At 39.7% G+C, this 72,089-nt stretch overlaps 1 pseudogene across 1 annotated transcript; it reads right to left on the bottom strand.

The window, feature by feature from the left end:
- Window positions 1-18,167: 18,167 nt before the first annotated feature.
- Window positions 18,168-30,815, bottom strand: LOC145122522 (uncharacterized; annotated as a pseudogene). The gene is made up of 6 exons (XR_013714630.1): window positions 30,438-30,815; window positions 21,653-22,150; window positions 20,791-20,934; window positions 20,261-20,421; window positions 19,975-20,220; window positions 18,168-18,878 (listed from the first exon to the last, which is right to left on the bottom strand). The product of XR_013714630.1 is annotated as an uncharacterized LOC145122522 (transcript).
- Window positions 30,816-72,089: the final 41,274 nt, after the last annotated feature.

Here is a 72,089-nt window from a genome sequence, read left to right as displayed (position 1 = left end):
ATATTTTATAGCTTGGATTACGGCATCCCTCTTCTAAGTTATAAAATAGTTTGTTGGGTCCTAGCCTTAATATTTCATATTGGGTGTCATATTAAGGACTTTAAATCAACTATCTTGAATAACTCCCAAAAAGATGTCTGGTCTATACATTTATGATCTTCCCAAATCTCTTGAAACAAGCTTTCCTAAATGAAGATGATGTCCCATGGATATCATACTTCTTTCACCTCCTCCAATTATTCTCCCTAACCCACAAGTTCCTAAAAAGTTTAAGGTCACTCAAGCCCTATTGGCAAGGCAAGGTCTAGGTGTGATCACATCTTGGAGATGTAGTCACATATTGACAAGCCGGGAGAGGTGGGTGTCAAAGTCTTGAGAAAGTTGGTGGCTCAACTACTTTCTAAGTCACATAGTGAGTTCTTTTGGGAATCCTATGAAACAGACTAAGACAAGACCCTTAATGATCTTATCTATTTGCTAAGATCAACTTCCTAAAACGCTATGGACATTGACAATGATGCCATTGGATATCCAGTAAAGCTCTCTCTTCCCAATGGAAAGGGATCGGCCATAGTCAACTCTGTTGACCCAATGGTAAAGAGAGAGGCGAAGTCTGAGATAGTCCCATTATCAAGGATCCATAGGTAACTATTGCCAAAGGAAGGGGCATTGGTTACGAAGCTGCCAAATTTACCTAAGGATGTTAAAGTCAATAAGTTTGGCTCTACTTCAGGTAAAGTCCATTGTCTAACTCTATTAAGTACATGCTGATTCTGATCGCGAAGATGGATTTCAATCGCATGGTTCGGTGATCAGAATTTTGGGCTATTACTTAAGAGTTATGATATTTATATTGCTTAGGAATAGATAACAACAAGGTTTTCATATGGATTGTAAGGATAAGTTTTTCCGCAAAGTTTTAAAATAAAAGAAAAAGGTTTTGATTTTATTTATTTTAAGTATCCTTACAATGGCATTTGTGAAAAGTTGTTGCTTATAAGATTCCATTGATAGCAATATTGGAAAAATGGATTTGATTCTTTCGGTTGTGGTAGTGTCTAATATTACCAAATAAGGAAAGATTCTCATCACCCAAGGTTCAATTGGACCGAAACTTGGAATCATGCAAGTTGTATAGTATGATGAATGAGAACTTTCAGCTTGGAAAATTAAGACTAATTCCTTATGTGAATAAGGAAAGGACTAAGGGATCGAGTACACATTCTTGTGCACTGGTCAAGTCCACCACAAAAGATCAAAAAGACTATTCGTCATGATTTACTTAAGTTCAGTAAATATGGTTATACTTATAAGTTTAAGTATAAGTCTGTAGCATTGGAGAAGTTTCAATGTGAGACAGAACGAATAAGAAGAATCAAAGTATGGCAGAAAGATAAAAGTTTCTCAAATCTGAAAAGATGGGAGAGTACTTTAGTATCATGTTTACGATCATCTTAATGATTAAGATACCATATCACAATTGGTCCTCTAAAGTCAAGAAGAGGAGTCATGAATTGTTGAAATGGTTAAATCAAAAAGATGAGTCATACTTCGTTCCAAAACAATTCTTAGAGTCATACTCCAAGATTGTAACTTGAGTGACATATCTTAAAGAGGGTTTGTTAACACTAGTCAAATGTAAGAGTAAAAGGTTATCTACTCTTGTACATTTGAAATTGGTAAGTTGTGATGTTTTGGATAAAACAGAGACCAACTTAGGCCAATTGTGTAAAGTGTTAGTCTTGATAAAGAATCTGCACTATCTCTTGAATATTTGACAAGGGAGTCTTATATGTCAAGAGGACAGTGGGAGTCTTAAAGCTCTTGAAAGTTTCAAGACTTAATCAAGAATAAAACCTAAAGTCCTTCACTAGCACACGACTTGAGGTTTATAACCTATCGTGTTGAAATTTTTGTGCCTATTCAAGTTGGCTTTGCATAGGAGTTCTGAGAGTTCTCAATTGGTTGCACAACTACTTGGAAGCAATGGCAGGCACCTGAGCTGCTAAATGGCAAGAATTTAAGATTGCACAAGTTTAATCAATATGAGTTTGGATTTGTCACTAACCTTGTCTTGTGATTATGGTTTTGACAAATTCACATGGATAAGAACACATACACTATTAAATCTAAGTGTCATAAGGTTTCTCTCCGATTCATGAAAATGATGGTGAGGAAACACTTTCACTAAGTAGATTTTAGCTAGATAACAATTGTGATATTTGCATTCTCAAAGTCGTTAGTGGAGCGTGTGTGGTTTACCGGCACACTAACATGGACTTGTGAGAAGTGGCAAAGGTCTAAACAATTGAGACTATGATTACGGCATCCCTTTTCATAGTTCTAAAATTGTTTAGACACACATGTGAGCTATCTAAGAGAGGTGTATGATTTTGATAAAGTTTTATCAAAACAATCTAGTATCAGAAATCTGAACTTTGGTAAGAAAGTCAGCTGATTTCTGAGTACATGTCAAAGCTAGTGGGAGCATAAGTGTTATGCTAATAATCATCATGTTAGTGGGAGCATGATAATTATGACAAAGGTTGCAAGTTAGCAATGTTAATTATATAAAACAAAAGTTTCAATTCGTGAGGTTGCAGGGGTTGAAAAAGTTGTTTTGCTATAATTAAGGGAGAGGAAATTATACTTCATTTCAATTCTAAAAAGCTTAGATTGAGATTTTAATCGTATTTAATCAAGGATATATATATGAATTTCATGTTGGAATGGCTCAACATAAGGAAATTCTATATATGGGTCCATTATTTGCGTTCTAAAATTCGATTATGATTATGACATCCCTTTTCATAATCTGAATTTTGAGAACTTGGCAAATTGAAATGGAAATATTATAGCAAAAGATTGGTTTAGTCTTTATGTGAGACATCATGAATCGTGTCCCATATGCTTCGGATATAGGATCGATTACATGTGCTATATTCATCCTTTCTAAAATTTTCCAAATGCCTGGGGCATTATGAAGGGAAAAGGTCTAGAATTGGATATGACTAAAATGATTAAGCAATTGTCGAGGACAATCTAAGGTTTACCAAAGATTGGTTGCTCAAGGACAGTTGGAAGTATAATGTTAATTCTGGAAGGACCATATTGACATAATCTGTAAGGAGGCAACTCTTCTTCAGAAGTGATAGTCAAAATGGAATATGGAAATGTTTCAAAGTTAGAAATTATTCAATCTGTGTAAGATTAGTAAACTTAATGAAAGAAGGATGTTTCCAAGGAGCTGATCTCCTTTGGAATGCTCTGTAATGATTGTTGTCAAGTCTTTCTGACTTTGTGCATAATCATTAAGAGGATCAATGCATATGAATTTAGAATCTAACAGATTTCAGTAAATGGCATGAATTTGGAATTCTTGCATTTGCAGTAAGGATTTGGGACTGTGAAAAGAGGATCATTGGAGTGATGTTCAATTGATCTATTTTACAAAGTAAAGATCATAGACAAACATAGTATGCATACTTGGTGTATGGCATGACTAGTGTTTAGAAAACATAGTGTACATGCTTGGAGCATGGGATAACTATTGTTTTAAATTCAAGTATAAAGTTGATAAAACCGAAACAATGAATAATGAGTAATCAGTATGGTGATAAATAAAAGTGTTTATTTATATTCATAGGGTTTGATACCATATTTGATTCATTTATTCTTGTGTTTCACTTTGCATGTTTTGACTTCCAGAATAACTAAGTCGCTCTTCCTGAATGATTAAGTTATTCAAACCATCCACAGTCGGTCATATGTTGGAAGTAGATATAAATCAAGACTGTCATGGGTTGGTTTGTAGAGGTCCAAGTTGTGGACAAAGTGGTGCTACAACACTCATGAGTGCTCATAAGTTCTGAGTATTGGATTCAACCCGCGCTCATTTGAATCACTTCATGGATTTTATCACGAGTGATCATGAGACGATAATATCTTATATTCTTCAAACCTAGAGATATGAGTTGTTACTATGAGTTGGTTATACATTGATTGCACGAAAACGCATTGGTAACTCGATGTTATAAAACGTGCCTTTGTGTATGATTCAACAAGTAGTAGAACAAGCCATATGAGTCGAAGTTTATCCATTCCTTTTACCTTCGGGATAAAAGCGATATCTGTGGGCCCCTCGATGATTTAAAGATGATACATGTGAGTGCTTGGCCAAGCCAGGACTGATTTGATTTGTTCAACCAGTCAGTCATCATGAATCGGAAATCGGGAAACAACAAATGGACAGAGAGAATGATTGATAATCCATGTCTCAGTCCATATGATATCTAGAATGGAGGAATATATGATCCCTTATCTAATGGACAAGTCATTGACAAAGGTCAGAGTTCATCGACAAGGTCAGAGTTCGACAGAAGCTTTTGAGAGCTACGATTGCTGATTGGTTCCTGAAGTCATACTCAATAATAGTTTTAGACTTATCCAAGTGGGAGACTGTTGGATTAATGTCTAAGTCCATAACTATAATTGGTAAGACTTGACCCAACCCGACATGGTCCATTTGGGTTGCATGGCATCATGCATTTGGATAGACTATAATGAGAGAAATAACACTTAAGGTTGGTTAATATATTATAAGTTCTAATATATTAATAAGGTTATTTAATTAGTATTGATCAAGAATTAATTTGGAATTAATTAAGTGATCAAAAGGAGACTAATTAAATATATGGGTTGATTGTGTAAATCATTCATTCTTATATATGTGGGCTTGTGATCCAAGATTCCTTATGTTGGAATAAGTCCATGGGGTGACCCATGGATACTCCATGGAGGTTAAAATCCATGTAGCATAAGGAATGGGAAAAGTTATGAGTTACATGGTGTAACCCTAATAGCCACCATATAAAAGAATCCCATGGCTCAAGAAATCATGCACTAATGTGTGAGTGTGAGGGCTAGACGATTTCAAGGAGTGTTCAAGTTTCTCTCAAGTTATTCCAAGTGTATTTGGTGTTGTGTGAACCATTTGAGGTGTCACACTTGGGGCACTAGGCACTCAAGCTTCATGAAGACATTCTACATCAAAGAGGTATGTATTTTATCTTGTTATATTTATTATTTTGTATGCTAGATTAGGATAATACCTTGGATGTTCATAATTGTATGTATAATAGAGAAAACATAGATCCAAGGTATTTAGGGTTGCATGTACACTTAGGAGTGTTAGAATGCTCATAACCCAACATTAACTAGGAAGAGATTTTGGTCGATCTGGCCAAAATCGAGGCTGTGATGCAGTGGGAGGTTCCGAAATCTTCCTCGTCAGACGAGTGAGGGGTACCACAATCTTGGAAAAGTTTCTTGGGTTTGGCAGGGTGCTATCGGAGATTTATTCAAAACTTTTCCAAGATTGTGGTACCCCTCACTCGTCTGACGAGGAAGGCGGTGGATTTCGAATGAGGCCCTGAGCAGCAGTCAACGTTTGAGACTCTTTGGCAGAGGTTATGTGAGGCCCCGGTATTGACCCTTTCGGAGGGAGTCGAGGATTTTGTGGTATGCTATGATGCATCCGTCACTAGTTTGGGGGCATTCCTTATGCAGAGATAACGGGTGATTGCTTATGCTTCTCGGCAGATAAAGCCACATGAGACGCGATATCCTACACATGACCAGGAGTTGGGCGCAGAGGTCTTTGGCATCGTGATTTGGAGACATTATGTGTATGGGATCTGTTGTACGGTTTACACGGATCACAAGAGTTTAATACATCTTATGGATCAGCCAAACTTGAACATGAGGTAGCGCAAGTGGCTGGACATTATCACTGCGAGATCCTTTACCATCCGGGTAAAGCGAATTTGGTAACAGATTATTTGAGCCACAAGTCAGTTGGGTCTTCACTTGGGGAGATATGTATTAGGATATATGTTGATTCTCCGCTTTTGGGATTGATCAGAGAGGCTCAGACAGAGGGAGTTTAGAAATAGAACTGGAAAGAGGAAATGATTAGGGGTGAGATCGACAGGTTTGTCACTCAAAGTCGAGGGTTACTGACCCAGTGTGGTCGGGTTTGGGTTCCAGTTTCTGGTGGGATCAGGCAGACAGTGTTGGAGGAGGCTCATAAGTCTTGCTTTTCTATACACCTTGGAGCCACGAAGATGTATCACGATTTGAGATTGAGTTACTGGTGGTCGTGTATGAAGAAGGAGAGAGCCTGGTATGTCAAGAGGTGCTTGACCTGCAGGATGGTCAAGTCCGAGCATTAGAGGCTGCATGGCAAGCTGCAGCCTCTAGAGGTTCCAATGTCAAAGTGGAAACAGATCACCATGGATTTTATCACTAAGTTGCCGAAGATGGCCATGGGTTTTGATGGTATATGGGTCATCGTGGATCGATGACCAAGAGGTCCCACTATTAGGCCATCCAGGAGAGCTCTTTGGCCGAAAAGTTGGTTGATTTGTATGTCCGGGAGATTGTTGCGCGTCATGGGGTTCCAGTCTCCATTATTTCTGACCGAGATGTTCGGTTCACTTCCCGTTTCTAGAAGACATTCCACGAGGAACTAGGCACGAAGCTACATTTCGACATTGCATATCATCCACAGAATGACAGCCAGAGTGAGTGAACTATAAAGACCCTTGAGGATAGGTTGCGGGCTTATGTTATTGATTTTGGAGGGAGTTGGGATTCATACCTACCTCATGCGAAATTCTCCTACAACAATAGTTATCACTCCAGCGTTGGCGCTCCGCCATTTGAGCTCTTGTATGGTCGGAAAGATCGTACCCCGGGTTATTAGGAAGAGGTTAGTCATAGGACCATGGGAAAGACCGAAGTCGTTTTTCAGACCGTGGAGCTTATCGAACAGATTAGGTAGAGACTGCAGACCTCTCAGAGTCAGAATAAGAGCTATTCCGACCAGTGTTGATCAGAGTTGGAGTTTTAGGTCGACGATATCGTGCTCCTAAAGGTCTCTCCCTAGAAGGGTGTGAAACACCTCAGGAAGAGGGGAAATTGGGTCCCCGGTTTATTGGATCTTTTCGGGTGATTGTCAGGGTTGGCAAGGTAGCTTAGAGGTTGGATTTTCCAAGCGAGCTCAGTCAGATCCACAACACTTTCCATGTCTCTCAGTTGTGAAAGTGTGAATTGGACAGCAAGGTAGTGGTTCTGTTGGATGATATTTAGGTCGATAAGTGCCTAAACTATGTTGAAAGACCAGTGGCTATCATGGAAAAGAGGATGAAGGTCATGCGCAACAAGGAATACCTTTGGTAAAGGTACAATGGCAGTTTCGGAGAGGCTACGGGCGGTCCTGGGAGTCGGAGGCTGAGATGCGGATCATTATCCTGGGTTATTCGCCACAGCCGACTTCGAGGTTGAAGTCTAGTTCAAGTGGGGTAGAATTGTAACATTCCGATGATGAGGTACTTCTAAATTTGGCCCTATAATTGAATTATATTACATTTTTGTACATAAGTGTAAGGAAGAGTGCAAAAGGGCCTATAGTGCCAACTTGGTAAAAGTTGGGACTAGAGGAGTATGTTGTGCATACGTGTGTACGCTAAGCATACTAAGGCACACCTTAGTACACTGGGCGTACACTTGGTACACAGGGCGTACGTGGAAAGCATGCAAACCCTAATTTTAAGGGTTTGGCTCATATTTAAGCAACCTTATGGACTCATATCCTTTTCTTACCCAGCCTCCTTCTGTGATTTCGACCCTCAAGCAACCCTAGAGCAAGAGGGAGCATTTTTGAGCCTTTAAGTGAGTTTTGGAGTGGTTTTGAAGAAAGAAGAAGGTGGTGAGAAGATCTTGGAGTTGAGTGCACTATGGATCTGGGACTTCCACTTGGTTTGTAACATCTTGAAGGCGTAAAGCTTGCATCTTTACTACTCCATCTTGTAGGTCTAGGTTTTTACTCTTTTAAGTCACTTTTTGGTCCCTAAATGATGATTCATGAACATAGCATGTTCTTGACCCATTAAGTTCTCCTTTAAAATTCTTGGAAGGGTCTTGAGTCATAGAAATGTGTTCCAAATGGTTGGTTTTTCTCCATGCATCATTTAGAAGGTCTTAATGGATTAAGAAGTTGAGTTAAGCAGTTAATGGACATGTAAAGTCATAAAGTTGGAAACTTTATGACTCTTGAGGGTCTTTTAGCCATGGATCTGAAAAATGGATATTAGTGCTTAAAAATGGGTACGCCCGCGTACTTGGAGTATGCCCTGCGTACGAGGTCAACCAACCGATGGTGGTCAACATGCCAGTACGCCCAGTGTACCTTTGAAGTATGCCCTGCGTACTCACTTTATGGTGACTCGGCTAGGTTAACTCAGTTGAGTAAGTTGGTTTGACCAGTTTGACTTTGAATTTGACCAAGTTTGACCTTAGGGTATTTTGGGTATTTTTGGAGTATGACCATGATTAGTCAATTGGTTGGATAGGTGACGGTTAGAGATAAGATTTGGAGTCGATACCTCATCAGCTTTTGTCGAGTTCATGAGGTGATTTTTCCTCACTGTCCTTGCGGGTCGAAGGCACCAAGGCCGACCCATTTGATTAGATATCCTATTATGTGATAGTATGTTATCGTGTTCTAGTCATATGTTATATCGGTATCCTGGTATATAGGATGGTGTTATGCATAATGATTTGTAAGATCTATCTGATTGTCTGTTGACTGGTTATATGTTTGTTTATCTGTTATGTATATGTCGATATGTTGTGTGTGGTTGGGTTGAGGCGGACCAGTGTAGACTGAAGGCGAAGAGACCCAACGCGGCCCGGATAGCCTGTAGGCCTGAGGGGCATACCAAACTGGACGAAGGCCCAGAGAACCGTCCAGATAGGATGAAGGCCCGGCGAGGCATTCCAGTCATGCTGAAGGTTTTATGATTATTCCAGATAGTCTGTAGGCCGATGTGGTGTTCCAATCAGTTTGAATGCTTTGTATGCATGTTATTTGTATTTATGTTTATGTGGTGGTACTTTAGGGGAACTCACTAAGTGTTGGCTTACAACTTTGGGTTATGTTTCAGGTACTTCGGATGACCATGGGAAGGAGAAATCGTGACTGTACACATCCTCCTTTTTATGACTTATGATTTTAGGAGACTCTAATTTTTGAAAAAATGTTTTGAAGACTACGATTTGTAATCAATTTATGGAATTGGCTTGAAATTTAAAAGTTTAAATTTCTTGTGATTTTATGGATATTACAAGAGATTTGGTCAAATGATGCTCCAAAGGCTGTCAGAAAGTACAAGTCATGATCTTTCAAGATTGCTTCATTCTTCCAGTATACACTTGTGCGACTTGGCCATGAATACTTCAAGAATCAAGCTAATTTTGTGAATCTGAATCCAAAAGAAATCTTCCTCATCGCCATAGTCTTAAGTTTCAAGATCAAGAAACATCACAAGATGAAGATTACATATGCCAGAGTTTGTAATTTTCTCAACTCTCTAGTATGTGACATCGCAACAATTGATGCTGAAATTCATCCATTTCTTGGTGCTCGAGTTGGTATCCCTCTAACTGATCCACCAATGGTGATTGTTGAAGGCATTCAAGTCATGAACTGCGGAGTCACCAAGTTTCATCTTCTCAGTATCATATTCGGGCCCATAAATAATGCTGAGAAAAACCTTTTCCCTGCTGGTGCATTTCATCGGTGCACCAAAAAATATTTTGATGAAATCCTCAAGGTCATTGAGAATTTTGAATTTACCACTGATGAAGTGAAGTTTGAGTTACGAACTAAAATCAAGTGGCTGATTGTTGTGAGGAAGCTCTAGTGGATTCTCCTCAAGTTTTTGAAACTTGATAAGTGAAGTACTTAGTTGCAAGGTCACTTAGAGGGAAATTGTTGACGCATTAAGTGGCCCTCGACAACTAAGAGGAATATGGTGGATGCGAAGATTTTGAAGCTGTTAAAGCGGATAATCATTTTGACTTGGAGATACGAGGAGTTGAACGAATTTAAGAAATGAAGACCAAAGATAAAGGAAAAACTACGCAAAAGTTTTGTCTTGGAGTGCTCCGAAGACTAACGTACAATCACTTAGCTTTAACTGACATTGAGTGTTTGGTAATCTTTTGTCAGAACAGGTGTGAAAAGCATAGACACATGTTCTCCTTACTTTACTTTTATCGGTCAGTAGATTTTACGTTGTATTTCTATGTATAGGTATTTATGTTAGATGTTTAAAAGTGTGTCTAAACATTGTTCTCCTTGTAATCTCCTATTTGAAATATAAATCTCCTTATCTCCATATTATACTTTTTTGTTCATCTCTTACTAAGATGTTTTTTCATGCCAACCTTGTTACAATTCAACAAGTATTATTAACTTGCTTATATTTAATAGTGTATGTTGTTGTTATATTTCTATTATAATTTTATTATGCAATCTTATTAGTGTTGAGCTAACCAAAAATCCATAAGATTAACTGAATATTCTGCACCATAATCTATTTTCATAAGTTCTTCTCTCAACAGAATGTTGTGGTTAGTTTCTTGTCTTGAGCTTGTTTAGTCCCTTAATACATGATCTTGAGGATATCCCAGATCTCCTTTGTTGATTTGCAATTGATGATGATATCATAAGTATCAAGTTAAACACCACATGATATCTCATGAAATGCGATCTAATCCTTTTGCATTTTGTCCATATCACCATTGTTGGGACCGATCATGTTGGCCTTGCCGTCAAGCCTGATCTGGATTTCGTTTGTGGTGGTTCTGAGGTCATGTACATGGGGTTCGTCTTCAACAGATCTCCAAACTTCTTTTCTAAGTCTCCTTAAATATCTCTTCATTCGTTGAGACAAGTGATGATATTTACTTGCACCAAATATGAGGCCTCGATTATATTGGATTACGGTCTCTAAGTTCTTAACTAAATTGGTATAATCTCAGCGAATAAAACTAAAGTCCTTTTGGGTTGCCTTCATAATCAGAAATAGCTATAATTGGTATTAGGAGAGGGATAAAATGATTTGTTAATATATTATTTGATTAAATATTAGTTAGAAATTGTTGATAAATAATTTTGAATTTATTAGAAATGGTTAGAGAAATTAGTTATTAATCAAAATTTATCTGAAATTAATTCGGGATTAATTCAAAATAACTAAAGGTGTAAGGGGTGAATTGTAATTATTTAATAGTTAAGCAAAAGAAGCAATTCAAGAACCCACCATGAGTATAGACAGTTTTAGAGGACTTGTTAGGGTTTCCGAAAGCCTCGTGGTAGTAGATAAGGAAAAGATTTGAACTGAAGATTAAATCTATCATTTAATTATTCAAATCTTGATTTATCTATAGGTTACATAAACTATAAATAGGACCCTTAAGGCACCAAATTTCGTGTTCAATACCTTCAATGATGAGAAATTCGGTTTTCTCACAAGTTCTAGTGTTCACATTATTGGCGCTTGCTTTCCATGGACTTTTAAAGATCAAAGAATTTTAGCGTATTTGGTTATGTTAAAGGTATGTTTTCTTTTTATGTGATTTTCGATTTACATAGATTAATTTTAGGTTTTTCAAAGTAAGTTGCTATTATGAGAAAACCATAGAATTTCTAGGTTGCATGTACCCATAATTGCTTATGTGAAAATTTTGTTGTGCAAATATTTTTCATTATTTTATTGTAACCTAGAAAACCTATCATATTAGAACCTCCAACACTGTTAGAATTGTTCAAAGAGTAATGTTGTGCCAATTTTATGTAATTTTTTTTGAAAATTACTATGAGCGAAGTGGTATAGAAGGGCATTTAAATCATAGTTTTTATAAAAGTGTAACACTTGGATTTTTAACTTTCATGTTTATCCCTCATATTAAAAAGCTAGGCATTTTGGTCCCTTTGGTTAGTACGCGGGGCGTACCATAGTGTACGCTTGGCGTACTAGCTGAGGATTGGTCACGAAGCTCATCCATGTACGCTGGGCGTACGTGAGCCGATAAGAAACCTTAATTTTAGGGTGTTGAACCCTATTTAAACCGTGAGATATCCTCACTAGTCCATGTTTAGACAGTCTCCATCCCCTCTTGTCCAAAAAATCGAACCCTATGTGAGATCTTGAGAGTTGAGCCTTAAAGTTTGATTTTTTGTGCTTTGTGAAGGAGAAGAAGAAGTGAACTTTTTAGAGTGGTGCTTGGAGCATGAAGATCTGATATTTTTTCTTCATTTTCTTTCCTTGTGAGGTATAAAGCTTCCATTTTGCTAATCCATGTTGCTAGATCTATTTTGGTCCCATTTTTGTACTTTTTTAGTCCATGGTTGGGTTGTTGAGCCTCTTGATTCACTGCAGAAGTGATTGATGGTAGATCTAGGGTCCTTTAGGTCCATTTGTCCACAAAAGGCATGCTTTATGGCATTTGTGGTCTCATTCATGTGTTAAGTCATTTGTTAAGCTCTTTTGAGCTCTAAAAGCGTCATTAAGCCATGCATGTACAAAACGTTGGCAAATTTATGTGATAAGCCACCTTAAGGAAGTCAGATCTAAGTGTTGGAGTGAAGCCTTAACTATTTAAGAGCTGAATGAGGAAGTTGGTTAAGAGGGTGGAGTACGTTGGGCGTACAAGCAGATGCGTTGTGCGTACAAGCCCTTAAGTGAGTACGCTGAGCGTACGAGATGAGTACCCCCTGCATACTCAACATTGGGCTTTGGATATGTGGGCTTCTTGGTATTGGGCTATGTTGGGCTTTTGATGTCTTGGGCCTTATTGGTTATCAAAATTCTTTTGTTGGGTTATTGATATTTTATTGGAATCTTTTGTTGAAGGCCTATGAAAGGGGTTTGGGCCCAGTTTGAAAAATTGAGCCATAATTGGGCTTTAGGAGATTATTTTGGAATTTGGGCTTTTGTACAAGTGGATTGGGCCTTGGCCATGGGCCAAATTAGGGAATGGGTAAAAAGGACTTTTACCCTAGTTTGGACTCTTAGTGTGAGTCGGAATCCAAATATTAATTGGATGTTATTTTGTGATAGCGCGGGGATTTTAGCGGGCCAGCAGCTAGATATTTTTCTATGAGATTCAACAGTGCGAGGTGAGTTTCGTCACCATGTTTAGCGGTCTAAGGCACCAATGTCGGCTTATGATCAGTTATGCTAGGATACTAGATATATGTGTGACTCTTGTATGTGTATATGCTTATATGATTTGTATGTTAGGCGGGGCCAGTTATGCGAGTTTGGGAAGGGCCCATTATACTCAATGAGCGGGGCCCATTAAACTCAGTGGGCGGGGCCCATTATGTGAGTGTGGGCTGGCCCGTTATGCGAGCGTGGGAGGGGCCCGATACACTCATTGGGCGGGGCCCATTATCTTCTTGTTTATGTATGGTATGTGGTATTTTGGGGAATTCACTAAGCTCTGTGCTTACGGTTTTTAGTTTATGTTTTAGGTACTTCAGGATCAAAAGGGAAGAGCCTGGGATGATTGCAGAGTAGTCACCACCTTTTTCTGCATTTTGAGATTTACTCTGATATGTTTTGATCTCGTGACATACTTTGATCTTTTGGGGATGTATGACAATGTTTAGATTAATGTTTTATTAAATCAAAAATGAATTTTTGGGTCTTATTTTGGGACGTTACAAAAAGATTGAAGCAATTTTTAAGAAAAGTTAAAAAGTAACCACTATGACTCTGATACCAATTGTTGACAGAAGAGCTTAGTGATGGAGATTATGATATGTAATTAACTTAATCTCATTGATCTTTAGTTAGCTCAACAATAATATATGTGAAATTTAAGAATAGTTCAAATCAAAAAACAAAACAACAATATATCAAAATAAACATATGTATGTAATAAAAGTAATTTGTTAAATCGTTACTTAGATTACATGCAATCACAAAGTTAGTATGTGATGAACAACAAAAGTATGGATGGAGATAAATACACTTGTATTTCAACAAGCAAATTACAAGAATATGTGTAAATCAGTCACACTTTTGGACATTACCAAGACCGTTTATTTATAGCTAAACATAGTGTAACGGTCGGGATCTAGGTATTTACTTTTCTTACCCTTAGTATGAAAGTTTATTGCAAAATTGGTCCCTTCGTATGCTGGGCGTACTTAAGGAGTACGCTAAGCGTACTAGGGATGGTTGATCGCGGAGTACGTTGGGCGTACCAAGGGGTTACGCAAGGCGTACGTGACTGAAGATCAAAACCCTAATATTCGGGCATGAGACTTATATAAACGTCCTTAAGTCTTTTGGACCAAACCCTAATCAACCTCCATAGCCTCATTTCGTCCCTTAACCTCAAATTTCCTTGTGAGTATGATTCTTGAGCTTAGAAAGTGTGTTGGTGGCCATTTTAAAGACCATTCAAGAAGGAGAAGGTCGTGATCAAGCCTTGGGTGTCATTGAGCTTCTAGATCATGTATATGGTTGATCTTAAAGAACTTCTGCAGGCATAAAGTGACGACCTTGTCATCTCTTTTGATTGTTTGAGATAGGGTTTTGTTATGGAGTCCCCTTTTAGCTTTTAGACATTCTCTTGTGAGTTGAGCAACTCTAGAGATTAGGATTGCTAGATCTAAGCTCCATAAGCATGTTTGTTGCATAAAAGTGCCATCTTTAAGGTTGTTTTGACTCCATGCGTGAGTTAAAGTTCTTAAATGAGGTCTTAATGGGAAGAATGAAGTGTTGGGGTCACTCATGACATGCAAGGGCATAAAGTTGCCAACTTTTATGCCCTAGGAAATCTTAATGGACTCAGATCTAACGTTTGACATTGAAATCCCAAGTATCAAGCACTTAATGGTCGATTGATGCATGCCATGCTTGTACGTTGTATGCAATATTGTGTACGCAGCGCATACAACTTAAGGGCCTGGTACACTAAGCGTACTCGAGTGGTACGTAGGGCTTACACACTCCAGTTGGGTTTGGGCTTTGTGTGGGCTTGTAAGATTATTGGGCCTTATTCAGTTTTGGGCCTGGTCCCATTTATCTTTTTGGGCTGATATTATGTTTAATGGCTTTTATCTTGGATCTTAAGCCCATTAGCAAAGGGACAACTTTTGGGCCACTATGGAAGGACTTAGGCTTAGGTGTTCAGACTCCTTGATTATGTTTTGTTATAATCCTAATTTAGGGTCAATTGTATCATTGTTCAATGTGTGGTTTCAGACTGTTAGGTGAGCAGCTTTTGTGTTCAGCAGACTGAGGTGAGTCTTCTCACTACACTCATGGGTCGAAGGCACCAAGGCCGACCCATTAATTGATATGAGATGATTAGTAATGGTGCATGTAATTGTTTGCTATTTGATCTATATGTGGACTTATGTGAAGACCATGGGAGGAGCCCATGGTTCAGGGATACAAGACCATGGGGGTAGCCCATGGCATTCCAAATGAAGACCATGGAGGGGGTCCATGGAAAAATTATATGCATGTGTGCATGACATTATGTGATTTTATGTTTCTTGTGGTTTGGGAAACTCACTAAGTGTGTGCTTACAGTTTTGTTGGATGTTTCAGGTACGTCTAGTTCTAAGGGCAAGGGCCCGGCTTGATGGCGCGACTTGCATTCTCCAGTATTTTCGCATTTAGTTTTGATACTCTAATCTTTTAAAACACTATGTTCATGTAATGGGATTTTTGGAAACCATTGTGGTTGGTATTTATGATTATAAAAGTTAAAATTTTCTATAAATTTGGGTTGTTACACATAGTACACTATAATATTTGTTTCCTTGGATGAATCAAATTAGGATCTCGGATGGTCAAAATGTAAGATTTTGGTGAAAAATGGGTCCTCACAACGTGAGGCATGGAGGCTCATGACGTGAGGAGGGCTGCATGAAGATTTTAACCGGGATTGAGCTCACAACGTGAGCAATAAGAGCTCACGACGTGAGGAGCGTTGCAGCCCAAGACCATGAAGTTTTAGAGTTTCCCACGTATTTAAGCCCCTTTATCTCAATTTTAGGGTTCATTTCTCAGCCTCCACCTTCCCCTAACTCGGAAAACCCTAACCCTAATCCATCTTGGTGATTTTGGATCCATTTTAGCGTTTTGGTGGCTAGAAGAAGAAGAAGAGAAGAGGTTCTAGAGTGTTGGTTCAGCAAGAAGGTTTCATCATCATCATCATCATCATCATCATCTTGTGCACATTTCGGACCATTGTAAGTATCCACGATCCAATCTTTATGAGCTCAAATTGGTAGATCTAAGTTATAAGCTCCTTTTTGAATGTTTGGGTGGGATTGCTTGCACAGGGTTTGTAAAGTTGGCATGTTTATGGATCATTGACTCATTCTCTTCATTATAGTCTTCAAATATGAGTTTTGGTGAAGTTTGGGACTCCAAGTTTGAGTCTAGATCTCATTTTCCCCACTTTTGGTCTATTAAGAGTCTGAGTCATGAATTAGACATGCATGACTCAAAAACTTCGATTTTTATCATCTTTTGGGTAATGGAAGACCCCCTGGAAAGTCCCACGTTATGGATGAAAGGATTAAGGGCTTAATGTTTTAAGTTGGACTGTTCTGATCTCATGACGTGAGGTTTAGGACTTTCACGTCGTGAGGAAGTTGGTCATCCTGTCTATTTTTTCTGGATTAGGTCAGGACGTGAATCAAGGTAGGGTCGCGATGTGACGAGGATTGGAATCTTTATGGATAAGTTGAGTTGATTCGCTGAGTCGGGGCTGATTTAAGTTGGTCCTCACGACGTGACGATGGCTTGGTCACGACATGAGAACCCGTTGTAGAGTTTGAATCGTAGATTTTTGGACCATGTTGGGCCTCAGGATTTTGATTTGGGTTTATTGTCTAGCATATTGGGCCTCAGGATTTTGATTTGGGTTTTGGGCCCAATTTGGAGAATTAGGCCATATTTAGGCTTTAGGTGATCATTTTGGAATTTGGGCCTTTTTGGATAGTTGGTGTGGGATTTGGCCTTTGGTCAAGTTACGTAAGGGGTAAAATGGATCTTTTACCCTTGTTTGGACTCTTAGTATGAGTCAGGATCCAATTATTAATTGGATGTTATTTTGTGATTGATAGTGCGAGGATTTTAACGGATCTGCAGCTAGATAAATTATCTGTGCGTTTCAGCTGTCCGAGGTGAGTTTCGTCACTGTGTTTAGCGTGTCGAAGACACCAATGACGGCCCATGGTCTGTTATGTAGGGTGCTAGAGGTCTGTGTGACTCTTGCATATGTATGTCCTTGTATGCTTACTGGGCGGGGCCCGATGATTATTCTGTATGCTAGTATTTGGTTTTGTCTATATGATTTGTATGTGGGTGAGGCCCGTTATGCGAGTTTGGGCAGGGCCCGTTATACTCAGTGGGTGGGGTCCAATGATTGTACAATATGCTATTAACTTTGTGATTTTCGCATGTGTTTGTATGTTTATATATTTATATGTTTTATATGGGCGGCGCCCGGTGACTCACAAATGTGTGTAACGAGCGGGGCTTGATGTCAGGCGGGACCCATTATGTGTTTATTTATGTATTATTGGTATGTGATATTTTTGGGGAACTCACTAAACTTTGTGCTTACGGTTTCAGTTTATGTTTCAGATACTTATGTTTTCAAAAAGAAGAGCTTAGGATGATTGTAGAGCATACACCACTCGGTTTCGCTTTCTATGATTTACTCTAATAATGATGATGTATTGATAAAACTTTGATTACCTTGGTTTTATGAAAATGATATCATTTATTGTTTTATTAATTTAAAAATGAAATTTTCGAGTCTTATTTTTGGGACGTTACATACACATTATCAACTAGATAATATAAAGGTATGGTGAACAGGTCGCCATGCTTGCCACACTTTTTCTTAACAAAATCACCAAGCTTTCTGCTAATAGTTGTTGATTGACAACTACTTTTACTGATCGTGTTAAGGGCCCAACTTGACTTTACCGCACTTGCATCGTTACTGATTTTGTTACAAATATCTTTGGATTTTATGTTATTACTATGTTTTGGAAATTCTCTTTAGAATATATAACAAATGAGTTTTTATATCACTTTAGGAATGAAGATTGACTTTATACTTTCTTCAGAAAATGAAAAGTATGTTTTGAAATTTGGAACTTTAAAAATACTTAATAAAAAAAATGCCTAAAATGACAACGCTTATTATAGTATGTATTGGAATAAACCATTACAATGCTTTTAATAGAGGGTATAATGGGAACCGACTAGTTAGGTAGTGAACTTTTTACAAGGAGCTCTTGGGTTCAATATTTGAGTATAACATGGAACCTCACAGGGTTGGTTGACGCTTCTACTAAGATTTCAATAGTAAAGCATGCGCTTCTTCGGCTTAAAGAGATGCCTAGATTCATACACCGAGTGATACACATCCCCCAAAAGACGAAATTGCAATATCGCAAATAGAATCACCGGCAACGCAACCAAATTGGACAGAATAATTGGCACCCATCTAAAATGCTCCTTATAAAGTAAAAAAAAACTTGCACCAAAAGCAATCATCATGGACACGATCGAAAGAAAAAGCGTCGCAAGACCCGCCATCAGCTTTTTCGGTAACAACTCCAAGAAATCACGTTCAACATAACGAGATGTGAGGATAGAGAGAAATACAAGGACCGAGGTTGAAGAGAATACTAAAGAAAATGCATCTGCGATCACAAAGATAATAAAGGTTGGTTTTTGCTGGAAAAATGGGATCCCGGTGTCTTGGTTGTACCCACCAGGAAGTGTGAAAGCAGCAGCGAATACAATGGTTGCAATAAGCGTTGCCACCACCATACACTGAGAAGCTGTATTCTTCATCCAATTCTCGCCTTTTTTAACTAGTTTTTCATGTTTTATTGTAAATAAGTCGTATGGTTCCTCTCCATCGTTGTTCTTACATTTTCTGAAACTAGGAGGGATCATCCGCTCGACCTCCTGCAAGACATAGACAGTGATTCATGTTTATTATGGAAAATTATAGGGAATGACATGTTACTTTACTCTTGTTCCTAATATGGGTAACGTACTTTGCTTTTTACCCATAATATTAACTTACTAACGTTTCTTTACTAATAGCAGCAATCAGGGGCGGACGCAGGATTCTGTAGTAGGTATTGCCGGTCCGTAATAGGTGTTGCTGATCCATAGTAGGTGTTGCCGGTGGCACATTTTATAGTAGAAAAAAGAAAAAAAATCGAAAATTTTGCACTACGTCGGGAAAAACTAGGCGTTGCCGGTGCCACCGTTGGCACCATACTAGATCCGTCACTGGCAGCAATATGTAATTTATATCTTACCTATAATAACTAAGTACTTGTATGAAATAATAAGTTATTTTCTATTATGGGTAATGAAATGTAACTACATGTATTGTAAATGTAAAGAAACTAAAGTATGCCGCAATTATGAGTTACATATTGCTTTATTATGAATAAATAAATATGGGTGCATTGCTATTAAGCCTATTATGGGTAAATAAATGTGAGCACATTGTATATATTGATAAAAGAAGAAATATTTGTTGCTATTTCTACGAACTTGTCCTTTTTCATTAATGCTCAAATATTGTTTCTTTGGGCGTAAGTTAGTGATTTATTCTCAAATACGACAGCCCTTCCAGAATGAAACATATTTTTTCCTTAGTTTAGTAATTTAAATCTCAAATGTATGAAAGATACGATAAAGTGTTGTTTCGACAAAAGCTGTTTAAAATCATATTCAGAGAATGATACCACGCTTGGAAAAACGGAAGACTAACACCAACACAGGAACATATATAAGAAGTTATTACTTAATAGGGGAACCCTTAGGATCTAACCTTAAATGTTATTTCGTTCGTTTTATATAAATTACAAAAAGAAAACACTCATATATAGTTTACAAGATTAAAAGTCTTATCCTTATTAAGTTGTTGAGTTAAAAAGATAAAACACCAAAGCTATTAGATATAATAAAATGTTGGCATCAAAGTTGATAGTACGGGCATATAAAGAAAGAAAGATCATTCATAATCATGAAAGGAAAGACTTACATTGAACCATAATAACTCTCGTTGCATTTGTAGAGCAATTCCCGACACATCCTGAAGTCGTTTCGGCTTAGCACTTTTGGAAACTAAATGCAACATATTATTGCCATTTTTGTCTTTAATAGGAGTTATCATATCTTTCATGGATCCAATCTCATATAGCAAATTATAGATGTTTGCGTGGCGGCCTTTAATAGCTATGTGAAATATACTTTGCCCTTTGTCATTTTAATAGCTATGTGAAATATACTTTGCCCTTTGTCATTTATCTTCCATATTAAATTTTCACTATACCTTCCTTGCGTTTAACTTCGCTAGGTGGCCCACGAATTATAGCATCAATCTCTTTCTTGGGCATTATTACAATTCTTCTCCAAAGTTCACTTAATAATTGATGGGCGTCACTTTCCTCTTCCGCATGACCCCCGTGCACATGAAAAACTGCAAAAGCTAAGAGCAACAACTAAGAAGACCATCAAACCACAAACTATCAATAAAATTAATGTATTAAGCTCTCTATTAAGGGTCCATTTCTTATACATGACATTAAACGACCTTGTACTACACTTCGTTAGCACCGGACAGTGGACTCATGTCAGTAGGACAAAAATTATAATTTTTAGTCCCATCAAAGACCGAACAAGGAGGGAGACACAAACTTCTTTAATTGGCAATCGCATTTTCAACCCACTTGTAGTTATTAATCAATTTCGTTATACTTTATCTGTAATGGCCTAATGGGTCAAAAGGAAAAAAAAATAGCTAAAAAAGAAACAAAAAAGGTCGAAGCCCTTGATTAAAAGTAAAATGTTTACTTACATGAGTTGATGATTCTCAAGACAATATGTGGTTTTCTGTGTTTAAATGCATGAGTCTTCTTAGCCAAAAGCAAGAGTACATCTGTGAGTAAATTATTCTTGGCGCAGAGTTCAGGGCGATCATTCACTATTTGCAATGCAACATCTGCAAAGATTTTATGTTGACTTGATGATATACATATATATATATATATATATATATATATATATATATATATATATATATATATATATATATATATATATAAAAGAAAACAGTGTGACCCAAAAATATCTACTTCTAAAGATGGAATATATACACAAGACTTATATTGAACAGAAAAAAAAAGACAAAGGTTAAAGGAAAGAAATGGCAACATACTTTCATTGATTTGTTTATCATAGCATCCTACTTTCATTTCTTCCTATTACAAGATAGTATTCTGAAAAATGTATCCACTTATAGCTATTTCATCAAAATATGTATGATTTTGTATTGCTAAGAATAACAGTTGAGGCTACAATGCTATTATCGGGTAAAATTTTCAAAGGTGATGGCCTTAATAAGGATAATATTGAAAGTAAAATGCTATAATACAATTAAATGAAATTAGAATGCATAAAAAAGGTATACAAGTGTACACCAACCCACACCGAACATGAGATAGATAAAATCAATATGTCCATGGAGGAGTAAAGATGATGCCCACTTCACCTCTCTTATGGATCCTCCCATCCAAACCATTAGGCAACTTATGCGGGGAAAGTGGGATTGCTATAATAAACTAAGAAAGAAAGAAATGAAATTACGTTGTAGTTTCTTGAATTTAGCCCAAGAGTGAAACATGATAAATAAAAAGAGTTTATAAAAACTGTATACATACCAAAGATTTCAGCATCAACACATTTTTGTAGAACCCAACCCCGATTCTCAATATTCCAATAATCACTGGACATTCTGTTAGAAATCGTATAGAGATATCTCACCATTTTGGGTTTTGCATGTAAAGCAGCCACATAGAGTGGCATTAATCTTTGACTACCAGGGATTTCAAATACCAATGGGTTTTTTGAAGCCATTATCCTTGCCGTTTCCAGATTTTCTGCTGCAGCTGCTAAATAGAAAGCAGTGTTGTAACTTTTATTTTGTAGTTCTAAATCTTTTGCTTCCATCATATTTACTAGGTTTTGGACAAACTCTTCCACGGATTTGGTGCTTTCCGCTGATGCTGCAATGTGAAGTGGTGTCTCATAATTTTCAGTGATGGCAAACCGTACGAGTTCTGGTTGTCTGAATAGAATTGCTTCAGCAGTAGTCCAGTCTCCTTTGATTGATGCTTCATAAAGTGGAACACCAATCTCGATGTAGTCTTCTCTACTTCCTTCAAGTTAAGCAATTACAAAAGCAATTAATTAGCATTATAGCTATATGAGAACATTACAGATCCACCTTTTGAGAAAATAGGGGCGAGGCGTGCAATAACTTCCAAACAATTAGAAAAGTATATGCTAAATAAATTATAAGGCCCTCAATGAATTTTAGAGGCCTAAGTTTATAAGGCCAAGTAAGAAAGAAACCCCACTATCAGTATATAAGAGCCGCCCCCGTCATCCTTTGCCTCTCCTATTTCTTTGCCTCTCATATTTCTTTCCCCACATTGCCATAAGAAGGTGAACAACTGGGTGGACGTATAATATAAATCAAGATGTTCATTTTTTCATCATGTAGTCATTTCAAAGCAATTGGTATTTTATGCATTATCATGTTTAGGCAATTTAGTTTATAAGCACAAATTTAGTTATTGAGGGTGTCATTTTGTTGCTGCCACTAAGACCAAAGTGCCTGAGATTACCTTTCATGTTTATATTATTAGGGCTAAATGTAAGGAATAGCATTCTACTTAACTTAAGTATTCAAATTGTTTTTTTATCTAGATAGCATTGTTATAGTTAACTACAATAACGAAATTGGAAGAAGTACAAAGTGATAATAAACATATAAATGAAAATATATTGATATTTCTTGCTTTTAGCATTTATACTTTAACATGCATTTTCTAATAAAATTTTCCATAGGTTCCTTCCTCCTTTCAAAAACACCTTGTGATGAAGATCAAGCATATATTCTTTTTTAAGAAGAAACATGTTCAAAGTATACTATTAAATTCCACGTTAACTAAAAACTTAGCCACTGCCACATTGTATACATCATTGTATCATTATAACTTACTTGTAGACGTGCCAGGTGATTACGGTAACTATTTCAGTAGCTAGGACTAAGTCATTGTTGTGTCGTGGAGTTTGATTTTCATTTTGGCCTCATATTAATTTGTTTAACAGACTAAGCATGTGACATCGCTCTCGAATGAGCGGGTTGGGGTCAAGGGGCAGCATGCTAGGAGAAACTTTTTTGAGCTAGCTCTTTATCAAATTTGATATCAAAATCAGTCATGGGCCAGATTCTTCAGAATTTTAGGTTTTGCCTTATTGGAATATTTTAGATCAACTTACCATAAATAGATCCGTTGAATTCATGTAACCTAAGCAAAGAAATTTTCTAGTATCAACAAAATCTCTCTCTCTCTCTCTCTCTCTCTCTCTCTCTCTCTCTCTCTCTCTCTCTCTCTCTCTCTCTCTCTCTCTCTCTCTCTCTCTCATTTTTTTTGCCGGTGGATGTAGCTGATAGATGTAATTGTGTGAACCACATTAAATAGTTTTCTTTGTTTTTGTTTGCATTATTACATTGTATGTTGATTCGTCTCTAATTTGTTAAACTGCTTAAACCCTTATAAATGGTATGAGATCTACGGGTGAAGATGTTAAGGTTATGATTGAAAAGTTTCAAGGTTGCAATCTTATGTTCTATAAAATGCAAATCAAATACTATCTGTATTAGAAGAAGTTACACGAACCCTTGGCAAAAAAAGAAACCAAAAGCGATGAAGCATGAAAAATTCGAATCTACTATATCGCCAGGTTCTTAGCGTGGCAAAATTATCAATAGAAAATAATGTAGCTTACAATATTATTAATGAGAAGATTGTTTATAGCCTGATAAAGATGTTATCAATATGTATGAAAAACACCCTCAATATCGAATAAGCTTTTTTTTTATCGACAGTTAGGCGGCTTACCGAAAATCATCTAAATGAATTGAATTAATATCATGGTTGGTTTTGGTTGATATTAAACTCAAGGATGCATTCTAAGCATTGTTATTATTATCCCATCTACCATCTACCTGAAAGTTGGTCTAGTAATGTGATAATAGAAAGTAATTCATATTGAACTACTAACTTCATATGTGAAGGCATTCACGTTCTTATCCTTTGGTAAGGAAATTAAAAGAAGGAATATTGGGGAAGTACCCATTAGTATTTTGAGCATAGAAGTCAAGGGAGAAAAACCAACAGAGGAGTTGGTGGTAGAGGAAGATCAAAATCAAGAATGAGATTTCAGTCATAGAATATGAAGGACATTACTTGTTGGGATTGCATGGAGGTGGTCACTTCTGAAATCAGTTCGAGGACTCTTAACATATAAAGGAAAAAAGGGAGATAGACGTGGCAACACACTTTGATAAAGATGCACTTATTTTTTGTGTCAAAAACTCAATAGAATATTGCATAATGGATTCTAGCTCATAGTTTCATTGTAGTCATTCGAGAATTAAAATACATAATTTCAGCATTATAGTAGAAAGATTTAGCTATAAGATAACGAAAGTCTAGAATAACACGGGTCTCTAGGATTTTGTCTTCAAGCGAACTTTAGGAACGAGCTGAAATTCAAGAGAATGTCAAGTACAATATGGATCTAAAAAGAATGTGAATATAAGGAGGGAAAATTGTTGGTAAGGGTCACCATGTTACTTTGGTGATTATTTATGGAAGGATATAGAGGGAAATATGGTCGTTGGTAAGGGATAGAAACAGTACACTTTACATGGTAGAGGTTATTCAAAATGAAGCAAAACTGTAGTAGAAGAAGTAGGGGCATCCATTTTATAGAACCAACGACTTGGGCATATGGGTGAAAAGGATGAAGACACTAGCCTCTAAAGGTAAGATGTCATATTTGAAGAGTGTGAAAGTTGAATTTTGTGAGCCATGTGACATTGGAAAATAGAAGAAAGTAACTTTTCCAATGATATGTCAACCACCCAAGACCATGAAGTTTGAGTTAGTTCATTTAGATGTTTACCATCCAACTTCATTTTGTTTAGTAGGAGTAAGGAGAGTTTGTATTTATTTATTGGACAACAAATCTAAAGTATTTTACACCTTCAAGAATAGAAAGATGTTATGGAAAATCAAGCGCATATAAAAGATAAGTGTTTCAAGTAAGATAACGGCTTAAGTACAACCAAAAAGAATTCATTTGTTACTATATTGAATATGGGATTTGGATTCTAAAAATGCTCCATGAAATGGAAGCAGAATAGTGAGACTCAGAGGATAAATCGTACACTGAATTAAACAGAAAGAGCATAAAACTACATGCAAGGTTAGCCAAGTTGTTATGCATAGATGAAATTAGTACATCAACATACTTAATCAACAGGGTTCCTCTATCCCTAATAAGGTTTAGAATTCTAAAAGTGGAATGGTAAGGTCGGGAGTGTTGAAGCACGAAATGCTCTATAATGTTGAGTAAAATCTAGGTTAGAATATTCCTTTTATGTTTGTAAGATTCCCTATCTCCTATAAATAGAGAGAGAGAGTTTTCATTTGTTTAGTATGCACAACAATGTAGTCTTTTTCAAGCTAGAGAGATTGGCAGGGAAATTTTTCCCAACCCAAGTGTCGTTCATTGTAATATTTTACGTATCTCTTTATTGATCAACACATTACTCATCTCTTTATTCATCATTTTTATACCAGTGAACTTTACGTTTATTATTATTCCCCTTATTAGCCAGTCAAAATGGGTCCAGCAATTGGTATTAGAGCTATACCCATTTTTTATATGAAGAACTGTCTTAATTGGCTATTTTTCATGAAGTCTTTTTAATTTTTATGATAAAAAATTTCAGATTCGCAACTAAAATTTTTTGATGAGTTTTCTGATTTTTTTGTTGATTAGATATGTCCAAAATAAACCTTGTTTTTGTTCATTTATTTTTTGTTGCGGTTTCAAGATCTTAAAAGTATTCTTTTTGTTATTGAAGATGAAGAAAAAGTTGTTTTTTGTTGATTTATTTTATTGATGATAGTCCTTATATATTTGTGTTATAGAAAAAGACAAAAGTATATGAAAAGTAATTATACAAATTGTTATGTTCAAAGCAATGCTTTAAAAGAGGTTTTGAAATGTTTGAAATGTGGTTGGTCAGGGAACCGGTGACGAGAGCGATTTAATAACGATCGGTTTTATGTGAATTTTTAGATCGGATTAAATCGAATAGTTTCTTCAAAAACCACGTTGAATCGAAGTTATAGAACAGGTAAAAAAACGTTTGAACCAGTTTATTGGACTTATATAGTTGAATTTCACCTAGCCGTTAAAAAACAACCAATTTCGAAAGAAAATTTAACATTTTCGGAGTGTACACAACTTGGATGGCCAACGCACACCACCGTCGGATGTAGAAATTTTTTGTTGAATCGGCGTTTGAACCTTTGGTCGAAGCAGGAACTACCCACCAGACCGATTCAACTAAAAAATTGCTTTTTAAAACATCGGTTAGAAGTACATGGTGTGAAGCCATACACATGGTCTGATTTACGCATGTTATTGTTGAATTTTCTAGTCGAATGGAACATTAATTAATTTATGTCCTTGTTTGGGGGATAACTTATATTAGTTGATCTCCTCGCTTGGTGAATGTAAACCACACCCCAGCTCTCCCAGAATGAGATTTGCATGACCTCGACACTCTCGGTGTAGACCTAATGTGGCAGCATGGCATGTACGACACTACTCTCTCAAGCGTGATAAATAGCTACAACTGAGCTCGACATTGTTGCTAGAGACAAACACCTCCATTATCACCTACCATTTTCTCTCTCCTAAACCTTACCACCTTTCTATCTTTATTTCTTTACCCAACGTCACACTCAAACAACCACACTCCACCTTACTTATTGACATTCAATTCCACATCAGCTCTAGCAAGGCCTACCCTTGTACCCTATCCTCTCATGCCACATCATCCGCATACCACACGAAAATAAACTGTCACTTTTCTTTGATGATGTGCCAATCTCCTCAACGAGGTTAATTCCCTTCTGTGTTAGCAGTCAGCAGCTCACCCAACCCAATTACCCATGAACCCATGTTATGCAGACATCAAGCCTCCAACACTCCTTTCTTTTAGACCAATTAATTTTTTAGTACCATTTATTCTCTTTAACAATCATTTACCATTCCTTACCCTTTAACAAATTTTTAACCCATTATTTTTTATAGAGTAATTTCTTTTATTTAAAACCAATTTTTTTAAACCTATATTTATCCATATTTCACATTTGTCTGATGTTTCCTTCTTAAGGATTAGAACTACTTTATATTATTAATTTTAATAGGGAGCTCAATTATGCTTATATTCACGGAACTTCATCAACCTATATACATTTTCGAATTCAAGCTTTAGATTTCAAATTTACTTATTCCATGCTGATATGAGATTTTTTTAATTCTTTTAATGGCTACTTACTTAATCAAGATATTTTCATCAGCAGCCAAAGGACAAGCACTTTTCAAATCATTATCTTTCGGATCAACAGTGTACACATCCACAGTGTAAAAGTATGCACCATAAGGTCTGATACGCATCATTAGACCTAATATGCATCAGTAATGGCTTCCATCAACAATGTTTTTCACTTCTCAGCAGCTTTGTATACTAAAAAACGTTTGCTCATCAGCAATATGATATGTCAGCATCGATACTTATCAGCAACGTTTGCTTATCAACTAAAATTTTGCTCATCGGCAACAACATAGCACATCAGCAGTCGCCTTTGAATGTCCCAGATTAGCAGTGTTGGTCATCATCAGTTCTTCAATATAATAGTGATATTATCAGCAACATTTTCTTAGGTATTATCTATATTTATTAAACAATCCAGTAGCATAATCAACCGACCACACATCCCTTGAAAGTATTTATTTTAATTTCCTTCTTGTGTTTTACCGAGACCCTTCGTACATTTAGGTGAGCATGCAAATCTCCTATTATCTGAGGTTCTCTTGTCCTATTTATTTATTCTTGATCTTTATTACATTATCGATCAAAAACAAAGGAGAATGTAATGAGCATCCAGATATGATTTATATGTTGTTTGAGTTTAGATATTTAAGAATCTTGAAGACTATGATTTATTTAGTTATGCACTGTAATAATGATTTTTGGTCACCATGGATCAAATTTTTGGCGTCGCTAGATTGGTCCAATCCAAATTGTTTATTACTCATACTCTATTGTTGGATGTTTCATACTTTCATCAGGTTCTTATTTTTAAGATTATTAGTGATTTTTGTGATTTGAGGAAGAAGAGACACTTCATACTTTAAAATCAATGTGTGATTTGATTTGGGGATCTTTAGATCAATACTTTTTGGAAGTATTTTGAACTTCTTCGGTCTGGTTCACTAATCAACTTTGTAGAATTGGATCTCACTCTTCAGTATCAAAGAAAGTTCTTAGAAGACTTTCGACTATGATATTCCATAACCCAGATTCAAGGATCATAGACGTTTAAGAGTTTTAAAGATATCTCAACATTCAACACCGCACCTACTTTCCAGGTATTATATATTTTAGCCTGATCACTATATTTGTATCCCTCATCATTCCAATCATTTAGGGAGATTGTTAGAGTGAGAAATATTCTACAATGTTGAGTGATAGATAGATAAGAATAATCCCTTTGTATATTTAAAATTCCCATCTTTCCTTTAAAAATAGAGATGGAGTAGCCATTTTTTTAGTGTGTACAAAAATGTAGTCTGGTTCTAGTTAGAGAGAGGGGCTGGAAAATTTTCCCCAGCCCAATTGTTCTTCATTATAATATTTTACTCGTCTATCTATCAATCAACATATTATTCATCTCTTTGTTCATCTTGTTTATACTAGTAAACCTCATGTTTATTATTATTATGAACATTAGTCGATCAAAATGGGTCCAACACGGAGGTCTCACATAGTCATTTCAAAGTTTTTGGTTGTGTTTTTTACATCAATATCAAGGACTTAGAAAGACGAAAACTCGAGGCAAAAGAAAGGAAATTGACTTTCATATGGTACAGGTTGGATGACATGGTTTACCACTTTTGGCATAATCAAAACAAAAAGGTTATCAGAAGCAACGGGAGTGCTCTATACAAGGTAGAGATTGCAACAAGCACTAACAGAGAAAAGTACCCAAAAAAAGAAAAATCAAGTTGAGTTTAATGAAATATCACATAAAGAGATTATAAAACCTATCAGAACTAAAATGTGTGGAGTTTATAACAACAGGATAGCAGTTTGAAAAAATATTTACCAAAACGTTGTATTCTAGAATATATTTACTAAAATATAATAAAAACTAAAAAGATAATTGTTTTTACTAAAATATAGTAAAAACTAAATATAAAATGTTGGGGTCTACAAGATTACCATGGTATGGTATTTAAAATTGAAACTACAATATTTTTTACCTAAACTACGTTTAGGTAAAAAAGCTCCAAAAGGACCTACATTTCTAATGGCGACGACCCACCCCGGCCCACCTGCACTCTCCTCCCCAGCAAGTCAAAGTCCATGCTCTTCCTACCAGCCATTCCAAATCCATGTGCGGTCAGCGGCTATTTCACCGGCTTAAAAAAGAATTGCTCGTTGTTACTACGATTAAAGGTCGCCGACAAAGATGATGAATCTCTCTTCTGTAAACCATTTGTTCGGAATTGCAAGATCCCATCATGTACTGTTGTAAACTCATTGAGAAAAAGATAATAAGACTACTATGGGCCTTAATTATTTCCATCTCCAATGATGTCATCTCCAACGTCTTCTTTCCATCTCCGATGATGGCATCTCCAATGTACTGTTGTAAATTTAAACTCTTAGAAACCAAACAATTTCCGGCGATCATGGATTCTACAACGTCTTCTTTACATCTCCTTCTGCCACTCCTGGTTCGTTCCCACATAAACAGGTCATCGGATTTCAACACACATGTTTATGGGTGTGTTTTGATTGATTTTTTTGTACAAACGAGTTTATGTGTGTTTAAATCCGGATAGGTCGAGGTATCAAAGACCTAGAGATTAATTGTGAGTCGAATATGAAACGTGAAGATGGATCGTCATATCACTTGGGGATTTCACATATAAATTTTTCTTCCTGTGCTTCCTGCAGCTTAACGGCAAAACTGATCTTTGGCAATCAGAAGAGACGACGAGGAGGGAACAGGAAGAAAGAAGATAGAAGCAGGATCTGTGGGGCCATTTTAGTTTATTTAATCATTTTAATATAAAAATTATGTATTTTACTATTGTTTGGTAAATAGTTTTGAAACTACTATCTATTGGTAAATATATTTTCGAGTAACTATGTTTTGGTAAAAAAACTCAAAATGTGTGTTACTTGTACCACCGTCTCAACTTTCGGATCAAATTAACAATGGAAATCACGAATAAAGAAGATTTGGTGGTGAATTTACAAGGTTTTTAAGAAACTACCTGTAATTAGATCTGATCGAGGTAGATTCAGTGGTGGTTGCATTGGTGGCTCAACAATTAAAATGGCAGTTTCCCTCTTCTGCTGCTGCTGCTGATAGCTCATAGTAGAATCTGAGCTTGTACTTTGGATATCCATCACTTCGGCTGCTTACTTCCCTTCACTGTCATAGCAGTTATTAAAAGAACCGAAATCTAATCACAAGAACATGAAGTAATCAACTGAAAATACATCAGATTATGGAAGCCATCTTCCGACCTGAAGCAACAGATTCTTTCTTATGATTAACGGGGGAGAGGTAGAGAGATTTAGATGTAATTTTATTGTAATTAAGTCAACGTCACCTCAAGTTAATATATAAAAGATTGGCCTATTTTAGCTTGCAGAATTTCTATCTCCACCCGATTTGGTGGCTTATGGATAGAATAAATCAATTTGTTATTGTCAAATTGTTAATTTTTTTTTTCCTTTATGTTATTATAGGCTAAATTACGGTTGTACTATTTCAAAATTATGCATAATGTCTACCACATGTTTTAATTGTCCAACCCGAAATCATATTTTGAGCTAGCAACTCATTTGTTTACGTGAAATATATATTTTTGTCTGGAGATGTGTGTCAAAATAAAATCAATTGGATGCCATGGAGGTTCTAATGCCCTCTGGAGTATTCTCAACGGAGGGCTTCATTGTCCAGCTTGGCATGGACCACCAGCACACAAGCACCAACCCGACCATCCGTGCAACATTGTCGTGGTGGATTGTGGTTAGCACCAAAATGACAACGATCGTGATGGTGGGCTTCTTCTCTTTTTTCTCTTTTCTTCAATATAAGTGCAAAGTACTCTGATGGTGCATGGTGGCTGAACTAGAAGCAATGCATTCCCCTTAGCATGGAGAGTACTCATGACGGCCTAAGAAGATTCAAGTGAATATTGAATACCGTATGAGATAACGTACTACTTGGCGCACACCAAGGAATACCAGGTCATCCTTCAACAAGATACCTTGGCGACCGCCAGGTCGCTCAAACTTCTCCATTTTTCCCAGCAGCCGGCAAGCAACCAAGCTCCACGCTTGCAGGCATTCACTTGTTGCTAGCAAGCCAACATGGCTAACTACTTTCCAACGAACACTATCGCCTTGCGAAAAAAGGCAACGGATCAAAATGACAAAGGTGATACTCAGATCATTACGATATGAATCAATCACAAGCTCTAACGTAGAGAAGCACACAATCGTCCAATCAGCGCATCCGACCATTGTCGGATCTGAGGCCCTTGTCCCCCGTACGGACCAACTATGAGACCTGATTATGAAAGGTCTCCCTTGTCTCCCGGAAAATTAAAGCTCTCTCTAATCACTACAAGAAAAACGTGATTTTGCTACGAAAGGAATCCGTTGCTAAAAGCTGAAATTCCGTTGCAAATGACGATTAGGGACGGAATTTGCAACGACCTATTTCCGTCCCTAAAAACGCTGTAGCGAGGGTTTGCAACGGAAAAGATAATTCTGTCACAAATGTGACAACGGAATGAAATCTGTGGTAAGTGGTATTCCGTCGTGTATTCCGTAGTAGGATTCCATCGCACAATCTGTGGTAGTTATTCCATCACAAATTACGTGGTGGTGATTCCCTAGCAAAGTCCGTGGTGGTGATTCCGTAGCAAATTATGTGGTGGTCATTCCCTAGCAAATTCTATGGTGATGAATCCATAGCAAATTCTGTGGTGGTGATTCCCTAGTAAATTCTGTGGTGGTCATTCCCTAGTAATTCCATGGTGGTCATTCCCTAGTACATTCCGTGGTGGTGATTCCGTAGCAAATTCCGTCGTGCTGAATCCCTAGCAAATTCCGTTTGATGATCTCCTAGCAAATTCTGTGGTCATGAATCCCTAGCAAATTCCGTTTGATCACTTCCTAGCAAATTACGTGGTTATGAATCCCTAGCAATTTTACTGGTGTATATATTATATACCAAATTCAATATGGACCGATGGATAATTGATTTATAAGTTATACCCAAATAATTTTGTAGTAATATATGAAAAAAAAACAAACAAACAAAAAAATCATAACCATTATATCATAAAATAACAAAATAATTATTTATTACATGGAAAAAAGAAAGTTGTTACTCTAAAATACATAATCCTCAATAAACATATATCAACTTCCTTCTCTTGTTGTTTTGTAAAGACATTAATAAGATCCAATGTCGTTTGAAGTTGTTTTTCAAGATGTCCGACCCTTGCTTTGTTTTCCTCTTATTGGGCGTTCATCATTTCTTTAAGCTCTTCGTTTTGCTGTTTTTGTTTAGCAACAAGATCCCTCATTTCTTCTATTTCATCATTTTTTTCCGGAATGTAAGATACATCCGTTTTACCATTCCTATTTGGAACCGCCTTTGCAAAAGAGCCTAATCCATAAAGTCTTCTTTTTTTATCATGACCACCAACTATAGCATAAAATAGCTTGTCCTCCTCAAATTCAACACCTTCAGCTTCCAACTCTTCCCGTTTTTCTGTATAGGCCGCCTACAAAATTAAAATATTATAAGTTAAAAGATATCAGATTTAGGAATGATATTATGGAGTAGCTACAATATAAAAGTTAATTTAAAATGAAATGAATATTACATGAATTTGTCTATCTTTTTCATTTGTGAAAGTGACTCCATCATGATTCTTAGTGTGTGTATACAAGAACAATTCACTATGGGGTGGCTCATGTCCTAATTTCCTCTTCTGCATAAATACCATATAAAAAGTCAAATATACAGATAAACATATGCAAACATTGATACGATGTACCATTTAAAAAATTACCAAATCAGAAGTTATCTTCAAATGACATGCGGATCCAGCATTATATGTAGGTTTTGCTACTACATCTGCCACACCGTTACACCTATTTTTCTTGTTCTGCTCAGATTTTAGCTTGTATTCTTCTGTATTCCATTTTAATTGCCAGGAGTTCCAGACTTCCTGTAGAATACGAGCTGGTTTAAAGCCATGTTTGTTTCTTTTTGGTTATGTTGAAGAGATATTGACCATAACTTTGTGCCGCTTTCCTTGCCCAAGCTTGCCTCACCAGCGAGTCTATTGTTTCATCCCAACAACATTTTTTTTACACATTAACAATATAAACATAAGTTGAAGGGTAAATGTTTACCAAACAAAAATTTATCACTTATAGTTAATTACCTGAAACTCCTCCCAATATAATTCGCGCATTTCTTTGCTTACTTGTGCCCAATCGTACCCTTCTGGATCTACTCTTTGTTTAAAGAACTGACTAATAAAGTGTGCATAAGGGCCTGGTGGCATTAGCCTGCAAGTAATCATGTGATGTGTTAAGTTATGAATTGATATGTAGGTGTAAACCAAAATTTAATACATAGAAAAAGTTGTAATTAAGATTTAAATGGTAACTCACGTATTTTTCCAAACATGAACATTTAAACGTCCATCTGTTCCACAATCTTCAGAGGAATTTTTGTCACCTTCTACCCTTTGCACTACAGATCCATTCATGGTTGGTTGTGTTGGTGATGGGGTAGATTCTGGGATAGGTGTTGTTGATGGGGTAGATTCTGGGATAGGTGTTGTTGATGGGGTATATTCTGGGGTAGGTGTTGGGATAGATGTATATGTTGAGGATGTGGTAGTTCCTTTACTTAAGGAGGGTGTAGTAGTTATTGTAGTTGTGGAGGATGGTAGTGTAGATGCAGGTTTTAAGGTTGTGGTAGTAGATATAGGTGTTGATGATGTGGTAGTGGGTGTTGGTGTTGAGGATGGTTTAGATATAGGTTTAGGGGTTTTGTTGGTAGATGTTATAGGTGCTTTGGATGTGGTTGTTGGTATTGGGAAGTCGATTTCTTCATCTTGTAACTGTCTGTTTATGAATTTTGCAGCATAAATCTTGTTGCGTTTCATAACTTGTGGTGCGATGAATTTAGTTGGCTTTACACCGGATGCTCCTTTTGCTTTCGAGGTCGACATCTTTCAGACACAAACAATAAAAATAAATTATATATGAAGGCATTACTTTGCATGCAAACTATTGAATACAATCAAAACCAATTTACATTAAGATGATCAGAGAACAAAAAACGATCGATCATCACGACAACAGAAAATTAAATAAAAATAAATTTTAGATGAGTGACAACCTATATCGCCCAAGTCAGTACACCAACGTACAATGAACGAAGATTTCGATCAATTAGCCGCCGGAGATGATGATTACAGAAAATGTAAACCCTATTTCTAATCCGTAAACTTACCCTAATATACAGCATAAACGTGTGTAGGTTGGAGGGAAACGAATTGTGAAATACTTTGAATCTCTGCTAATAAAAAATTCGAATTGTGCTAATTACCGCTAAATATTTACTAATTCAAATTTATTTAAAGTAGTTACAGATTGATAGGTAGGGTATATACATATAAATAACATCAAGAAATAACATAGACTAACAATGTGTTCATAGTATAATTTTAACTTAAAATTAAATACGATGACTAAACATTGATAAACTATACATCTTTATGCTTTTCTGTTTAAACCGAAATTTATATACAAAAGATGTACGGGTCATGTCAATATATATATATATATATATATATATATATATATATATATATATATATATATATATATATATATATGGTAGTGGCTTATTGTGTCCATGGATGACATATGGGCCATTGGTCAACATGGTAGTGGCTTATGGTCTCCATGGATGACATATGGGCCATTGGTCGACATGGTAGTGGCTTATTGTGTCCATGGATGACATATGGGCCATTGGTGGACATGGTAGTGGCTTATGGTGTCCATGGATGACATATGGGTCATTGGTTGACATGGTAGTGGCTTATTGTGTCCATGGATGACATATGGGCCATTGGTTGACATGGTAGTGGCTTATTGTGTCCATGGATGACATATGGGCCATTGGTCGACTTATTGTGTCAATGGGATGACATATGGTTGCTTGGTCGACATGGTAGTGGCTAATTGTGTCCATGGATAACATATGGGCCATTGGTCGACATGGTAGTGGCTTATGGTGTCCATGGATGACATATGGGCCATTGGTCGACATGGTAGTGGCTTATTGTGTCAACGGGATGACATATGGTTGATTGGTCGACATGGTAGTGGCTTATTGTGTCCATGGATGACATATGGCCCATTGGTCGATATGGTAGTGGCTTATGGTGTCTATGGATAACATATGGGCCATTGGTTGACTTATTGTGTCAATGAGATGACATATGGTTGATTGGTCGACATGGTAGTGGCTTATTGTGTCCATGGATGACATATGGGCCATTGGTTGACATGGTAGTGGCTTATGGTGTCCATGGATGACATATGGTTGATTGGTCGACATGGTGGTGGCTTATTGTGTCCATAGATGACATATGGGCCATTGGTTGACATGGTAGTGACTTATTGTGTCCATGGATGACATATGGGCCATTGGTCGACATGGAAGTGGCATATTGTGTCTATGTATGACATATGGGCCATTGGTCTACAGGGTAGGGGCTTATTGTGTCCATGGATGCCATATGGGCCATCGGTCGACATGGTAGTGGCTTATGGTGTCAATAGGATGACATATGCTTGATTGGTCGACCTGGTAGTGGCTTATTGTGTCCATGGATGACATATGGGCCATTGGTCGACATGGTAGTGGCTTATGGTGTCCATGGATGACATATGGGCCATTGGTCGACATGGTAGTGGCTTATTGTGTCCATGGATGACATATGGGCCATTGGTCGACATGGTAGTGGCTTATTGTGTCCATGGATGACATATGGGCCATTGGTCGACATGGTAGTGGCTTATTGTGTCCATGGATGACATATGGGCCATTGGTCGACATGGTAGTGGCTTATGGTGTCAATGGGATGACATATGGTTGATTGGTCGACATTGTAGTGGCTTGTTCTGCCATGGATGACATATGGGGCATTGGTCGACATGGTAGTGGCTTATTGTGTCCATGGATGACATATGGGCCATTGGTCGATATGGTAGTGGCTTATTGTGTCCATGGATGACATATGGGCCATTGGTCGACATGGTAGTGGCTTATGGTGTCAATGGGATGACATATGGTTGATTGGTCGACATTGTAGTGGCTTGTTCTGCCATGGATGACATATGGGCCATTGGTCGACATGGTAGTGGCTTATTGTGTCCATGGATGACATATGGGCCATTGGTCGATATGGTAGTGGCTTATTGTGTCGATGGATGACATATGGGCCATTGGTAGACATGGTAGTGGCTTATTGTGTCAATGGGATGACATATGGGCCATTGGTCGACATGGTAGTGGCTTATTGTGTCCATGGATGACATGTGGGTCATTGGTCGACATGGTAGTGGCTTATGGTGTCCATGGATGACATATGGGCCATTGGTCGACAAGGTAGTGGCTTATTGTGTCTATGGATGACATACGGGCCATTGGTCGACATGGTAATGGCTTATTGTGTCCATGGATGACATATGGGCCATTGGTCGACTTAATGTACCAATAGGATGACATATGGTTGATTGGTCGACATGGTAGTGGCTTATTGTGTCCATGGATGACATATGGTTGATTGGTCGACATGGTAGTGGCTTATTGTGTCCGTAGATGACATATGGGCCATTGGTCGACATGGTAGTGGCTTATTGTGTCCATGGATGACATATGGGCCATTAGTCGACATGGCAATGGCATATTGTGTCCATGGATGACATATGGCCCATTGGTGGACATGGTAGTGGCTTATGGTATCCATGGATGACATATGGGTCATTGGTTGACATGGTAGTGGCTTATTGTGTCCATGGATGACATATGGGCCATTGGTTGACATGGTAGTGGCTTATTGTGTCCATGTATGACATATGGGCCATTGGTCGACTTATTGTGTCAATGGGATGACATATGGTTGATTGGTCGACATGGTAGTGGCTAATTGTGTCCATTGATAACATATGGGTCATTGGTCGACATGGTAGTGGCTTATGGTGTCCATGGATGACATATGGGCCATTGGTCGACATGGTAGTGGCTTATTGTGTCAATAGGATGACATATGGTTGATTGGTCGACATGGTAGTGGCTTATTGTGTCCATGGATGACATATGGCCCATTGGTCGATATGGTAGTGGCTTATGGTGTCTATGGATAACATATGGGCCATTGGTTGACTTATTGTGTCAATGGGATGACATATGGTTGATTGGTCGACATGGTAGTGGCTTTTGTGTCCATGGATGACATATGGGTCATTGGTCGACATGATAGTGGCTTATGGTGTCCATGGATGACATATGGTTGATTGGTCGACATGGTGGTGGCTTATTGTGCCCATAGATGACATATGGGCCATTGGTTGACATGGTAGTGGCTTATTGTGTCCATGGATGACATATGGGCCATTGGTCGACATGGAAGTGGCATATTGTGTCTATGGATGGCATATAGGCCATTGGTCTACACCGTAGGGGCTTATTGTGTCCATGGATGACATATGGGCCATCGGTCGACATGGTAGTGGCTTATGGTGTCAATGGGATGACATATGCTTGATTGGTCGACCTGGTAGTGGCTTATTGTGTCCATGAATGACATATGGGCCATTGGTCGACATGGTAGTGGCTTATGGTGTCCATGGATGACATATGGGCCATTGGTCGACATGGTAGTGGCTTATTGTGTCCATGGATGACATATGGGCCATTGGTCGACATGGTAGTGGCTTATTGTGTCCATGGATGACATATGGGCCATTGGTCGACATGGTAGTGGCTTATGGTGTCAATGGGATAACATATGGTTGATTGGTCGACATGGTAGTGGCTTGTTCTGCCATGGATGACATATGGGCCATTGGTCGACATGGTAGTGGCTTATTGTGTCCATGGATGACATATGGGCCATTGGTCGATATGGTAGTGGCTTATTGTGTCCATGGATGACATATGGGCCATTGGTCGACATGGTAGTGGCTTATTGTGTCAATGGGATGACATATGGGCCATTGGTCGACATGGTAGTGGCTTATTGTGTCCATGGATGACATGTGGGTCATTGGTCGACATGGTAGTGGCTTATGGTGTCCATGGATGACATATGGGCCATTGGTCGACAGGTTAGTGGCTTATTATGTCTATGGATGACATACGGGCCATTGGTCGACATGGTAATGGCTTATTATGTCCATGGATGACATATGGGCCATTGGTCGACTTAATGTACCAATAGGATGACATATGGTTGATTGGTCGACATGGTAGTGGATTATTGTGTCCATGGATGACATATGGTTGTTTGGTCGACATGGTAGTGGCTGATTGTGTCCGTAGATGACATATGGGTCATTGGTCGACATGGTAGTGGCTTATTGTGTCCATGGATGACATATGGGCCATTGGTCGACATAGCAGTGGCATATTGTGTCCATGGATGACATATGGGGCATTGGTCGACATGGTAGGGGCTTATTGTGTCCATGGATGACATATGGGCCATCGGTCGACATGGTAGCGGCTTATGGTGTCAATGGGATGACATATGCTTGATTGGTCGACCTGGTAGTGGCTTATTGTGTCCATGGATTACATATGGGCTATTGGTCGACATGGTAGTGGCTTATGGTGTCCATGGATTACATATGGGCCATTGGTCGACATGGTAGTGGCTTATTGTAACATCCGGAATTCCAGGTATTATATTTTATCATTTATTTTTGAGAAAAGAGAGGAACTCGACGAGTCGAGTCGTAGACTCGTCGAGTAGGACCACGAAATTGCTGACTAGATTTAATGAATGGACTCGACTAGTCGATGTGTGGACTCGCCGAGTCCACGTTGTTAAATGAAAGCCTAATTCTACGGGCATGTGCCATATTTAAGGACCCTTATAGCCACCATTTGCGGCTACCAGACCCTTAAGAGAAAGCCTAGATGTGCTTGAGCGTTTGTGAGGAGGAAGAGGCCATTACTTGATCTTTGTGGGTTGGTTTTGCAAGAAGAAGGTGGTTCCAACTTAGAGGAGGCCAAGGAGGTTGCATATCTGTGGATTTCAAGCAGAGGACATCATCCTTGAGGTAGCATATCGATCCTTTCTTTGTTTGGTTGAAGAATCCATGGATATATGGTTTTCTATACCCTTTATTGGGATGATTTGTTTGAGATATGGTCCCTTATCATGTTTAGACCCCAGATTTGGACCCATAGAGGTCCAGAGAACCTTTCCCATTCTGCTTTATGCTTGTTAATGGAGGATTGGAGACTAGGTTGCCATTTTTAGAGTTATTTCTCCATTTATGACTTGATATGGGTTGCATGCACGTAAAGGTTGCACCTTTACGTGACCTTTGAGCACTTAAAGGCCAGATCTATAGTTTAGAGAAGCAGATCTGACCTCAGAAGGTCATTTGAGAGTTGTTATGGGAGCAACTCGTCGAGTCCATAAGTGGACTCGACGAGTCGAGTCGGGGTTGCCCCGCGATTCGTGACCGGAGGAACCCGTCGAGTGGGAGGATGACTCGACGAGCCAAGAGAGGCTGAAAGGACTCAGAGGACCCGCATGGACTCGCCGAGTCGCCCATGTGCACTCGACGAGTCGGGTCAAAGGTTGCCCATTGACTTTCGTTGACTTTAGGGTTCTGGTCAAGAATGATTCAGGAGAGTTCAGGGAAGGGTAGAATGGCCTTCTACCCAGTTTGTAGGGATGAGATCATGAGAGAATATTGATCAGGATGTTATTTGAATAATAGGAGGAGGCTAAGTCGGGACGTTGAGCACGAGAGTTACCCGACATCTTCGAGGTGAGTCTTCTCACTATACATTACCTAGAGTGGTATCTATGTGTAGACCGGAGGGTCTTGTGTGCTATGTGTATATATGAGATTTTGTGTTATGTGATTTATGCATGTTATGTGTTGTATAGACCGGACCGGAGGGTCCAACGATATAGACCGGACCGAAGGGTCCAACGAGCTATGACCGGACCAGAGGGTCCAACGGGCCACGGGTCTGGATGGTCCCGCTAAGACACATCGACCGGAGGGTCGTACTGTAGCCTCGAGTGGCGTATGTGTTGTATGTGGTATTTTGGGGAACTCACTAAGCATTTATGCTTACAGTTGTTGTGTTATGTGTTTCAGGTACTACCGAGGATCGCGGGAAGGGGCCAGCATGATCCGTACACACTAAGAGGATTTATGTATTTGAGGATCTTGGGATTTGTTTATTGTGATAACATGTGATACATTGGATTACTATGATATTTATGAACGAAAGTATGTGTTTAAAAATGAAAAGTTGTTTTGAAAAATTACGTCGTTACACTTATTGTGTCCATGGATGACATATGGGCCATTGGTCGACATGGTAGTGGCTTATTGTGTCCATGGATAACATATGGGCCATTAGTCGACATGGTAGTGGCTTATGGTGTCAATAGGATGACATATGGTTGATTGGTCGACATGGTAGTGGCTTGTTGTGCCATGGATGACATATGGGCCATTGGTCGACATGGTAGTGGCTTATTGTGTCCATGGATGACATATGGGCCATTGGTCGATATGGTAGTGGCTTATTATGTCCATGGATGACATATGGGCCATTGGTCGACATGGTAGTGGCTTATTGTGTCAATGGAATGACATATGGGCCATTGGTCGACATGGTAGTGGCTTATTGTGTCCATGGATGACATGTGGGTCATTGGTCGACATGGTAGTGGCTTATGGTGTCCATGGATGACATATGGGCCACTAGTCGACATGGTAGTTGCTTATAGTGTCCATGGATGACATATGGGCCATTGGTCGACATGGTAATGGCTTATTGTGTCCATGGATGACATATGGGCCATTGGTCTACTTAATGTACCAATAGGATGACATATGGTTGATTGGTCGACATGGTAGTGGCTTATTGTGTCCATGGATGACATATGGTTGATTGGTCGACATGGTAGTGGCTTATGGTGTCCCTGGATGACATATGGGCCATTGGTCGACATGGTAGTGGCTTATTGTGTCAATGGGATGACATATGGTTGATTAGTCGACATGGTAGTGGCTTATTGTGTCCATGGATGACATATGGCCCATTGGTCGATATAGTAGTGGCTTATGGTGTCTATGGATAACATATGGGCCATTGGTTGACTTATTGTGTCAATGGGATGACATATGGTTGATTGGTCGACATGGTAGTGGCTTTTGTGTCCATGGATGACATATGGGTCATTGGTCGACATGATAGTGGCTTATGGTGTCCATGGATGACATATGGTTGATTGGTCGACATGGTGGTGGCTTATTGTGCCCATAGATGACATATGGGCCATTGGTTGACATGGTAGTGGCTTATTGTGTCCATGGATGACATATGGGCCATTGGTCGACATGGAAGTGGCATATTGTGTCTATGGATGGCATATAGGCCATTGGTCTACACCGTAGGGGCTTATTGTGTCCATGGATGACATATGGGCCATCGGTCGACATGGTAGTGGCTTATGGTGTCAATGGGATGACATATGCTTGATTGGTCGACCTGGTAGTGGCTTATTGTGTCCATGAATGACATATGGGCCATTGGTCGACATGGTAGTGGCTTATGGTGTCCATGGATGACATATGGGCCATTGGTCGACATGGTAGTGGCTTATTGTGTCCATGGATGACATATGGGCCATTGGTCGACATGGTAGTGGCTTATTGTGTCCATGGATGACATATGGGCCATTGGTCGACATGGTAGTGGCTTATGGTGTCAATGGGATAACATATGGTTGATTGGTCGACATGGTAGTGGCTTGTTCTGCCATGGATGACATATGGGCAATTGGTCGACATGGTAGTGGCTTATTGTGTCCATGGATGACATATGGGCCATTGGTCGATATGGTAGTGGCTTATTGTGTCCATGGATGACATATGGGCCATTGGTCGACATGGTAGTGGCTTATTGTGTCAATGGGATGACATATGGGCCATTGGTCGACATGGTAGTGGCTTATTGTGTCCATGGATGACATGTGGGTCATTGGTCGACATGGTAGTGGCTTATGGTGTCCATGGATGACATATGGGCCATTGGTCGACAGGTTAGTGGCTTATTATGTCTATGGATGACATACGGGCCATTGGTCGACATGGTAATGGCTTATTATGTCCATGGATGACATATGGGCCATTGGTCGACTTAATGTACCAATAGGATGACATATGGTTGATTGGTCGACATGGTAGTGGCTTATTGTGTCCATGGATGACATATGGTTGTTTGGTCGACATGGTAGTGGCTGATTGTGTCCGTAGATGACATATGGGCCATTGGTCGACATGGTAGTGGCTTATTGTGTCCATGGATGACATATGGGCCATTGGTCGACATAGCAGTGGCATATTGTGTCCATGGATGACATATGGGGCATTGGTCGACATGGTAGGGGCTTATTGTGTCCATGGATGACATATGGGCCATCGGTCGACATGGTAGCGGCTTATGGTGTCAATAGGATGACATATGCTTGATTGGTCGACCTGGTAGTGGCTTATTGTGTCCATGGATTACATATGGGCTATTGGTCGACATGGTAGTGGCTTATGGTGTCCATGGATTACATATGGGCCATTGGTCGACATGGTAGTGGCTTATTGTAACATCCGGAATTCCAGGTATTATATTTTATCATTTATTTTTGAGAAAAGAGAGGGACTCGACGAGTCGAGTCGTAGACTCGTCGAGTAGGACCACGAAATTGCTGACTAGATTTAATGAATGGACTCGACTAGTCGATGTGTGGACTCGCCGAGTCCACGTTGTTAAATGTAAGCCTAGTTCTACGGGCATGTGCCCTATTTAAGGACCCTTATAGCCACCATTTGCGGCTACCAGACCCTTAAGAGAAAGCCTAGATGTGCTTGAGCGTTTGTGAGGAGGAAGAGGCCATTACTTGATCTTTGTGGGTTGGTTTTGCAAGAAGAAGGTGGTTCCAACTTAGAGGAGGCCAAGGAGGTTGCATATCTGTGGATTTCAAGCAGAGGACATCATCCTTGAGGTAGCATATCGATCCTTTCTTTGTTTGGTTGAAGAATCCATGGATATATGGTTTTCTATACCCTTTATTGGGATGATTTGTTTGAGATATGGTCCCTTATCATGTTTAGACCCCAGATCTGGACCCATAGAGGTCCAGAGAACCTTTCCCATTCTGTTTTATGCTTGTTAATGGAGGATTGGAGACTAGGTTGCCATTTTTAGAGTTATTTCTCCATTTATGACTTGATATGGGTTGCATGCACGTAAAGGTTGCACCTTTACGTGACCTTTGAGCACTTAAAGGCCAGATCTATAGTTTAGAGAAGCAGATCTGACCTCAGAAGGTCATTTGAGAGTTGTTATGGGAGCAACTCGTCGAGTCCATAAGTGGACTCGACGAGTCGAGTCGGGGTTGCCCCGCGATTCGTGACCGGAGGAACCCGTCGAGTGGGAGGATGACTCGACGAGCCAAGAGAGGCTGAAAGGACTCAGAGGACCCGCATGGACTCGCCGAGTCGCCCATGTGCACTCGACGAGTCGGGTCAAAGGTTGCCCATTGACTTTCGTTGACTTTAGGGTTCTGGTCAAGAATGATTCAGGAGAGTTCAGGGAAGGGTAGAATGGCCTTCTACCCAGTTTGTAGGGATGAGATCATGAGAGAATATTGATCAGGATGTTATTTGAATAATAGGAGGAGGCTAAGTCGGGACGTTGAGCACGAGAGTTACCCGACATCTTCGAGGTGAGTCTTCTCACTATACATTACCTAGAGTGGTATCTATGTGTAGACCGGAGGGTCTTGTGTGCTATGTGTATATATGAGATTTTGTGTTATGTGATTTATGCATGTTATGTGTTGTATAGACCGGACCGGAGGGTCCAACGATATAGACCGGACCGAAGGGTCCAACGAGCTATGACCGGACCAGAGGGTCCAACGGGCCACGGGTCTGGATGGTCCCGCTAAGACACATCGACCGGAGGGTCGTACTGTAGCCTCGAGTGGCGTATGTGTTGTATGTGGTATTTTGGGGAACTCACTAAGCATTTATGCTTACAGTTGTTGTGTTATGTGTTTCAGGTACTACCGAGGATCGCGGGAAGGCGCCAGCATGATCCGTACACACTAAGAGGATTTATGTATTTGAGGATCTTGGGATTTGTTTATTGTGATAACATGTGATACATTGGATTACTATGATATTTATGAATGAAAGTATGTGTTTAAAAATGAAAAGTTGTTTTGAAAAATTACGTCGTTACACTTATTGTGTCCATGGATGACATATGGGCCATTGGTCGACATGGTAGTGGCTTATTGTGTCCATGGATAACATATGGGCCATTAGTCGACATGGTAGTGGCTTATGGTGTCAATAGGATGACATATGGTTGATTGGTCGACATGGTAGTGGCTTGTTGTGCCATGGATGACATATGGGCCATTGGTCGACATGGTAGTGGCTTATTGTGTCCATGGATGACATATGGGCCATTGGTCGATATGGTAGTGGCTTATTATGTCCATGGATGACATATGGGCCATTGGTCGACATGGTAGTGGCTTATTGTGTCAATGGAATGACATATGGGCCATTGGTCGACATGGTAGTGGCTTATTGTGTCCATGGATGACATGTGGGTCATTGGTCGACATGGTAGTGGCTTATGGTGTCCATGGATGACATATGGGCCACTAGTCGACATGGTAGTTGCTTATTGTGTCCATGGATGACATATGGGCCATTGGTCGACATGGTAATGGCTTATTGTGTCCATGGATGACATATGGGCCATTGGTCTACTTAATGTACCAATAGGATGACATATGGTTGATTGGTCGACATGGTAGTGGCTTATTGTGTCCATGGATGACATATGGTTGATTGGTCGACATGGTAGTGGCTTATGGTGTCCCTGGATGACATATGGGCCATTGGTCGACATGGTAGTGGCTTATTGTGTCAATGGGATGACATATGGTTGATTAGTCGACATGGTAGTGGCTTATTGTGTCCATGGATGACATATGGCCCATTGGTCGACATGGTAGTGGCTTATTGTGACATCCCCATTTTTCATGGCCAGAAAAGACCGATTTTGTTTATGCTTGTTTGAAAATCAGAGTAACATTTTAAATAAAAGTGTTGCGGAATTTGTCCCAAAACAAAATATGATAAAGATTTATCAAAAACATTTCCAAAGAAATGTATTTCATTAAAAGACTCGGGATGTCATGTTCGATACAGATCAAAAGCATAAACAGTACAACATAAGCCTTACTACATTATTTCGTATTTACAGGCCTATAATCCCTTATCTCTCATCCAAACATCTATGCTCATGCGCCACTACCTGTAATACAAGAAACTGAGTGGGTCAGGCTTGGGAGCCTGGTGAGCACATAGGGTTTTCAACCCACAATAAATAAGTTCATTATTTTCATCAACCAAACAACCCGATTACCCATTCCCGTTATCCTCACATTACGTCCCTAAACAATTATCATAAGGGACCTAGACTAAGGATCAACATCAGGATGGACACTACTGCCAAGGGGGTTTCGTAGCAATAAATGTCCCATAGGCAACCATGTGGGGATGGAGTACACCTGGTGAACACACAGTTCAAATAAACACCTACATGTTGCTAGCCTGCTAGCGTTCCACTAGGCTGTCTAGAATAGTCTATGGTCGTCATCTATACTCCGCTAGATGACTGGATAATCAATAACATCTATAACGAGGCCTCTCGTTATTTTATTTTGTTACACAGCAACTATTACATCTACCCATGTTTTACCCAACACATTTTGTAGATATAAAATACATATACAGTTTAAATCATTTAAAACATGTATAAAATCGTTCATCCAGCATAGATAGCAAGTATACAGATAATATGCACACACAACACGTAATTTATATAAAATACTTCATATATCTATGTGTAAGCTGAAAGTAAATATGCACTCACCTGAAAGGTGGTGACTCTGCACTCGAACAGCGCTTCGTTATCTCAAAATAAGTTTCCCTCGACAAAACCTAGTATCAATACCACTAGGGTTTAGTCTAACGTTAACCACAACTAATTAATAGTCTAACTATTATTATTATTATATAAGCGTTAAACAACACTCTATATAACGCATAATAATAGCCCAAATAATTATTTGAAGGTCCTAATAATGTTACTATAATTAATTAGAAGCTATATTAAAAATTGTGTAGGCGTAGCTCACTTACAGCGGGTTTTTTTAAAAACCGGGCTTTGCTCGGAGCAGCGTTTCCGAACCGAAAGACCTTTTTTTCTCGGGACTCCGGGAGCCTCGGGGCTTCCTTCGGGTGCTAGGGGGTTCACCTAGGCTTTAGGGGGGGTTAGGGGGGTAGTGAGAGAAAGTAGAGAGAGAAAGTTGTGGTGGAAGATGTGAGAAAACGAGATGCCCTCGCATGCCTTTTATAGGCGCTCACCACCTCGGTTACGCTAGGCGTTCGGACACAGCTACGCTGGGCGTAGATCGGATAAGGGTGCCAGCGAGCCTCCAGCTGTCTCGCACTCGGAAGGGATAAGAACCGACGTACGCTGCGCGTACTTGGCCTCGGACGCGGGGCGTAGCGAGGGGCGACGTGTCCTCCTCTGATGCGATCCTCCGATCATCGATGGACAGCCCAGATCAAGCCACGTCATCGAGTTTGCATCAGTTTCACAATTTTCCTTCCCGACTTTTAAAATTCATAACTATTGCATACGAACTCCATTTTCGACGTTCTTTATATCCACGCGTAGGCGGGAACGTACTCTACAACTTTTGTTTAAACTCCATCGGCTAATTTAGACTTTATTTTAAAAGTTATATTATTTAACAGGTCGGGACAGGATTGGTCCGTTAAAATCTCATAACTTCTTCATCCGACGTCCGTTTTCGTCCATCTTTTTATCGTTATGCTACTATTAATGAGATCTTCGATTCTCGTTTAGGTTGTGTCGGCTAAAAACCGCTCGATCTAATATTCGAATTTCGGGCTGTATACTGCTAAGCCGAAACTTTGAAAAATCATAAGTTCCTCATACGAAGTCAGATTTGGGCGTTCTTTTTATGGACACTCTCGGTTTAACATATTCTACGACTTTTGTTTAGATCGCTAAGGCTAAAAGTCGCTCGATCGTAAATTCACTATTTACGATTCCCGGTGCCGTGCCGGTTCCGTCGCGAAACTTCGACGGGTCATAACTTCTTCGTTATAACTCGGATTTCGGCGTTCTTTATATCCCCGGAATCCTTGTTTCGACCACTACAACTTTATGTAAAGATATTGGGTTTATCTCACACTTTAATTTTGACGCTTATTTTTATCCTTTATTTATTATACATTTATAAATAAGTAATAAGCACATAAACGCACATAATTCACATAATACTCAAATAATTCATCTTTATTACTTCAAAAAGTGTTACAATAGTTGATCTAGACTATTACATCGTCTAAAAATGCTTAGCCCCGAAACCCGGGCGTTACAATTCTCTCCCCTTTAGGATGATTCCGTCGCGGAATCATGCATCAGCAAACAGATGCGGGTAGCGACTCATCATGTCACTCTCTGTTTCCCAAGTGAGATTCGACCCATTCGAATGTTTCCATCGGACTAGCACTAAGTCGATCATATTGCATCGTAACTTCTTAGTCTTACGGTTAACAATTGCCCCGGGCTCTTCGATTAGCCTCTTATTCTCATCCATTCTTAACTCTGAGATCGGAATTATGTCGGGAACTTCTCTCGTGAACTTCCTCAAATAACACACATGGAAAGTGTTATGAATACCATCTAGTTCTTCGGGTAATTCGAGCTTGTAGGCTTGGTTCCCAATCTTCTGAAGAACTTTGAACGGTCCAATAAACCTTGGACTCAACTTTCCTCGTTTCCCAAATCTTATAAGTCCCTTCCACGGTGATACTTTAAGCAAAACCGAATCCCCAACTTCGAAGGTCATCGGTCGTCTTTTCTTGTCAGCATAGCGCTTCTGATAATCTTGAGCTGCTAACATCCTTTCCCTGATCACCTTCAACTTATCAGCAGTCTCATGGACTATCTCGGGGCCCATATACTGCTTTTCTCCGGCCTCAAGCCAACAAGACGGCGTACGACACCTCTGTCCGTACAAAGCTTGATAGGGTGCCATCTTGATGCTCGAGTGGAAACTGTTATTGTAGGAAAATTCTACCAAAGGTAAGTGCTCATCCCAGTTACCTTGGAACTCAAGGGTACATGCTCTCAGCATATCTTCAAGCGTTTGAATCGTTATTTCACTCTGACCATCAGTCTGCGGATGGTAAGCTGTACTCAGACACAACTTCGTACCCAGTTCCTCTTGTAGACTCCTCCAAAACCTCGACGTGAAACGACTATCACGATCGGATACAAGCGTTAGAGGAACACCGTGAAGTCTCACAATTTCCTTCACGTAAGCATTTGCAAGCTTATCCATAGACCACCTTTCGTTGGCAGCTATGAAGTGTGCACTCTTTGTGAAACGATCCACGACCACCCAAATCATGTCGTGTCTGTTCTTCGTCCTGGGAAGTTTAGTCACAAAATCCATGGTGATGTCTTCCCATTTACCCATGGGTACAGGTAAAGGTTATAAACTCCCATACGGTTTCTGATGTTGTGCCTTTACTCTTGCACAAGTTACACACTCGGCCACATACTTTGCAAGTCCGTTCTTCGTCCTAGGAAGATCTCTTATACCTCCCGTCTTAGGTACCCAAGTCCAATCTTGGAATACCTTCAGTCCTTGACGGTTTGTACCGAATACCAACGTCTTTCCCAAACGTTCTTCTTTTCGGTCATTCTTTTCTGAAGCTTCTTCTTGATCTTTCTTGATACTTTCCACAATTGTCGAGACAACTTAAATTCTTAATGCTCTTGGCCATTTCCTTTCAAGATTGACTTTCCGACTGAGAGCATCAGCAACAACATTTGCTTTACCGGGGTGGTAAAGTATCTCACAGTCGTAGTCCTTGAGTAATTCTAGCCAGCGTCGTTGCCTCATGTTCAATTCTTTCTGATTAAAGAGATACTGGAGACTGTTATGATCAATGAAAAGCTTGCACTTCGTGCCATAGAGGTAATGCCTCCATATCTTTAAGGCGAATACTACCGCTGCCAACTCCAGATCATGAGTGGGGAAGTTCTTTTCGTGCTCTTTCAATTGTCGAGAGGCATATGCTATCACCTTTTCTCTTTGGGTCAGAACACAACCCAACCCGACTCCAGATGCGTCACTGTAGACTACGAAGTCTTCGACTCCATTGGGTAGAGAAAGAATCGGTGCTTCACATAACTTCTTCTTTAGCTTCTCGAATGCCTCATCGTGTTTCTCACTCCATGAATATGTAGCTCCTTTGTGGGTCAACGCTGTCAATGGAGCAGCTATCGAAGAAAAGCGTTGGATAAATCTTCGGTAATATCCGGCTAATCCTAGAAAGCTTCGAATCTCCGTGGGACTCTTTGGACGTTCTCACTTCATTACAGCTTCGATTTTTGCTGGGTCAACCATTATTCCCTCCTGGTTAACCACGTGACCCAAGAATTGGACTTCTCGGATCCAAAAATCACACTTGGAGAACTTTGCATACAACTTCTCCTTCTTCAGCACTTCTAATACTTCCCGTAGATGCTTGCCATGCTCCTCGGCTTTTCGAGTAGATCAGAATGTCATCGATGAACACTATCACAGATTTATCGAGGAATGGTTTACAAACCATGTTCATCAAATCCATGAATGATGCTGGAGCATTGGTTAGTCCAAACGACATAACCAAGAACTCGTAGTGTCCATATCTCGTTCTAAATGCAGTCTTCTCAATATCCTGATCTCTCACCTTCAGCTGATGATATCCTGACCTAAGATCGATCTTTGAGAAGTAGCTCAAACCTTGTGGCTGATCGAATAGGTCATCAATCCTTGGCAAAGGGTACTTATTCTTTACCGTTGCCTTGTTCAGCTCTCTGTAGTCTATGCACATTCTCACGCTCCCGTCTTTCTTCTTCACGAATAGCACCGGAGCTCCCCAGGGTGATGAACTAGGTCGAATGAAAATGTTGTCCAACAGCTCCTGAAGTTGCGTCATGAGCTCCTTCATCTCCGTCGGTGCCAATCGGTAAGGTGCCTTTGCTATCGGTGTTATACCTGGTAACAAGTCTATCCGAAACTCCACTTGTCTATCAGGTGGTAATCCGGGAAGATCTTCGGGAAAGACTTCCGGATAATCACACACGACCGGTATATTCTGCACCTCTTTCTTTTCCTTCTTAGCATCAATTACAAATGCCAAGTATGATGCACATCCCTTGGACAAACATTTTCTGGCTTTCATCAGGGAGATGATTCCAGAATTTACTCGGCGTTTGTCCCCGTACACCATAAATGACTCTTTTTCGGGTGGGTTTACCCTTACTATCTTCTTTCAGCATTGAATCTCAGCATCGTTGGCGCTAAGCCAATCCATACCCCAAACGATATCGAAACCGTTCAACTCTATGGGCAATAGCTCTTCATGGAATTCATTTCCGTTTAGGTCGATGACGATGTTCCTAATACGGTTACTAACAGGTACGAACTTGCCACCAACAACTTCCATAATTAGGGCATTATCAAGTTTTTCTACCGGCAATGCTAATTTCCCACCAAATTTATGCGACACAAAGGAGTAGTTGGCTCCGGAATCAAATAGTATATTGGCAGGCAAACCATTTACAAGAAAGGTACCCGAAGCGACGTCTGCTGCCTCCTTCGCAGCCTCGAGCGTCATCTGGAAGGCTCTCGCATTCGGCTTCGGTGGAATGTTGGGCCTTGTCGCGTCTTTCTTCTTTGGGAAATCCTTAGCAATATGCCCTTCTTCACGGCACTCGTAGCACACCCTCTTGTTGATGGTGCACTCATTAGCATAGTGCCCCGTTTTCCCACACTTGTAGCAGGTCACTTCCTCGCTACATTTTCCCGAGTGCTTCTTCTTGCACTTCTCGCACCATTTTGCTTCGTTCCCTCCTCCTCCAAACTTCTTGGAACTGAACTTGCTCTTTTTATTGTTGGGTTTAGCAGACCCTTCAAATTTTCTCTTCTCGCTAACCTCAACCTTGCTGGCAGCCCTTCCTTTAATCATATCCTCCACAGATTTGGCAGCCCAGATAGCTGCCTCCAGAGTATGTGCCTGACGTACTGGCACTGCATACTCCCATGGGAGTCCCTTAGCGTACTTGTCGATCTTTGTCAGCTCATCCGGGACAAGACGCAAGGCAAACTCCATCTTCTCTGTGAAGTTGTTTGTGTATTCATCGATTGACATGCTTCCCTTCTTTAGGGTCAAAAACTGGTTTTCTAGCTCGAGCAAGTTTTGGGCTGAGCAGTACTTGCACTTGAAATGTACTAAAAACTCGGCCCATGTCAGTTGCAGGGGCTCATTGGGGCTTAAGGTCTTCCCCAGGGTGTTCCACCAACGCACAACACCTCCTCGGAACTGACGCACTACAAACGTGGTATGTAGTTTGCCTCTGCAACCACACGTCATGAAAGCTAACTCCATCCCCGAGATCCAATCCATGACCCCTATCGGATCTTCCTTTCCGGTGAAGGTCGATAGCTTGCAAGTCAGAAAATCCTTGTACTTGCATCCATTCCTCTCGACTCCGTCATCCTGATTGATTTGTCAAACTATTGGTGGGTTGGCTTGACCAACGGTCCCACTGTAGTTCCCCTCCTCAGACTGCCCTTCGTTCAATTTGGGCTGTTCGATTGGTATGGTAGCTTCCTCTCGATTATGTTGGAGAAAACGTATGGTTTCCTCCATTTGACGATCCAACATCATCTGGATCATCACTTGCACTCTGGCCATCGTTATTGGCTCAGCAGCGGCTACCACAACCGGTATTTTCTCAATCACTGGGGGTTGGTTTCTGTTCCCATTTGCATTCCCGGCTCCACTGCGGGTTCTTGCCATTTTGATCTATACACCGAATAAGGTGAATTGAGATCTTTATTTAGGATAGTCGTTTAAACCGTCCTTATCACTCTGAAACGTTTACATGTTAGTTCTAATATCGTAGTCGTACGTTTAGAATCCTAAACACATAAGGTTTCCAGATCCGGTCGGCAATAGACCATAGATCCGAACAAATAACAACATATCAGGCACAAAGCATTTAGCACATAAAAGCATTTTAGGCACAATTCCTAAAATAAGCTAATGCTCACATCTCACAATCATCGCTTAGCATTCTAAGTTTAAGTCTAGAAATCCTACAAATTTCTAGTTCGCTGAAACTAATGCTTTGATACCAACTGTGACATCCCCATTTTTCACGGCCAGAAAAGACCGATTTTGTTTATGCTTATTTGAAAATCAGAGTAACATTTTAAATAAAAGTGTTGCGGAATTTGTCCCAAAACAAAATATGATAAAGATTTATCAAAAGCATTTCCAAAGAAATGTATTTCATTAAAAGACTTGGGATGTCATGTTCGATACAGATCAAAAGCATAAACAATACAACATAAGCCTTACTACATTATTTCGTATTTACAGGCCTATAATCCCTTATCTCTCATCCAAACATCTATGCTCATGCGCAACTACCTGTAATACAGGAAACTGAGTGGGTCAGGCTTGGGAGCCTGGTGAGCACATAGGGTTTTCAACCCACAATAAATAAGTTCATTATTTTCATCAACCAAACAACCCGATTACCCATTCCCGTTATCCTCACATTACGTCCCTAAACACTAATCATAAGGGACCTAGACTAAGGATCAACATCAGGATGGAATACACCTGGTGAGCATACAGTTCAAATAAACACACAGTTCAAATAAACACCTACAAGTTGCGAGCCTGTTAGCGTTCCACTGGACTGTCTAGAATAGTCCGTGGTCGTCATCTATACTCCGCTAGATGACTGGATCATCAATAACATCTATAACGAGGCCTCTCAATATTTTATTTTGTCACACAGCAACTATTACATCTACCCATGTTTTACCCAACACATTTTGTAGATATAAAATACATATACAGTTTAAATCATTTAAAACATGTATAAAATCGTTCATCCAACATAGATAGCAAGTATACAGATAATATGCACACACATCACGTAATTTATATAAAATACTTCATATCTATGTGTAAGCTGAAAGTAACTATGCACTCACCTGAAAGGTGGTGACTCTGCACTCGAACAGCGCTTCGTTATCTCAAAATAAGTTTCCCTCGACAAAACCTAGTATCAATACCACTAGGGTTTAGTCTAACGTTAACCGCGACTAATTAATAGTCTAGCTATTATTATTATTATATAATAGTTAAAAAACACTCTATATAACTCATAATAATAGCCCAAATAATTATTTTAAGGTCCTAATAATGTTACTATAATTAATTAGAAGCTATATTAAAAATTGCGTAGGCGTAGCTCACTTACAGCGGGTTTTCTTAAAAACCAGGCTTTACTCGGAGCAGTGTTTCCGAACCAAAAGACCTTTTTTTCTTGGGACTCCGGGAGCCTCGGGGCTTCCTTCGGGTGCTAGGGGGTTCACCTAGGCTTTAGGGGGGTTAGGGGGGTAGTGAGAGAAAGTAGAGAGAGAAAGTTGTGGTGGAAGATGTGAGAAAAAAATTGCGTAGGCGTACCTCGGTTACGCTAGGCGTTCGGACACAGCTACGCTGGGCGTAGATCGGATAAGGGTGACAGCGAGCCTCCAGCTGTCTTGCACTCGGAAGGGATAAGAACCAAAGTACGCTGCGCGTACTTGGCCTCGGACGCGGGGCGTAGCGAGGGGCGACGTGTCCTCCTCCGTTGCGATCCTCCGATCAGCGATGGATAGCCCAGATCAAGCCACGTCATCGAGTTTGCATCAGTTTCGCAATTTTCCTTCCCGACTTCTAAAATTCATAACTTTCGCATACGAATTCTGTTTTTGACGTTCTTTATATCCACACGTAGGCGGGAACGTACTCTACCACTTTCGTTTAGACTCCGTCGGCTAATTTTGACTTTATTTTAAAAGTTATATTATTTAACAGGCCGGGACAGGATTGGTCCGTTAAAATCTCATAACTTCTTCATCTGATGTCCGTTTTCATCCATCTTTTTATCTTTATGCTACTAATAATGAGATATTCGATTCTCGTTTAGGTTTTGTCGGCTAAAAACCGCTCGATCTAATATTCGAACTTCGGGTTGTACACTGCTAAGCCGAAACTTCGAAAAATCATAACTTCCTCATACGAAGTCAGATTTGGGCGTTCTTTTTATGGATGCTCTCGGTTTAACGTATTCTATGACTTTTGTTTAGATCGATAAGGCTAAAAGTCACTCATCGTAAATTCACTATTTACGCTTCCCGGTGTCGTGCCGGTTCCGTCGCGAAACTTCGACGGGTCATAACGTCTTCGTTATAACTCGGATTTCGGCGTTCTTTATATCCCCATAATCTTTGTTTCGACCACTACAACTTTATGTAAAGATATCGGGTTTATCTCACACTTTAATTTTGACGCTTATTTTTATCCTTTATTTATTATACATTTATAAATAAGTAATAAGCACATAATTCACATAATACTCAAATAATTCATCTTTATTACTTCAAAAAGTGTTACAATAGTTGGCCTAGACTATTACATCGTCTAAAAATGCTTAGCCCTGAAACCCGTGCGTTACACTTATGGTGTCCATGGATGACATATGGGCCATTGGTCGACTTATTGTATCAATGGGATGAAATATGGTTGATTGGTCGACATGGTAGTGGCTTATTGTGTCCATGGATAACATATGGGCCATTGGTCGACATGGTAGTGGCTTATGGTGTCCATGGATGACATATGTTTGATTGGTCGACATGGTAGTGGCTTATTGTGTCCATGGATGACATATGGGCCATTGGTCGACACAGTAGTGGCTTATTGTGTCCATGGATGACATATGGGCCATTGGTCGACATGGTAGTGGCTTATTGTATCCATGGATGACATATGGGCCATTGGTCGACATGGTAGTGGCTTATTGTGTCCATGGATGACATATGGGCCATTGGTCGACATGGTAGTGGCTTATGGTGTCAATAGGATGACATAGTGTTGATTGGTCGACATGGTAGTGGCTTATTGTGTCCATGGATGACATATGGGCCATTGGTCGACATGGTAGTGGCTTATGGTGTCCATGGATGACATATGCGCCATTGGTCGACATGGTAGTGGCTTATAAGGTATTTTCCTTAATAACATATGGGCTGCAATATTATTGAGCATAATATTATGGTTTTTCAATTTAAAGAAACGGATGCTAATTTAGTTTAGCTGGCAAACTCGTTTTACTTCTTACCCGAAGTCGCAGGTTCGAATCCTACTTATGTCAATAATTTTATATAAATTCGTCTCTCTAAATGTACTCAATATTTTTATTTAACTTCATCTTTTTAAAGTTAAACTGTTCAATTTAATTACAATAATGCCCATATGTATTGACAAAAATACCCTAACCAGTTACGTATTAACCTTTTTACATGTCATTGGTTTGATCCAACACCTAACATAGGAGTTAAGGTTCACAAACAATATAACTTGGTCGAGATAAACAAAAAAAGAAAATACAACAAGTTCGAGCCATTTGTTTTAGCCATGCAAGCCACTTAAGTGTGTTACATTCATTACCCAAGTTCCAAAACAAACAACTCGGACTGGTGGGCTGTATTTAAAGTTAAACCTCGTGGTTGGACCGATGAAAATCATCCTCAGAAAGACGTTGCTTTCCAAGAAGATGAAGTTGAATCAAATGAAATCATTACACCAAGTGCAGCCAATACAGACAATTATGATGATCACGAAATGTCAAGCAACGGTTCAGATAATGAAAATAATATTGATGAAGAAGGTGAAATTCATGAGGACGACGATGATGGTATTCTTGACAGCGAGGGTATTTATGAGTATAGTACATCGAGCAATGAAGAAGAAGAGGATGAAGAAGAAGAGGAGGAAGAAGATAATGACTAGATGTTTTTGGGTTTAATGTAAACTAGGACGAAAGCCCGGGCTTCGCCCCGGGATGTTTTTTTGTGTTTTTTATGTCGAAATGTAAAACTGTTGACTGTAAACCCCAAGAGTATCAAAGCGGCAAAAGAATTGTGGAAAAAACCTAAATGTTTTTCGTGTATATTATGCCAAATTTATAATTTTTTACAATAAGGACTAAAATTCTCAAAGTGGCTAAAAAATTGTGGCAAAATCTTATGTTTTTTTTGTGTTTTTTTTTTACCAAAATGTAAAAGTATTGTTTCCAAGGGCCAAAATTGTCAAAGTTACCAAAAAAATGTGGCAAAAATCTTAATGCCCAAAAAGTTCCTATTGCTAACTATTTTGTGCTTATATATATATATATATATATATATATATATATATATATATATATATATATATATATATATATACTAATGTATTACATTATAGATTATGATATATATGTTATTTTTGTCTTTTCCATTTCAACAATCAAAATTCCACTGTTACCTATAAAAGGTTATAATATTTGAATAATGTGTTTTGACACAAATATCCTTAGTATTCACATATTTGGAATGATTTCAAGGGCACTTTGGTCTTTTTGCACTCTAAAGCGTTAAGGCGCCATCAAAAACTCTGACGTAACACCGGCGTTATCAGTTCTTCAACCATTCAGAAGGTCTCAACTTTTCCGGACGATAAATCTCCATACCAACACTAAAACCCCCAAATCGTCAAAGGGTAATCGTTCTTAAAAACGATTTTCTCCGATAATAGACACTCCTGTACTCCTCGCGACCAAATCATCATAAAGTAAGTATTTTTTTCCTTACCATGTTACATTGTTTTTCATAGTTAGACTTATTTTTTAAAAAGGAATTGAAATCAACTACTCCAATGTGTATTTTGTAAGTAGAATGTCGAATACTAGAAGTCGTCGTTCGTTAGATGATCTCCCATTAAAGATTTTGAGTCGTATATTTGTAGTATTAGGGTCATAATTTGCGAAAGACATCGTCTCTGCAAGACTTTGGTAATTATCAATAAACATCAACTAATGAATGTATATTTGATGAAATACAACTTTATTTATTTGTTATTTACTGTGTATTTAAATTTTTGAAGTTCAAAAAAGATGTATAAAGCAGGGGGTGATCCTCAAGTGTTCAGAACAACATGCATTGACATGATTGAAGGAATGGGTCCCAAAATAAGAATGATGATTCATTTATACGCACATGTGCATTGAATAATAACATTGAAGCCATGTTCAGACAAGGAATTGTATGTGTATTTTCATTAATTATATGTAATTTATACCATTTATTAATGTTTTGTGTCATTGATATTATATATTGATATTGTTATTCTTTCAACAGGATGAGTGCTTTTATTATGGCAATTTTGATTTAGGATTGTCTTTGTTGAGACAAGCAGCAAATGAATATCATCTTGAGGCAATTTATTTTCTTGGAATGATCTACATTTCAAGAGGGTCTCATCAATGTGATGAAGGTATGTATATATGGTATATATGTAAATTAAATTATGTATATAGTTAATTAAGGCATGTTTGTAGTTTGGGGTTAGTATTTAGTTGTGTTGTGCTGTATAATATTTACTGTTGTATTGAAAATGATAGATTGGATTAATTGATGGATATTTTAATGTGTAGGTTTACAATTACTTGATGCCTATTTTGGATGGGCAGTTTCGAATGATGGGGAGTACACGGGTGTTGTTTATAGTGCCAAACAGTTGTTGCGGGATGTTGATGTTGTTCATATACTTACAATGAACAACATCACATTCCAATGTGCAGACCCACGTCATTCTGCTAAAGGTGCATTTGCAATAGGCCATGAAGAGGATGAGGATCGACAAAGATATTGCACGGTTTGTCGTTGGTATGTAGAGTATGGTAGGTTTTGTATATTTCTTAAAAATATTAATGGTTGATAATAGATTGGACATTGAATATTAGTGTTCTTATTGTATTCTATATGAAGTTGTATAGTACTACTATAATTTTATTTTGGTTTTGTGTTTACATCATTCTGTTAAAAAGGCATTTTAGTTATTTTTGCTTGATATGTTGTTTGAGTAGGATGAAGTATACGTAAAACCCATGTTATTTGTGTGATGAAGTATAGTTAATGTAATTAAAAATAAGTTTGTAATGAATTCGTTGTTAATTATTCATTATATACTATGTTTTCAAGAAACTATACACAACTTGATTAACACAACTGGCTTAACCGTGCCCTTTTCTAGCATAAGCTTAAGTTCGAGTCTGCTTGCCAGCAATATCTACTTTAATTCGTTTTTACATTTTTTAGCCATTAGTTTATGACAAATCTTACCAATTCAAAAACATTTCATTCAAACCATATCTTACAAATTCCATTGATCATAACAATAATTCAACAATAGTATAAGAAGATTACTAAAGCATACAACATCCCAACAAATACCGTCACACATTAGCTACGCGTTTTGTTCCATAGCAAAACAATGAAACGAAGTCATATTCCATAGCAGAATTGCCTAGAAAATACCTACGAATGGTACTTCCATAGCAATTCTACTATGGAGTTGGTTTCCCTCACAAACTCCGTTGCATAGTAGCCATGATAATGAATTCCATAGCAGCAGTATAACGGAAAGTGATTTCGTAACAAATGTCGTTGGAAAATTGCTATGAATTTTTGTTCCATAGAACTATCGGTAGCATAATACCAACGAATATGGAGTCGGTAGTATTTTCCCTAGCAAGTCCCATTCTCGCTACCAGAAATAAAATCCATAGACAATGTGGTAGCAACATTGCTATGGAACGAAATTCCATAGCACGATCCATTGCAGATTAACAACGAAAATACGTTCCATAGTAACCTTCCCTAGCAAAATCTCATTTTTCTTGTAGTGAATCCTTATTTTCAAAACAACTTCTCTCTGAAGTCACTAACATGACCGTTAGAGCGTTTTCCCAAGACCTACTCCCGGAGAATGGTTGGCTTATTTTGTCTGTTGTGATATTCCACATCCCCGTCGTAGCAGAAGTCGTAATGGTCTCTCGGAGCTGTGAGTCACATCATTTGGCACCATCCAATGTGTGACGACTGATACTAAAAACCACACATCACATCATCATAAAAAATGTTGAACGATTCCACCGACGAAGGTAGTGAGGCAGCCATAAGCTCAATTTGTTCCATGCCATCATTGGTACCTGTTCTTACTCTAGTAAGAGCATTAGCACGGGATCCAATGGCTACAACTCCTACACCTCAGGACGTCTTGCAAATAGAGTTCATCACTCCAATCAGCGAGTTATGGATCCCAACATCATCCACATCCACAACACCCCTATCGAACATATTGCTTTACCCACCATCTCCAACAACAATGTCAAATACAACACCCCCTCTGGTGATTACACTAGGAAACAACCAAAGTTTACCCCATTCTCCAACATTACCACCGGTTCAAACATTTTTTCTCCAACACAACCCTCTATTCTCACCATAACTACAAGCACTAACATCAAACCCTTTCCTCGCCCAACCACACACCAGTTTCGAATGCATATACTTCGTCACAAATGATTATGTTAGGGTAGAATAATTTGTTTATGCAACCATACACACCTCTCCAACAACCTTAGCTCAATTATAGCCTATAGATTCCAAACCAATATTGTCTCTCGAGAAGCGTTACTGATGTGATTTGGGAAGCTAAAAATGATCTTTTTTATAAAACATTTTTAAGAGAAAAATGATATATGACCACACGTTGTCCTGCCAGACTTTTGATTTTTGTGTGGCTATTGTGTTTGCTACATTTTATTTGCGATACATGTGATGATTGTATATTTTTCAAAAATAGTAGCCACTGTTTTGGATTAAAAATGTGACAAATACGAGCCACACTAAATATGTGTGACCAAATGTCGCCATTCGTCATGGTAGTTTTTTGATTTTTTGAATGTGATTGTGATTATTTTTGTATGAGGCGATATGTAAGTAAATTGTCACATGAAACAATTGTTTGTGCATCTAAATCATAGAATTGAATTAGCCACATCAACGTGATGTGACTAAAAGCTTATACATATGGCCACATAACATATTTTTATGATGAAATATCCAGCTCTCCCCCACTTAGGCTTCGAACCACCACCAACTGATATTACAAACAAACCAAAACTCAAACCGGTTAACCCATATGCATAACATCCCTATTAGCCAATTTACCAAAACTCAAACTTGATCTCATCCTAAGAAAACCATACCAAAAGAATCCTCTTGTCCATTCCCACATGCTTCCATCAAAAACCACAATCGCATAGCCCCATGTTGGGTCTACATCTCAACTCTGAAAATCACATGTATGCTCTCTCTCTCTCTCTCTCTCTCTCTCTCTCTCTCTCTCTCTTTCCTCTAAACATGAAAAGTTAGAAGAACATACCCCTGCCAAAGATAGTGATATCCCAATCCATCTTACAATCACTCAACCTCTAGCTTCAATCCTCGATTCTATCATAACAATCTCTTCTTTCTTGAGTCCCACGACTCAACTAGCACTACCATTAAGCAAGGCCCTCGAGACCTCAAATCAACTAAATCATCTAGGTCTGGACCATTCACACCCAATACTATATGGCCACTAAATCCCAACCAATCAACTTACTCATCCTCAGCGTAAATAACCATAACCAGAAGATCGAAAGATATGGAAACCCTTCCACGAGTAATGGTTATCCAACCATGCTATCTACCCTCAATTAGCTCCTTAGAATCCTCGTGACTTCCCTTGATTCAAGTATGTATCATGTGCTTCTAGTAGTACGGGCCAAATACTACCTTCAACACCTCTCCATACTCTCCTCAAGAATCATATCGAGTCCACTAAGTCACCTAATCGTACTAATACTCCTGATGCCCGCTAGACAGAATAGCTCCCGCACTAAAGCACTTCCTAGGATCCTCACCTTACCCTGCCATCAGCTACTGAAAAAATCTATTAATGTCAGCTAACTACTTCATGGATACAAATACATGCAATAAAACTTAAATAATATTTCGACTAAAAGATCAAACCCTACAACGGTTAGTCTCAAACGAAATCTGCGCAATAGGGTCGAATCAATCATTCTAAAATTATTTAACCTTCAAGCAGTGAAACCGACCGGCACTAACACACCATAAAAATCAGGTAGATCTTACTCGCAAATTCCGGACCACTATGCCCAAATGTCAAGGATACACATATATCCTTCATCTACTCTCTCAAGAGTGGCTAATCACGCCTGCTTTGAACTGCACCCACTCATGGAAGTTCCACCAACCCTACAACCACTCGTGCATGCTAATCATACATAACAATGGACCTGATAGACAGTCGAATACTTGATTCTATCCTAAGCCCTTTATTAGACAAGAATAGGAAATAAGGCTAAATATAACATTCTCGAGCTATAGAATCTTTGTTATGTACAACTATGATACACACACTATGCAACTACATTAACGATGTCAATTTCATCAAATATATAGATGTCCTCCTAGGCTTTTAGGCATCATACATCAAGCAATTCTATCATGAAATTCCTGAAGATCTCTAGCCTATCACTAGCATGCAGTTTTATCATAATCGTCATAAACAAGTAACAGTGTACGTAACTTGGGGTATACTTCCTTGCTCTGGATGATCGTACACATCTCGTCCTTCTTTGGTTACCTTTGAAAACAATTTTGAAAACCGTTTTGAAAACAAGTTGAAAATAATTTGGAAACTTTTACAGATCCATAGTTTGAGTCTGGATTCACATGAATGCTCATCCAATTCACTCAAAACAGGGCTCTGATACCAACTTGTAACATCCCAAAATCACGGTTAAAATTTTCATTTTTAAATAAAGAGAAATCATTGTTTTCAAGAAAACCCATATCAAAACCAAGTATCAACTACAAATATCCAAAGAACATTATATCACAAAATCTTCCATAAACATGTCATCGAAGGATGTGTACGATCACGCCTTTGATTTTCCTCGATCATCTGATTTACCTGAAACCATAACAATCAAACTGTAAGCATGAAGCTTAGTGAGTTCCCTAAAAAGACCACCACACAAACATATAACAACATGCATACTAGGTCAACACCTAACAAACTGGATTACCCTTGAGCCTACAACATGAGTTTGGCTTGCCTTCCGACCCTCAGCTCATGTCTGGCTTGCTCCCGAGCCCACAACATAAGTGTGGATTGCCTTACTGGCCCACAACTTATATCTGGCTTACTCCCGATCCCACATCATAAGTCTGGCTTGCCTTACTGGCCCAGAGCTTATGTATGGTTTGCTCCCGAGCCCACAACATAAGCCTATCTTGCCTTACTAGCCCACAACTTATGTTTGCCTTGTTCCCAGGTTTGTTGGCTTCAGCATAGAGCAAGATTGCCTCAACCCAACCATACTATGTCGACATATACATAACAAATAACATATATCCAGCAAACTGATAATCATATAACAAATTAGAAAATCAAGTTGATCTACAGATCACTACCGCATAGAAACAACCTATATTCCATGACATAGATCTAACAGATCACTACAACATAGCAACATCCTTTATACCAGGATACATAACCGAGTGACTCGACATTGGTGCCCTCGACCTACAAGTACAACAAGGAAAACTCACCTCTAAGTCTGAAAAGATAGATGATCAACACACTGCTCTAAATACGAACTGTACCGATCAACTTTGCAACAAACAATGACCAAGTCTCGGTCCACAGCTCAAAATACCCAAAATACCCTTATGAAAAGCTTTGTCAAATCCTGGTCAAGGGAAAATGTCAAAGAAGTCAACCTAGTTAGTCACCATGTCGTGGCCTTCCTTGGCCACGTCGTAGCCACAAACCAAAAAAATAAGTAGGTCTCAACCCAGTCATTGTGTCGTGGTGACGGGTCTGGGAAGCCTAAACCATTAAGTCATTTTCCTTCAACCATAAAATCTTCAAAGCTTAGATCTGGTCCTCCCCATGGTCTTGACGGATAAAGTTTCCAACTTTATCCCTCAAAATCCCCTCAATAAGTCAAAGTCCCAACCATGACCACAAATAGAACTTAATGCATCAAGACTCTCATTAGGCACCCAATACTTAGAGTTGCACCTCCAAAGTTTCCAGAAGGATTTCATACTCCTAAGTGTAACATCCCGAATTTCAAAAGTATGATTTAAGGGTTTAAAGTGTAATTTCGAAGAAGGGACTCGACGAGTAGGTACGCTTACTCGCCGAGTCGGAGCGGGTTTAAGTCGCGAATTAAGTGACCAGCTCGCCGAGTCGGAAGCTAGACTCGACGAGTTGGTGCTGGAATGAGAAAACCCTAATATTAGGGTTTCCACCCTATTTAAAGGACTTTATGTCCTTCTCCCAGCCTCCTATTCCCCTAGAGAGTTCCAGAAAACCCTAATTTCGTGTGAGACTTCATTGTTGAGGAGATTGGAGCTTGGAAGAGGAATTTGGTGGAAGGAGCTTGAGAAATTAGAAGCTAGCATCAAGGGGCTTGTATAGATCTGGGATCTACATCAGTTTGGGCACATCTCAGAGGTAAGGAGTCATTATCTTAAGCTATTTCCTTTTTGGTTCATCCTTGGTGGTTGTTTTTGGGAGTTCCTTAGCTTTATTGAGATCTATTTCGGGTTTGGAGTGTAGATCTGAGGTTGCTACTCCAGATCTAGGCTTGTGATGGTCCATAATGTCATAAAGTTTCTGTTTAAGAGTTGTTGGTGAAGCCCCTTAGTCCTTAAACCTAGCCATAGTGTGTTTTGGGCCTATATCTCCTTGGTTTCACGTAAAGTTTGCAACTTTATGTGAGGGTTAGACTGTAGAAGAGTGGATCTATGGTTTGGAGCCCCTGCATGGCTCGAAAAGCCTCTGAATGAATTGAGAACTAGAGAGACTCGGCGAGTCACATGGGTGTACTCGACGAGTTGTATGAACATGTGCATGGACTCGGCGAGTTGGAAGAACAACTCGGCGAGTCTGTTGAAGATTGCCTTGGACTCGGCGAGTCTGTTCTTGGACTCAGCGAGTCTGGTCGCAGAACCCAACTTCTTTTGGTTAAAGCTTTGGATTAGTGAGTCGGTTGGCGACTCAGTGAGTTGGACAGGATGGGATTCCGAGATCGTTGAACTCGACGAGTCTTGGGACGACTCGGCGAGTTGAGTTGTGTTATGGGAGTTTTCTGAGTATGAGAACTCGACGAGTCGACGGGTTGACTCGGCGAGTAGAGTCAACCAGGAAGGTTGACTTTGAGTGAGGACTTTGACTTTGACCAAGAGTTGACCAGTTTGACTTCCAAGGGTATTTTGGTAATTTTGGTTTTGGTTCTTTGGTAGTGTGTTGTGGTGCAGTTCGTGGCGGTGGTCGGAGCAGCTTGGCCGTATCTCTTTAGTCGGCAATTTCAGGTGAGTTATCCTCACTATATCGAAAGGGTCTACGACACCAAGGTCGGCCCTTTATCGGATGGAAATCCGGGTATTGTTTGTTATGTTATTGCTTTGCTAGATTTGCATCCAGGTATTTAGGGAGGTGTTATGTTAGTGACATGGTTAAGGTCGGTACCTGGTATATAGGGTAATGTTATGTTAGTGACCTGGTTAAGGTCGGTACCCGGTATATAGGGTAATGTTATGCTAGTGACCGGATAGGTCGGAATCCTGGTTAGGATGTTGATATGCTATGTGATCTGTTAGACTGTTTGTCTGGTTAAGGATTTGTTGTGTGAGTAATTGTTTTATGTGCACATGGTTGTTTGACGGGGGTTGGGTTGAGGCGGGTCCTGCTTTGTGTTGTAGGCCAACATACCCAGGGCAGGCCGGATATTCCGAAGGTCCAGCGAGCAGTCCGGATAGGCTGAAGGCCCCAAGAGGGCGGACCAGACGTGCCGAGGCTCGGAGAGTGGACCAGGCCGACTGAAGGCCCGGCGCGGGCGGACCAGTCATACTGTAGACTCAAAGAATGGACCAGGTGGATTGAAGGCCCGGTGCAGGCGGACCAATCACACTATAGACTCGATGTACATGGATAGACTCGGAGGGTGGACCAGGTGGACTGAAGGCCCGGTGTGGCGGACCAGTCACACAGTAGACCCGATGTGCATGGCTGTTCTATTTGTGATATGTTATGAGTATGTTTATGTGCGGTTGGTACTTTGGGGGTAACTCACTAAGCTTTCGGGCTTACAGTTTCAGTGTATTGTTTCAGGTACTTTAGGAGATCGTGGCAAGGCGAAGGCGTGATCGTACCACTCCTCATGTTTTACGATTTATGTGATATGGTTCTGGGGGATACTCTGATGTTTAAACTATTTTGAAAACGAGATGTATGAACTTAATGGTTTTTGAATGAATTAAAATGTTTTAATTTGGTTGAAATTTTTGGTCGTTACAAGTTGGTATCAGAGCCTTGGTTTGAGTGAATTGGAGGAACATTCGTGTGAATCCAGTCTCAAACCAAGGGGAATTTTCAAAATGATTTCTAAAATGGTTTTCAAAAGGTTTTCAAAATAAGTAAAGGAGGATGCAGAGGGTACGATCAGCCGGAGCCAGTAAGTAGACCCCAAATTACCATATAAGTTATTTGATATTGTGATATGTTAGAACAGCATGCTAGTACTAGGCTAGGGATCTTCAGGAATTGCATGATAGAATTGCCTGATTACATGATGCCTGTTAGCCTAGGGTTTTCCTTATATGAAATTGACATCATTACTTTAGTTATTTAGTGTAGGCATCACGGTCATACATAACTAAGATCTTATATCCTGAGAATGTTTGATTTGGCCTTATGTTATGTTCTTGTCTGACTGGGAGCTTAGGGTAAGATTGGATATTCGAAAGTCTATAGGGTCCAGCGTTATGTATGACTAGCATGCACTAGTGCTGCAGGGTTGGTGAAAGTTTCATGGATGGGTGGGTTGTGTGAGGCCGGGAGGCCAACAGGAAATAATTAGCATTCCTCTAGGAGTGGGGATTGAATGTTCATTATGTTATGTATATTATTAGGGTGTTGTGGTGATACTTGAGACAAATATGGGTAGGTGTGGAAGGTAGTATGGGCCCGTACTACTGAAAGCACAGGACCCATACGCGTGTCAAGGAAGTCACAACCCCTAGGTTGTTGGTTAGAGGTTAGTTCTCGGAGGTTATGCGAGGTATCTGAGGATCTTGTTGGTGTATTGTAGTATGGAGGATGCGAGGCGTATTGTGACTGGACCCGGATTGGGATCAGGACAGGGTGAGCAGGAGGCCCCAGTGACACTTGAGGTTTTCGGACAGGAGGGGCCAATGTTGACAGAGGATCGGGTCAGGGAGATCATCCGCAAGGAGGTGGTCGAGATTGTCCGGGGTCAGATCCCGGAGTTGTTTGGGACTATTAAGTCCGCTATGAGGGAGTACTTTGATGATCGTTATGCAGCTCTTACTGAGATGGCTGCCGCGACAGCTGTAGCGGCTGTAACATCGGCAGGGGGAGGATCCGATCGGGGCTTTCAGTATCAGGATTTCGATAATACGAAGCCCCCTACCTTTGATGGAGTTCAGGATCCTATCATTGCTATGAGACGGTTTTCATACGTGGAGGGTTGTTTCTTCACGTGTTCATGCCCTGCGGATCAGAGGGCAAGGTGTGCTCTAAACCTTTTGACGCTCGAGGCGAAGGATTGGTGGAGGTTGACTACGGGATCTTATTCTGATGCGCAACGGGCTGCAGTTACTTGGGATCAGTTTCGGGAGATGTTCAGTACTCGATATGTTCTGCAGGTTGAGAGAAAGAGGTTGGCTCAGGAGTTCCTGGAGCTGAAGCAGGATTCAGAGTCGGTGACGGAGATCACCAGGATGTTTACTAAGAGGGCGATGTTTTGTCCGGAGTTTGCTTCGGAGCAGGCTCAGATGTCCCGATATCTGAGTATGCTCAAGAGGGATATCCGGCAGTTTGTGTCCACACAGAGATGTGATACCTTGTTGGAGTTGCAGGAGGCCGCCAGGCGGCGCGAGTTGGAGATTGAGTTGCAGTTTCGAGAGCAGAGGCAGGCCCCGGTGCAGTCGCAGCCGGCGCCGAAACGGTCCAAAACCGTTGACTCTAGGGTTGGAGGTCAGAGCAGCCACACTTGTGAGAAGTGTGGGAAGGGTCATGCCGGAGTTTGTAGGTCCGGTGGTGCGTGTCGCAAGTGTGGGAAAGAGGGGCATTATGCGAGGGATTGCCGTCAGTCGGTCCTGGCTCAGGATGGGAGGATCTGTTATCATTGTCATCAGGTTGGACACTTGACGGTCAACTGTCCACAGCTTGTTGCAAGACCGGTGCAGGCTCCAGCACCGGCCACTTTGAGGATTGCAGGTGGAGGTCAGAGAGGAGCGGAGCCTCCGAGGGCTCAGGGACGCGCTTTCCAGCTTACAGCGGAGGAGGTCAGGGCAGAGCCGAATGCAGCTGCGGGTATGTTTCCATTTTGATATCCTCTTATCTTGTTGATTATGTGGTATTGTAAATCTATCTGCCTTGTTCTTCATGTTTCGTAGTATGATTGAGGATCTTAGTAGTTAGGAGTTGTAGTTGGTTAGCGTTCAGGAGGATTCTTGGTCGAAAGATAAGGTTTATGATCTAGTTGCTAGGAATAGCAACTGCGATGCGAGAGGTGTTCAGTTCAGATTCGAACTTCCTTGGAGTTCGGGATGTGCGATGGCGTGAGAGTGTACTGTGGACGTCGCTCACTCCGGAGAGAATTAGTTCCTGGTGAAAGGGGGAACTTTATCAAGTAAGGTCAATCGAGTTATGCCGGTTGTCAGCGGAAGTTAGTAGTTGGTACACTAAGTGGGGGAGAAGTGGAAACAACAAGTATTCAGGGTTGGTTAGCTGTTTAGATTCAACAATGTTATTAGTCGAGAGTGTGGCACGATTGGAGCAAGTGATAGACAAGTGGGGCAGGGAACAGACCATGGTTTCAGGGAAGGTAGTCGGTCGATGTGAGGCCTGGGTTTAGGCCAGGGAAAGGATTCCGGGAACGAAACTAGAGTTCGGAACCCCAAGAGGGTTAGAACAGACTGCATGGGAGAGATTCCCGGAAGGGATGGTTCAGGGTGAAGTACGACAGTTTTGAGCGGTCTGGATAGACTGAAGGCCAGAGGGCGTACCAGTCAGACCGAAGGCTCGGGGAACGGTCCAGACAGGTTGAAGGCCCAGGAGGGCGGTCCAGACATGCTGAAGGTTCTGAGGGTGGTCCAGATAGGCTGAAGGCCTGGTAAGGCGGTCCAGTCATGCTGAAGACTCTGTATGTGTTAGTAGATCTGTGTACGGAGAATGGGTGATTATGTCGCCATGAAAGGGTGATCGATATGGTCTGGCCCCAAGTATTGACCATGATGGTGGAGTAGGTTGGAGGCCGTGTGTGGGCCTGGTTAGTTATGAGATCGGATTCAGAGTATATGGGGGTTCGAGAATGGCAGTTGCTCTACATGGATAGTGTAGAGTGGAGTTTGGCTCAGTGGCACTTATAGGTGCGGTAAGGGTTGTTGAGTAGACTTCCTAGAAAGGAAAGATATATAGCTCCGGAAGGAGTGTGGGTTCTCTGAAAGGAAGGAAGTAGAGTAAATGGATGACCAAAAGTGCTTCAGTTATTGATAGTAAGCATTGGGATTGTACCAGATATATGGAAGCACATACGGGTTGGATGCTCGTTGAGGTGGTGGCAAAGTTAGATGATGCGCAGGCATGTTTTCAGTCTCCTTGGAAGAGGAGGAGGATAGTGGTTCCAGATTGGAGATTTGGACAGAGGAAGGTGAGACAACAGGTTAACAGATTCGGGAGTGGTCTGGACCGGTGCTGAGGACTGTATAAGGATATTACAGTCGGAGGTCAAGGACCTAGAGATCGTGATAGGGAGGTGTGAGTAGGTTGCACTCCGTTGTGTCGAACCAAGGGGTTCGAGGGTGACGCAAGGACAAGATCCTTGGTTTCGAGTATGGTTGTGGTCATGAGCTATGGATGTAGTGGTGTTCCATCCAAGGGATGGTTGCACCATCGTAGGCGTGCATGGCTTTCCAGCCCGAGGCTGATTGGTCCAGGTACGATGTGTATGAACGTTATAGCTGGGTGTTTAGGAGGGTTGCTCGGAAGCTGTGAAATGTTCCATTATCTCAGCACAGTAAGGGATTTGATCCATGAAAGAACCCCTTTCTATACTTTCATATTTCTGAAAGACCCAAACTTTCATACTTGACAATATAGTTACTCCAAAACATGCTACATGCATATTTATAAAACAATATCTGACATTGATAAAGTGATTACAAAGGATTGGATACAAACCGACTATGTTTTAATATTTTACATAACTACCCAGCATATTGTAATTTTACACATACATAAATCGAAGTACAAAAGTAACAGCAAAAATCTATTCTACATCTTCCGATAGTATATAACCATACTGGTTACTTATCTCCTGCAAATTTGTTAAACATTGAGAGGGGTAAGCGGTGACGCTTAGTGAGTTCAATAATAGATACAATATAATGTTATGCCATATATATACTTCAGTATGGCAGAAGCAAAGAGGAACAAGGAACAACAAAGGCATATGTGAATCATGTGACCAACTTTCCATATCAATCAATGATTTGATTCAAAGATATACAATCACCGAGACATAACAATTTCCATACTTGATATACATCAATAACACTTTGGCCCAAATGGCACAGAAAATACTCAGGAATATCATTTTGCTAGAATATACAGGCTTTCAGCCCTACATAGCCCTATGCCAGTACCAGAAGTTATACGAGTCATGCTCTACATGGCCAAAGGCACAAAGCCAATACCAGAAGTGATACAAGACATGCTCTACATGGCCAAAGGCATAAACCCAATACCAGAATAATACGAGACATGCTCTACATGACCAGAGGCTCAAAGCCAATACCAGAAGTGATACGAGACATGCTCTACATGATCAAGAGTATAAAAAACCAAAATAACTCAGGAAAGCATTTAGCACATATAACACATAACATACAATTGTTCCTATATATTAAAGTCACCATGAAATAACCGGGGGTTAAAATAGTAATTTGGGCAGCACTTCGACTCTAAATATGACTTTCTTCGTTGAAAACCGGGAGTTTTCTTGAAAACCGGGCTCTGCGAAGGTAGAGCTTCGAAACCGAAAAGATAAATTTTTCGGGCTTCTCGGGAATCTCGGGGCACGTTTCGGGTGCTAAAAATGATATCGGGCTTCGGGGGATGTCGAGATAGTAAAAATATCAAAAGGGGGGTGAAAGTGGCAAATTTCTCAAAATACCCGGGAAGGGTCGCATGGGTCTTATTTATAGGGGAGGAGGTCCGAAGGCTCGGATCCAAGGCTAGGAGAAGCGAGCACGTGGCTCGCATGCGAGGAGGCAGCTGGTGCGAAGGCCACGCGACAGAAGGGCGAGGTTCAGACTTGGCAGCTGGCTCGCTTCGGATGGACACCTGCGAGCTTCAGATTGGTCGGATGACGCGATACTCCTTGGTTCGGGCCAGAACTTCGGACCAATCAGCGGGTGACATGCGGACCGCGGTCCAATCAGCAGTGAGCACATGTCCGACACGTGGAAGCCTCGCATGCGAGGGTGACGTGCCCAAAGATGACTCTTCCGAAATTTCTCGAAAATTGTGCCTAATCTTGTAAAATCCATAACTTTCTCATACAGGCTCCGTTTTTTACGTTCTTTATATGCACACGTAGAGAAAATTATGATCTACAACTTTCGTTTAGACTTCGTCGGAAAATTTTGATTTTATTTTTATATTATTATTTTTAACAGACCGGGACTGGAAAATCCGTTAAAAATTCATAACTTCTTCATCCGATGTCCGTTTTCGTCAGACTTTTTACCGTTGTACTACTAATGACGAGACCTAAGATTCTCGTTTAGGTTGTGTTGGCTAAAAATCACTCGATATAAAATTCGAGTTTTTAGCTGTCTACTGCTAAGCTGAAACTTAGAAAAATCATAAGTTCCTCATACGAAGTCAGATTTTGGCGTTTTTTTTATCGAACTTCTCGGTTTAACGAATACTACGACTTTCATTTAGATAACTAAGGCTAAAAAGTAGTTTATCAAAAACTCACTTTTTACGTCATTCGGCACCGTGCCGGTTTTGTCGCGGATCTTCGATTGGTCATAACTTCTTCGTTATAACTCGGATTTCGACGAGGTGTTCGCCTACATGTTTCTAACGAGATTATGTACAACTTTCAATAATAAAATTTTACTTATTTCAAATTTTATATTTTCGCTAAATTTCACTATTTGGCTTTTAATTGGAATCTCATAAGACTTCCAATATTTTATGAGTGATTCTAAACATAGTTTCACTTCATTTCTAGTAAAAACTATCTGTTAGAACTCAACACTCAATTTCTCATAATATTTCATAATATT

Source organism: Lactuca virosa, chromosome 6 (genome assembly GCF_052849685.1).
Source record: "Lactuca virosa cultivar CGN04683 chromosome 6, Lactuca_virosa_CGN04683_v6, whole genome shotgun sequence".
Lineage (NCBI taxonomy): Eukaryota > Viridiplantae > Streptophyta > Magnoliopsida > Asterales > Asteraceae > Lactuca > Lactuca virosa.
This window is presented reverse-complemented; position numbering and strand designations above follow the sequence as displayed.